General features: G+C 52.8%; 2 protein-coding genes across 5 annotated transcripts in view; both read right to left on the minus strand.

Moving 5' to 3' along the window:
* Nucleotides 1-11296: 11296 nt before the first annotated feature.
* On the minus strand, nt 11297-56291 carry PAK4 (p21 (RAC1) activated kinase 4). 4 transcript variants are annotated; one of them, XM_045846902.1, is made up of 11 exons: nt 56149-56287; nt 27351-27450; nt 22961-23034; nt 21192-21448; nt 17848-18309; nt 17198-17632; nt 15828-15961; nt 15473-15599; nt 14249-14374; nt 12788-12922; nt 11297-12267 (listed from the first exon to the last, which is right to left on the minus strand). In XM_045846902.1, the coding sequence occupies exons 4-11, from the start codon at nt 21393-21395 to the stop codon at nt 12112-12114; spliced, it is 1779 nt and encodes a 592-aa protein (XP_045702858.1). In that variant the 5' UTR covers nt 21396-21448; nt 22961-23034; nt 27351-27450; nt 56149-56287; the 3' UTR covers nt 11297-12111. The 4 variants fall into 4 exon arrangements, with proteins under 4 accessions (XP_045702858.1, XP_045702857.1, XP_045702855.1 ...); XM_045846901.1 differs by lacking the exon at nt 56149-56287 and adding an exon at nt 31174-31372; XM_045846899.1 differs by lacking the exon at nt 27351-27450 and having other exon boundaries at nt 56149-56291.
* Nucleotides 56292-67186: 10895 nt separating this feature from the next.
* The window catches only part of ACP7 (acid phosphatase 7, tartrate resistant (putative)), a 16206-nt gene continuing 13005 nt past the window's right edge, over nt 67187-70387 (minus strand). Inside the window, exon 13 of the mRNA XM_045846848.1 lies at nt 67187-69462. Coding sequence (XP_045702804.1) covers nt 69397-69462 — 66 coding nt within the window. The 3' untranslated portion in view covers nt 67187-69396. The remainder of the gene's footprint in view (nt 69463-70387) is intronic.

Raw genomic sequence — 70387 nt, forward strand, 5'->3', positions numbered from 1 at the left:
GTCCTCTCCCACGAAGTTCTCTCCACCTGGCACGCCCTGCCTTCTCTTCCACATCCTTGTGCTCAGAGGTCCCCAAACATTAAGGCACATCATGTTCACCCAGGGAGCTTATTTAAAACCTTCATTTCCAAGCCCTCTTTCCAGGAGTCTGATTCAGTCCCTCTGCCCTCCACAATCTAAAATTTAAGAAGCATTGCACACCCACGTTTCTATGAGAAACATTTTTACCTAAATCCAGGGGATCCAGGAGAACAACCTGGGCCCTGCAGGCCCAGGGACTCTCAACGTCAGATCTCAAAGGGCCCTTTTCCCAAGGGGCCGAGGTCTGGTCGGCTGGCAGGGCACCTCCCCCTCCCGCCTTGCCCCCCGCCCCTCCACAGTCGTGGAGCAGAGAAAACACGAGTGGTGCTGCAGCCGCTTTGGGAAACCATTTGACAATTTCTTACAAAACTGACCATCCGCCAGACAACCAGGCGACCCCACTACTAGGGTTTAGCCTCCAGAAACAAAAGAATGTGTCCCCACAAAGACCCCCACACAGCACTTTTTCAAAATACAGCCAACCCTTGAACAACGTAGGTTTGAACTGTGGGGGCCACTTACAGTCAGGTTTTCTTCAATCAGTACTGGAAACACATTTTTTCTTCCTTATGATTTTTGTAATAACATCGTCTTTTCTCTGGCTTACTTTACTGTGACACTACAGTATACAAGTACAACACACATGTCACACACAACCCATGTGAATCAAATGTTTATGTTATTAGTAAAGCTTCCAGTCAACAGTAGGCTACGAGCGGTTCAGTTTCGGGGGAGTCAAAGGTTATACGTGGATTTTTGACTGTGGGGGTGGGAGTGCCTCTCACCCCACATTGTTCAAGGGTCACCTGTGGCTGCAAGTCAGGACAACACGAGTGACCATCAGTAGGTGAACCGATAAGGCAGCCGGCCCCCACCCAAGCCACAGAGCTCCCCGAGTGAGGCAAAAGGCAGAGCCATCGGAACACGAGCCATGAGGGCAAAACGAAAACCGTCATGCGGTGTGACAAGGGCCAGGCAAAAAAGGCGTGTGGACTATGTGACTCCATTTCTGTCAAATTCTGGAAAAGGCAGCAGATTCGTCTGGAATCAGAGAGCAGGTGGAGGGCAGCCTGAGCCGGGAGGCAGGCTGCAGAGACGCACGAGCGTGGGCTTCCTGGGGTGGTGAGGGCTCCAGCTCCGGGTTGTGGTGGTTGGTACACGGTGTGGACACTTGCCGAGACTCATCAGGCTGTCCACTTAAGCACTGGCGCATTTTATTGTACGTGAGCTATACCTCAGTGAGAAACAAAACAAAAAGACTGCAGCTACTCTTTACATACGAGAAAGAAAATATCTACAAGCCGATTAAGTGGATAAAAGCTAGATATAGAACAGCAGGCCTTACCTGCTACCACTTGTGTAAGGAGAAAAGAAATAAGTTATCTGTCAGGCCCCTCCGGAAGGAGACCCAAGAAAGCCAGGGGGCAGAGGGAGGGTGGTGGCCTGGACGCACAAGCGGGAAAGAGACTTTCCAGTCTATGTGCTTTGTACCTTTTGGACTTCGTACCATTCATGTGCATTATCTCTTCTAAAAATGTATAATAATTTTTATAAAGGAAACACGAATCCTGAGCTTCTTATTACCCTTCCTACTGCTTACTCTTCCAATACTTGTTAAGCATCAACGGGGGAGGGATGGCTTGGAGTCAACAATTAACTACTTAATTTACAAACAGGACTAAGTGCTTCTGAGGTGAAGAACAGGCTGTGGAGACAGAGAATAGGAACTGGTGGGAAGCCTCTTTTAATGGGTGGTCATGGAGGGCTTCTTGGAGGAGATGACATTTGAACAGAGACCTGAAAAAGGCCTAAAGGAGCTAGTTGTGCAAAGGGCTAGGGGAGGAGCATGTCCAGGCAGAGGAAACAGCAAGTGCAAAGGCCCTGAGGCAGGACCAAGCTTGGTGTGTTGGGCGTCCAGCAGGGAGGCCACTGCGTCTGGAGAGGAGGGAAGGAAGGGAGCTGACGCCAGAGAGAGGGCTGGAGCATCTCTGTGGGATTTTTCTAAGGGTAATAATTCCTAAGTGAACTATGGGGAAGGTTTCAGTTGGGGAGTGAGGAGATACAACTGATCTCTGGCTGAGTGGGGGCAGGAAGGGTGTAGGGATACAGCAAGGAGGGAGATAAGGGGTGGACAGGACCAGAGTGGGACCATGGAGAGGCTGGCAGAGGGCAGATTCAAGACTTATTCTGAAGACAGAGTGGAAAGGCTTGAGGGTTTGAAGGCGGCACCACTTGCCCAGAGGGAAGGCAGAGGCCAGGACAAGCAGGGAGGGGCGGGAAAGCTAGCATTGCATCGCAGATGTGTTAACTCCTGGACATCCAAAGGGGCGATGCCAGGGAATGGGTGGGTCGGGGATGAGACGGGGATCTGGGGGCACCCCTGCATGGACCGCCGAGTAGCTGAAGGGGGAACAAAATCAACAATACAGGCAAACCTCAGAGCATCTGCAGGTTCCATTTCAAACCACCGTAATAAAGCGAGTATCACAGTACAGTGAGCCTCGATTTTTTTTTTTACCAGTGGAAGGTCTTGCCCTCAATTTATAAAAAATACAACAACTGCACAGCACCTAAAAGCGAAGCACGATGAAACATGGTGTGCCTGTAACAGCAATCACAGAATGTTTAGTGTGTGCTGGGCACTGTTTTATATGCTCTGTGCGCGTGAGCCAAATGTACCTTCTGTGGGAGGTATTATCATTCAACTCACTTTACAGATGAGGAAACCGAGGCACAGAGAAGTGGAGTGACTTGCTCAAGGTCACACAGCCAGGAAGCAACAGGGCTGGGATCTGAACGCTGACAGTCCGGCCCCAGAGTCTGTGTCAGCAGGGAGGGTGGCCAGGGTCAGGGTCCAAGCTCCTTGTGCTGGAACCTGACTTTCAGAATAATGCTTCCTGCCAGCCATCTGGTCAGGGTTCCTCTCCTTAAACCCCTCCTGGCTCCCCAGCAGCCTCAGATCGGACTCGAGTTTGCAGTCCACTTTCTGAGTCACTGAGTTGGTCCAAATCCACCTCAACACTTTGCTGCCCCTCTCTCTGCACCCCGCAGCTCCAAATTCTGCTCCTGAGAAGATGCGTAGCTCCCGCCGGGCTCTGTGATGGGGAGGCTTGTAGGCTCCCTCTCCGGTTGCAGGTGCGAAGTCACGCTGGTGTCTGTTGCTCTGTCTGCCCCACCAGAGAGTGTACTTGTGTCCTGTGGCTGCCACAACACATTAGCACAAACTTGGTGGCAGGAAATAACAGTTTATTCTCTCACAGTTCTGAAGGCCAAAAGTCCGACATCAAGGTGTCGGCAGGGACACACTCCCTCTAAAGGCCCTAGGGAAGAATCCTTCCTCTCCAACCCCAGTCTCTGGCAGCTGCGGGCACTCCTTGGCTTGTGGCCGCATCACTGCAGTCTCTTGTTTCTGTGGTCCCATTGCCCCCTCTTTGCTCTCAAATTTCCCTCTGCCTCACTCTTGTAAGGACACATGTCATTGAATTTAGGGCCCACTCGGGTGATCCAAGATGACCTCTTCACCTCAAGGTCCCCAACTCTTATATCTACAGAGACCCTTTTTCCATGAGGTGCCATTCAAAGGTTCTGGGAATTAGGATGTGGACATGTCTTTTTGGGGAGCACCATTCAACCCACAGTGGACAGTGATCCCCTCAGAAGGGGTGAGCAAAGTGTGGGAAGTCAGAGAACCTGGCTCAGTGGTTCTCAAATTTGAATGCAAGTCAGAATCATCTGAAAGCCTTGCTCAGCACAGACTGCTGGGCCCCATGCCCCTTCCCCCACCCCCAGTTTGATTCGGTAGTTCTGGGGTTGGGCCGGGAGGCGACACTGATGCTGCTGGCCTGGGGTCCCCCACTAAGAACCACTGTCCTCACCCACAGCTAAGAGCATAAGGCTGCCTGAGAGCAGCTCCCACCCAGACCTAGCGTGTCCCTGGGCAAAGGACTTCCCCGTCCTCTCTCCACTGCACTCATGGTATCCCTGAGTTTTGCTGGCCCTTGACCTACAAATTCCTTCCACCTCAGGGCCTTTGCACATGCTGCCCCATCTGCCCACAAGGCTTTGCACTCCTCACTCCCATGGTTGCTTTCGTCTCCATTCAAATGTCACCTAGTCATAATGTACACACCCATCTGGCTTTTTTCTACCTGACAATATATCCTGGTGATTGTTCCCTGTTGGTACATCAACAGCAATCTGGGACTTCCCTTGCTATTCCCCATTGCCACACCCCATTCTGTCTTTCTTGAATGTAGTATGATGTGTAAATATCTATAAGTATGTGATTACGTTCCCTTGGTCATGAACTGTGTCACCCTGTGAGAATGTCAGCCTTCCCAGGGAAGGGCTTTGGGCAGGTTTGTTTATTATTTGTTCCCAGCTCAGGGCTGACACGGACTGATTGATCTCTTTGCTGACAGTGAGGGCAAGAAGGCCTGGCCCCAGGCAGGAAACCAGATCTCACGGTTCTCATCACAAAGCCAGTATCACACCCAAGAGCATCAGTGCATCCCAAAGCCTAATCCCACTGATAGAGAAAAAGTGGGGGGAGGAGGGTTCCTGGAGGGCAGGCACAGGGGCTTAGAGATGCCAGGACTGGGGGAGATGGGCAAGCCCAGTCAAGTAAGGAGGGAGCTAGGGGTGGGAGAAAGATAGGCAGGGTTGAGTGTTGTTTCCCAAAATATAAACCACAGGGGTGGGGAGTGGGAGTGCAGTAGCCAGCTTCACCCTGCAGGGGGCAACAGAGAGGCAGGAATGAGTGGGGCAGAAGGAAGGATATGAGAAGGGGCAAAGGGAGAGGAGGAGGAGGGTGGAAGGGAGGAAGTCAAAGAGACCGAAAGAAAGACAGAGAAGAGGTAGAGATCTAGAGAGGCTGAAGCATAGAAAGACAGAGAGACAGTGAGACATAGAGACAATGGGATGGGGTTGACCAGAGGCAGGGAGGGATCCAGAGGGCCAGAGGTACCCAGGAAGAGGTACCTGGGCCAGAGGGCAGGTGGGAGTCCAGAGCAGGCAGGGAAGGAGGCAAAGTGTACACATTCTGGAGAAATGTGCCCATGTGCCAAGTATAAAGTTTGTGCAGATCTCTGCTTGGCACTGATTGGAACAGCGGATCACTGCCAGCTTCCTGAACGGCCATCAACTGGGACATTCAGTAAATCACGGTATGAATAAATCATGTTTCACATGCTCCATGGAAAAGCAGCCATTAACAGGGTGCTTTTTATGCAACAGCCAGGACCAACTACCAAGACACAGTATTAGATAGAAAAAAGCAAGGCACAGAAGGAAGTGTACTACGCTAAGAGTTGTGCAAAGTAGGACATGTATCTGTATATGCCTGTGGGTGTTGCCTGGTATGCGCGTGCATTTCTGGAAGGAGGGACAGAAGCTTGTCTCTGGGGAGGGGGTGGACAGGCCAGAATAGGGAGGGGAGGAAGGAAGGGAGCTTTGCAATTTCGCCTTTGGAATCTTGTACGTTTTGTGCCGTGCTTGGGTTACCTGTTCAAATACTAGATAAGATTAAAAGACGGAATAAGACAGAGAGAGAGAGAGAGAGAGAGAGAGAGAGAAGGTCAGAGATAAAGGAACAGGGAAGGGAGGGAGGGAAGAGAGGGAGAGAAAGGGAACGAGTTTAACTTTGTTTAACCCAGGAGGTCCCAAACTCCCGATGCCTCCGTTCTTCCAGGAAAAGGCTCAGAGCTGTCCCTATCTCCCAAACCAGAGGCCAGGACCCTATTTGCTGCCTCATTCATCCCCCAGCCCCAAGTTTTCTCCTCAAGCAACCCAACCGTCTCTCTCCCAGAATTCCCTTTTTCGGGCATGTCCCTAGTCCAGCTGACTGACCGCCCAGGAAGACAGAGGTTGACACTCTTCAGCTCAGACGTGTGGTCCCTCAGGCGTGGAAGTGGAAGGGGCCCTACGCCATTCCTCAGGAGGCTGTGGCATGGCGATTGTGTGCAGAGACTCCCAGGCCAAGTGCCGGGTTCAAACTCAGCCTCTACCCCTTTCTTGCTGTGTGACCTGGTTGGGATTTCGTGCCTCTGTTCCTCAGCCTTCCAGCTGTAAAATGGGGTGAGGGTGCTGCCTCCTCAGGGCTGCTGGGAGGGCTGTTCTTGTTTCCTGGGGCTGCAGTAAGAAATTGCCACAAACTTGGATGCTTAAAACAGCAGAAATGTATTTTCTCACAGTTCTGGAAGCCGAAGTTTGAGATCAAACTGTCAGCAGGGCCTCGCTCACCCTGAAGCCTGGGGGAGAAGCTTCTTTGCCTCTCTCAGCTCCTGGAGGCGCCCGGGCGTGTGGCTCCTGGCTCACCACTCCAGCCTCTGCCTCAGCTTCACCCGCCGTCTCCTCCCTCCTCCGTGTGTCACCAGTCTCCTGCTTTTCTCTTATAAGGGAAGGATACTTTGTCACTGGATTTAGGTAGCACCCAGATAGACCAGGATGATCTTATCTCAAGATCTTTAATTTAATCACATCTGCAAAGACCCTTTTTCCAAACAAAGTCACAGTCACAGGTTTGCAGGGACAGATCTTGGTGGTGGGGAGCACTATTCAACTCACTACAGGTTAAGTGAGGTCAAATTAGGAGCTCAGCAATGACCCCCAACACAGTAAGATCTTTTCTCTTCGTTTTTTAAAAATTTTATTTATTTATTTTTTAGAGAGGGAAGGGAGGGAGAAAGAGAGAAACATCAATGTGCGGTTGCTGGGGGCTGTGGCCTGCAACCCAGGCATGTACCCTGACTAGGAATCGAACCTGTGACACTTTGGTTCGCAGCCCGAGTCTTCTTCAATTCTGTTATTGCTTTTTAGAGAGGGTGGGAAGGGAAGACGGGGGGAGGGAGAGAGAAAGAGAGATAAAGGCATCAATTTGTTGTTCCACTTATTTATGCATTCACTGGTTGATTTTTGTATGTGCCCTGACCCAGGATCAAACCCACAACCTTGGAGTGTTGGGACGATGCTCTAACCAAAATGAACTACCTGGCCAGGGACACAGTAAGGTCTTGATGAATGTTAACTATGACCTTGATTTTGCTTGGCCCACGATATCGTTAAATGTATTGAGTGAATTACCTGTCTTTAAGACTCAGGAACTTTCCCATGAAAATGACGATTTCTGGAGAAAAATCAGGACATTTAGCATTGTAAGGCCAAATTCCCACAAGGCCACAGTGGCCTGAGAAGTGACTGCCCTTCAAAAAGGCATTCACTTCCCCACTTCCTGTCCCCTGCCTGGACCCGGAGGGACAGGGGCATCAGAGTTTGAGCCTCCTGAACCGTCTGGCCTGCTCACTGTTGCAGCCCCGCCACCCAGCTCCAGGCCTGGCCTTCCTAGACTCCAGCACCCAGGGCAGGCCCTTTCCCTGCGCGGACCTCAGTCTCCACATCTGTGAAATAGAGGAAGGTGTGAGATGATTCCCCGGGCCCTTCTCAAGACCTCGTGGGGTGCTGGCAGGAGGCAGGCATGACTTTTGAGGTTGACTATGACAAACTGACATTTCTCCCGTTCTCAGTCTGGGCTGCCTGTTGCAATCTGCTGGGTAATTTTCATCTTAAATGCCTGTGACTCGGCTGCGACCCACACCCAAGGCAGTTGCCCTTGACTCACAGACCTTCAGCGGGGCCTTCAAGGCCTTTCCTTCTCTGAGCCCCAGCTCTGGTTTACTCATTCTCTCCCTTTAGCTCCTCCCTCTCCTCCCACTGGGAGCCATTCTGATATGTAAATGGGTCTCTTTATCAGTCTTGCAAAATGACTGCTTTATGTACACAATTTGTAATTTATATACTTGGCCCATAATATAGCTCTTAATTTTACTTTTCTGTCACTGGTATGGCTCCCACTCCCCATGGGCACACTTGGCCCCCTCAGTGCATCCACTGCTCCCTGGGTGGGTGGGGGGCACCCAGGCTGCCTCCAGCTCCCGTCCCATCAATCCCACGGCAGTGAACACCCTCAGGCGCCCTCCCACATGGTCCTGAGGGAGAGTTCCTTTGGTAAGTCATCCAGGAGCTGAGTTCCTGGAAAATATTAATATGCAAGACAACTGACCCTTGAACAATGTGGGGGTTAGGAGTGTCGGCCTCCTCATTCCTGCAGTTGAAAATCCGTGACTTCCCCAAAACTTACCCTGTTCCTTGGTACCCAGAGGGAACTGGTTCCAACCCCTGGCAAATACCAAACTCCACAGAGGCTCAAGTTCCCTGTACAGGATGACTCAGGTCGATGCACACAGCTGGCGCTCCGCACCCTCGGACTCTCAGCAGGGACGGAAAAGAGTACGGGCAGAAGTCTGTGTGTAAGTGAGCCCTTGTAATTCAACCTGTGCTGCCCAGGGCCCGCTCGGAGGTGGAACTCGCACTTCTCCAGTTACTAATGAGTCTGAGTACCCGTGCACATCCTTGTGCCTGTTTTTCTATAGGGTTGTGCCTTTTCTTAACAAAAATCTTATTGGTGTTAGATTTTGGAAATGTTTTGTCACGTTCTGAACCTATCACATTTGTTCATGTCCTTCCTTGAACAATTTCTGATATAATTTATTTTTTTCTTCATAATTTGTTCCTTTGAAGCTTTAAGAAGTCCTTCCCTGCCTCTAGGTTATCAAATGTTTTGGTCTATCAACTTTATAGTTTACCAGCAGGAGGAAATGAGCACAATCCTGTAGTAATAGAATTTTTAGCTAGACACAATAAGACTACATTTCCCAACCTCCACTAGGCTAAGTGTGGTCACATGACTGAGCTCTGCCCAATGAGACCGTGGTGCAACCACAGGGGTCCTGTCCTTTAACAGGAATGCCCTCTAGCAGTCCTTCCTTCCGGTGGTGGCAAGTGCTCTTGGGCCAGGTGGGAGAGGCCACAGAGCCAGGGTGGAAGAGCGTAAGACGGAAGGAGGCTGGGACCCTGCTGACTGAGTGGGGCTGAATCCCACACTCCTTGGCCAATGGTAGGTCTCGGTGGCTCTCAAACTTGATTGGGTCCCGGAATCCCCGGGGCTTGTTACAATACAGATCACCAGGCCCACCCAGAGTGCGACTTAGCCTGGGGTGCGTTCGGCCCAGGAACGTGCATTCCCACTAGTTCCCAAGGGTGCTGCAGTCCGGGAACCACACTTTGAGGACCACAGGTCCAGTTAGACCAGTCGGTCTAACCTGACGGGCACACACCCCTGGCCCCCTCTCCTGGGCCTTTGCTGTGGCCGAGTCAGCAGTCGCTCCTTGCAGAGCACCAATTCCGGACAGCGACGTCTGGACAAAGTGAGACCCCTGTGCCGCATGCCGGCTGAGGCTGAGGCGGATGATGCCTGTTGCTCCGCCACACCTGCCCTGCTGAGGACTTCCTTGTCCCCGGGGCCAGAAGCCTGCTTGGATCAGTAAGGTCCTGGCGAAGGGAGGGTTCCAGTGAGGATAGAGGTGGGAAGCTGGACAGTCGTTGTGCTCAGCGCAGCAGGGACACCGGTGGACTCTGGTCGTGCACTGACCCTTCTGTCCCTCCAGCCCCACAGTGGAGGCTCCTTCCTGCCGTTAACGACTCCTGCCCTCTGCGGGCCCTACAGCCCCCCAGAGCCTTGGCAACCCCCTGCATTAAATGCCATTTGAACCTAGAGGGCTTTCTGACTGATGCAGTGGGAACACGTCGGCGTGAGCGGCGTGAGCGTCAGCAGCAGCAGGGGCAGGGGGCCGGGAGGCGGAGCTCCCCAGAGCCGCAGTGAACTGACTGACCACACAGGAACAGCCGGGCTGCACAGGGCTTTCCCTCTGCAACCTGACGGGGCAGACGCCAGGGTCTCTGAGCGGGCCTCTCCACAGGACAGCGCACCTCAGGCGCCCCGGAGGTCTGCTTGGCACAGTCCTCCTCTGGTCTGGGGATCTTGGGCACTCCGGCCTCCTGAGTGAGTCGGACAACCCTTTTCCTGTTTTCTGGAACAACTTATGCAAGGTGGGAATGACCTGGTCCTTCCAAGTCTGCTAGAACTCATTTGTGAAAGCATTCAAGCTCAAAGTATTTAAAAAAAAATATGTGTGGGGGGCGTTATTTTGGTCTTTTTTTTTCCTATCTCTCCTTATGCCGCTTTCCCATACTTTCCCCAGACACACTCACGCACAGCAGTTGCTGCCCGCACTGGAATGTGTAAATCTGTAATGGTCTATCTAGACCAAGCATGCACTCGGCCAGGCTGTCACAGAAACAGCACCCCAGTTCTAGGGGAAGCTCAGGGCCAGCGGAGAGGGGGCTGTGAGGACATTCATGTGACAGTGGGGGACAGTGGGAGGTGTGGACCAAGCCAGAATCTCTCTGCCCTCACCACGCGCTTCCACTCTCGAACCAGGCGGAGGCGGCTGATGCCAGTGACGCCTGGAGGTCTCTGGAGAGGGCCCCTTCCTGCACTGCCAGCTGTCCCCAGGAAGCTGCTCCTGCCCCTGACACCTCTCAGCCTGCTGGGGAGGACACACACAGCCCCACACTGGCCAGGAGTGCTCAGTGCCCATGGTGCAGAAGCGAGCTCTTACCTCAATGCCAGCTGGATGCCTTCTCTCCTCGCTGGGACCCAGGCTCGGCCCCCAGTGGTCTCTCTGAAGCTGGCAGGCCCAGGTCCAGCCGCCTTAGCCGAGCCCCAGAGCCCAACTGCCCGTTGACCAATTACTAACATCAACTCACCGTGGATCAGTTCCCACTCACTGAACATACTCAAGACAACCTTTCAAAACAAGTTGTCAGAAATCACAGATTTAGCCCTGGCAGGTGTGGCTCAGTGGGTTGAGTGCCGGCCTATGAACCAAAGGGTCGCCAGCACATACCTGGGTTTGTGGGCCAGGTCAGTTGGGAGTGTGAGAGAGGCAACCACACATTGATGTTTCTCTCCCTCTCTCCCTCCCCCTCTCTCTAGAAATAAATTTTTTAAAATTGTAAAAAAAGAAAAAGAAATCACAGATTTAGTAAATTGGTCATTACGGCAAATGGACTAAGTAGGTTGCCTGTTTCCAGGCCTGGGAAGGGTGTGCGGTGTCAATCCTGCCCCCATGAGCGGCAGCTTTACCGCTGCTCTTCCACCTGGAACCGCCCCCAGCACACCCCCCCGGACATGGCCCTTGCCCTAAGCTGGGCTGGAACCCTGGAGTTAGCCAGGCCACCCTCTCCTGACCCCAGAGCCCCCCCACCGCCAGACGGCCTGGGAAGGAAGGGGCTTACACACACACCACACACACACAGATCAAGAAAATGTTTTAATTGTAAAACTAACTTGAGGCAAGGGAGAATGGGGCTGCGCCGAGGGAGCAGGAACCTGATTCTTCAAGTAGTGGTTCTGTCCCCGGCGCCACCCTGCAGGACAGGGCCCCTCTGTCCCCAGCGGGGAGCAGAGACCAGAGTGTTACAAAATGACAATATAAATAGACTTCTAGAAAAGAGACTGTCCAGGTGCAGTAGTCATTTTCTGCAGAGGCTGGGGCTGGGAGGGACGCCCTGACCCGTCTCCCCATCAGGCCACGGAAAGGGGGCGCAGGGCTAAGGGAAAAGGCCACTCTTCAGACATTCATGACCGCCCCCCGCCATGGCTCAGTGGGGGAGGGGCTGTATGTCAGGCAAGGTCTCAGAGACGCCCGCTCACGGGCGGGAGGACAGAGGGGCTGGGCCTTCCGCTCCTTGCGAACACGCACGCACGCACGCACGCACGCACACATGCACACACGCCTCTCGTAGTGTTCTCTCCACCCCCAGAAGCCCCCACTGCAGACTTCCAGTGACGGGAGGGCCGCCTGTCCTTCCCAGAGACAGGAAAACACAGGGAGGGCCTGTCCCAGAGTGGGGGGGCCTGGGAGTCTCACTTGCTCCCACAAGTCCCTGTGTTTTCAGTCACAAAATCAAAACCAGAGTTCAGTAGTAGGGTCCCCACACCACCCCCAGTAAGGAAGGCGGTGGCACATGTGTCTCCCAGGCCGGGAGGAACAGGGGCCAGCCCCCTACGAGCCTCTGGCAGGGCAGTGGTGACTCAAGGGGCTCTTTGGTTCAGGGACAGGGTGGCAAGCCTCATCTGGTGCGGTTCTGCCGCATGAGGGGCACGATGCTGGAGGGCGGGCCCGCTTTCGCCAGGAATGGGTGCTTCAGCAGCTCAGCCGCTGTGGCCCGCTGCGTCGGGTCCCGCACCAACAAGCGGTCCAGGAAGCCCTTCAGGGACGGCGACACCTGTGGGGGAAGTAGGGGGAGGACCCCTGCCCTGAGTGCCAGCTCCACGGCTCACTCGCCACCATGGGGGCCCTGTCTCCTCCTCTGTCACACGGGCTGACATTTGCTGCCCGGGTCAGGAGAGAGGAGTTGCCAGGTGTCTAGAGCTTGGCCCCAGGGACCCATTTCCTATTTTCAAGGTTGGGTGAAAAGCTGGCAGTGGGTGGGACCTGGAGGCACCCACTTGTCACCAGGTAACCCCTCTACCTGGAAGGCCCCTCTCTGGACCTGGCTGTGTTGTGCGCCTTCAGCCAGGCCAGCCTGAGCACCTCTGTGGGACGAGGAGGGCATGGGGACCTACATTTAAATAGATGCTCGAGACCTGGGAGGGGGGCAGCACCCAGTAAATGCCATCCCAGGAGATATCAGCACCCAGTCCTGTCCACACCCACTGCTCGGATTCACTGAGGCCGGGGGGCCCCAGCCACCCTGCAGGCTTGTGTCACCTTCCTCACACCACCCGCCTGCCGGCAGGGCCCACCTTGTGCAGATTCTTCAGTCGGGGTGGCAAGTTGTCCCGAATCATCTTCATGGCTTTGAGGGGTGGCTCATTGAAGTAGGGGGGTTCTCCATCCACCATCTCGATCACCATCACCCCCAGCGACCAGATGTCCACCTGCAGCAGAGGAATGGACGGCAGGCGGAGCTGTGCTGGGCGGGCCGGGACTTGGGAGAAGCCTGGGGAGGGACGGCCCCCAGTCCTGCTTTTGCCTCTCTGCATCCTAAGCCCCTGGACCCAGACACCCGCTCTGATGCCCAGCACCCCTCACGCAGGGAGCCCACTGAAGGGTTCTACCCATCTAGCCTTTGCCCCCCTTCTTTTTGTCAAATATCCCCATTTTCCTCTGGTGGACACCCTGCTTCACTTTCAGCCAAGGGCAAGTGGCAGACAGGGGGCGTGACCAGGTTGGTTGGGACACGGTAATTAGGTCAGGAACGGGCGTGTGATGCAAGCTGAACCAAGCAGTCCTCCCTGAGACTGTAACCAAAATACCTTATGGTACCACAGACAGGAAGACATGTCCCAGCAGCCGGGGCCATCCCCACTGCCACAAGGGGAGTGCCTGCCTGTGTGAATGCTACAGCCGATCGGGCCCGAAGGGAGAAAACATGTGGACAGCCAGGCCTGAAGCCTGCTACCTGCTAATAGCGATTTTGGGGTCCCACAGCTTTCAGGTTTTGCTAAAAGCATTTGAGCTGGGTGTGTCACTCATAGGCTGTCCTGACTGGGATGTCCCCTCAGTATTTGACACCAGTCCCCCCACCAGTGTGACCCCACTCCAGCCTGAGGCCCACCCCCAACCATGATGTGCTTCCCAGGGTGCCTGACTCACAGCCGGCACTGGGTTAGGTTTCACTGACCGTGGAGAGATCCTCAGGGCCACAGGCACCAGCGCAAAGGCCTCTGGGCCAGGCAGGCGATGGCAGTGAGGGGAGAGAGTCAGCACAGGCAACAGGAAGGGGTGGGGATTACAGCCAAGCCGAAGGCGCTGTCCCTTCTACAGCCCAGGGGCCCATGCGTGCTGCCCACTGTTGCCATGTGAGAATTTGGCCACCGTGTGGCCACACATCTTGGTTTTCCAAAAGAGCATAGAAATTTGGATTTTTATGAGAGATTTCTCTTTTTAAAATGCTCACAAAAGCACCTTCAGGCCAACCAGCAAGGACCTGGCCTCTTTGCGGCCTCTGTACCAGCTGTCAAGCAGGACCGTGACCCGTTTTGCTCAGCATTCTGTTCTCATTGCCAGGCACCAGGCCAGGCTCAGAACTACTACCCAATCAGGAATGAATGAATGAGTGAATGAATGCATGCATGCACGCATGCCTTCTCTCCTCCCAGAGTTGTCCCCGAGACCCACTTCACCCCAATACTCTGGCTGTTCTGAACTGTCACAGCATGAACCAGTGCTGACGGCGGGACACCCAGCTGCCTCTGGCTCACCTCTGGCCCGTAGGGAAGGCGGGAGATGAGCTCCGGGGCCATCCAGTAAGGTGTGCCGACCAATGACTTCCTCCGTGGCACCTCCTTGCTCACCTGGGCACAGAATCCGAAGTCTGACAGCTTTACCTGGGGCAGGGCACAGGCAGGGGGTCAGAGGGGCTGGCAGGGGGAGGGTGACCGGAGGCATCCACCTATTTCACTCCTTGGCCTCCGACATGCTGGGCCTCTGCCATGTAGCCCAGAGGTTACAGCCAGACCATGAGCAGCTCTGACACCTCTGGCAGGGAGCCCTCAGGGGTGCCACTGCCCCAAGATCACACCATCTGCCCTCCAGACAGGGTCTGCCCTGGGGCTGCTGGGGGAAGTGGCCTGAGTCCTACAGGTACCACGGCTGGAGCAGGGGCTGAGACGAGGGCTGGCTCCCAAAGCTCACACCCTGCACCTCTGCTGCCCTGGAGTGTGAGGACACTCGGCCTCCTCTGTGACAATCTGACCCAGAGAAATAAGGACCCACGTCTTTTGTGGAACTGTAGGCCCCTTTCAGACCCTTCAAGACATCTGTGGGTCTTCTCACCCCACAAAGTATGCCCAGTGAGTGTGTACAAGTTCAAGTGGCTCCCAAATGTCCCTAAAACACAACTGTAGATGTCTTCAGGGTTCACGGACCCTGGATTGAGACTCCCCACGAAAAGGAGCTCCATACTGCCAACGGACAGACAATGGAGGCCATTGTCTGGATTAACTTTCCTGAAGGAGGGCAGGCACAGCACCAAGAACTGGGTGAAAGTCTGGGGACCCTCCCCCAGGAAGTCCACTTGCAGGTTTGGACACTTTGAGGCTCATCCACAGACCTGAGACTCAGAACTTCAGTCCAGAAGACAGGAGGCAGGACCTGGGTCCAGTGCCCACCCCAGGTACTTGGTCTCAGTGGGGGGGAAGCACGTGGCCGAACTGTGGTGGCCACCCAAACGCATTCTCCCCTCTCTGAGCCTAGGGCAAGATTACAGTGGCCAGCACTCTGTGCTGAGGGCAGAGCCCCCGCCAGCCGGGCCCCCAGTGGCTCCGAGAACAGAGCCCCTTACGGTCCTTACTCTGCGCTGTTGCGCCAGGAACAAACAAGTCGATTGATCCTCGTGCCACTCAGCGGGGGCCAGAGCCTACCCTGACAGTGGAAGGGGGACTGGGGAGGGCAGCGGAAGCCCAAGTCACCAAATAAATCCTCACCCTGCCATCATGGGTCAGCAGGATGGAGTCGCTCTTGATGTCCCGGTGGATGACGCCCTGGGCGTGGAGCACAGACAAGGCCTGCAGCACGGCCAGGCACACGGAGGCAATCTGCTCCTCATTCATCCTGCATGGGGAGGAGTAGGCACTGGGGCAAACAGCGCCACCCCAGGGGCCTGAGGGGAGCCCAGGCCCGCTCTGGGAGTCTGAGGGGACACGGCCCTACCAGCTCTGCCCCCCACCGAAGGGCCTGAGCCCTGTCTCGGCAGAGGTCTGAGGGGACCCAGCTCCACTTCGGGGGGCCCAAGGAGACAGCAGGCTGGGTGCCAGCCAGGGCCCAGCTGCCCGGCAGTACCTGGTGTGGGTGACGATGTCGGTGAGTGCGCCTCCCTCCAGGAACTCCATCACCACCCAGAGCTCGTCCCCCACCAAGTAGCTGTTGTACATCTCCACCACGTTCTCGTGTTGGTAGTCCCTCATGATCACCACCTGGTGAGGGTGGCTGGGTCAGCATGGCAGGGGAGGGCCACCAGCCCCTACCTTCAGCCCCGGCCATCAGCCGCCACACTGCGGGCCTGGCCCACCCATCACTCTTGCTTAGCGGGATCACCCTGGACTGCCCTCTCCACTGCCGAAGCCAACAGACCGCAAAGGCAGCTTCAGGCCGGAAGCCTCCATTCCGAGGGTCCCCTGACCCATGCCCACAGCCTTCTGACCCCTGTCTGTGACCAGTCCTGAGCTGGCAGTCTCTGAGTGGCCCTGAAAACCAAGTCGGTGTTGGGAGAGGAAGGTGGGAAGAGGGCGTCTGAGAGCAGGGTTGCGATCAGCAAGAGCAGGTAGTAGCCCCGGTTAGAAAAGGCACTGGGTGGGGGCAGGGAGGCTTTCGCAGCAAGAAGTCCTATCTAGGCAAAACCCGGGGGAGGTGGGGACACGTGCTTACAGGGTCGCACCCAACAGGAGCCCATGGTGCAGGTGGCACCATAATACTGGGGGCCGGGGGCTTATGGGGCGCAGCCAAGTGCTGGGTGATCCTGCACCAGAGTCCAGAGGCTGCTCCCACACCGAACCCCCTCTGGAAGGAGCCAGACATCTGCCTTTGTAACAAGCTTCCTGGCAGAGAGGCCAGGAAGAAAGAGCCAAAGTCCAAGGCTGGACACAGCCAAGGACCTGGATGGCGGTGGGTTTTGAACACTAGGCAAAGGGCCAGGCCTTTACCCTGGGAGCACTTGGGACCTCACAGGGGCCAGTAAGGGCGGGGGAGCAGTGGCATGGCAGGCCTGCTGCCACCTGAACCCTTTGGCTGCTGTGTGGGGAATGCCAAGGGGGAGCCCAGGCCAGAGTGGGGCCCAGTGAGAGAAGGGGAGGCCGGGGCTCTGGCCTGGGGACAGGGTTCGTGGGGCTTCTCTAAGACTGGCGACCAAAGGACAGGTGGAGGTTTGGGGAGATACTCCAGGGTCAATGTGGGGCTTAGTGGGTGTGAGGGGCCTGCAAGACACTTAGCAAGCTGAGCTCAGCTGGGACTCAGGGAGGGGCCAGGAAAGAGATTGCAAGGTCGCTGAGGGTATTGTGGGGACAGAAGAGCAGGGATGAGAAGTGAGAACACAGCTCTGGGAAGCCCAGTCTTGAAGGGCCCTCTCCCGTCCTCGCATCCTTAGGGCCTCGGCGTCGTCGGGGAGGCACACTGGAGCGCGTGAGGGCAGCACACTCGGAGACCAGGAGGCCCACCTCATTGAAGAGCAGCTCGCGCCTCTGCTGCTTGCGCAGGTCCATCTTCTTGACAGCCACCAGACGACCCGAGCTGCGCACGGTGGCGATGCACACAACCCCCGTGGAGCCCTCGCCGATCTTGATGAAGTTGTCCAGGTAGGAGCGGGGGTCCCCAGGGTCCACCACCAGCTGCAGAGCCGCCCGGAACTGCTCATGGGACACGCGCTGGGGCTCCCGCTGTGGGGATCGGGGCCCGGGAGGCCCAGGGGCGGGGGTACCGGCGGGGGCAGCAAGGGTCCGGGCTGGAGGGGCCAGCTGGGGCTCGGAGGCATGGGGACCCAGAACTCCCGGGCTGGGGGGGCCACGGGCTCGGGTGGGAGGCCGGGAGGAGGACTGAGGGACAGCAAGACCCCCCACTGATGGCCCGTTGGGGGCCATGCTGTGAGGCTCCCCCTGAAACAGAAAAGAGACGAGGGAGGCTGTCAGTGGGGGGGCCAGGGGCCGGCTCTGCTCTCTGAGCAGGACAGGGCCTGCCTGTGGCACAGACACATGGTGGTCAGGATGCAGATGGACGGGGGCTGGGCACAGGTTGGCGTTGGTGGGTGGGGACAGGGAAAGCTTTGGGCAAGGGGACGGGGTGGGGGTCCTGGGGCAGGGGGATCAGTTACCTGGCTGCCCCGGGATGGGTGATCCGTATCAGCCCGCGGGTACGTGTTAAAGGGCCGGCCAGCTGCCACTTTCGCCCCACTGGCCACACCAGCCGGCTGCGGGGTGCTGACGTCAGGCCCAGAGAGGGAACGCTTGTCCCGGGAGGACTCCTGGGGCCCCCCTGAGCCCTCCCTGGAAGACTTGGGCTTCTTCTCTGGCCCCACCCGCCGCCGGTCACCACTGCTGCCACCCCCCTCGCTGCGACCAGCAACCCGGCCTTGGCCGCCTGCCTTCTCTGGGCCCCCTCTGGCCATGGCGGCCTGCTCCGAGGGCATCCCATTTTCCTGGCGGGCACGGGTGGGTGGCGGCGGTGGGCTGTCTCTCCTCAGGGAATTGGAGCGTGTCACCGACATGTTCTCAAACTCGTCCAGTAGCAGTGTGAGGGCCCCATCCTTGGCACCTTTGCTGCCCCGCACGATGGTCTGGGGTCCGGGGTCCGGGACAGTGGTGGGATAGGGGCCAGGCAAGGAGGAGGGCAACAAAGGACATGTAACCAACACACAAGACAGGACAACACAACACACAGAGACAAGACAGACAAATGAGGAAATGCCATGGAGTGATGATGGGGCTGGGCAGGGGGGCAGGGCAGCACCAGTGGCCCCGCAGCCCCTCCCCCAGCCCAGAGAAGTCAGTGGTAGGGCGGGGCTGGAGGAGTAACTGCCCCTCAGTCAGGCTGTCACCCCCCCCACCAACCACCTAGAGGCTGGTTGCCCCAGAGGCACCCTGCTGTCTTCTGCCTGTTTCCCTGGGTGGTGAGGGAGGGTGGGGGGGTGGGAGGTGGGAGGGAATGAGGTTCCTGCCCTGGGGGGTGAAGGGGAAGGAGGGAAGAGGCCACGCCACTCCATAATCAGCCCTGGAGAGCTGCAAATTACAGGATCTGGGGCCTGGGCACTGCCAGGCACTTCCTCCCGAGTCTGCCAGTGTTGTTGACCCTGGATGCTGAAGGCGGGGTACAGGGAGAGCCAGGAAGGCCCAGGCCCAGTGTAGCGGGCAAGAGTGCCCCAGAAGTGGGGGTGGCAATGCGAGTGCCCGTGGGGGCTGCACAGAGTGTAAAGTGTGTCCCAAATCCACCAGTGCTCACCCTTCACTTGAGCCACCTGATCCAGGCCATGGCCATGTCTGAGTCACCGCCTCCAGGGTTCCCTGCCCCCCACTCAGCTCCAGGCACATGGACCTCACTGCTCCTCAAACACTTCAGCAGCTCCTACCTCAGGGCCTTTGCACTGCCTGTTCGTTCTGCCTGGAACATCTTCCCCCAGGTGTGCCATGGCTCCCTCCCTCCCCTCCTTCAGGTCTCTGCTAGAAACTCGGCTTCTCAGAGGGAGGCTTTTCCTTACCAGCAGACTACAATGCCAGCCCCTAACACTTCTTACCCCCTTCCCTGCCTTTTCTTTGGAGCCTTAAAACCACTGGACATCAGCACACCTACGGCTCCCCTGGTGCATGTGTGTGAGGGCAGTGACTGGGTCTTCTTCCTGCTCTTGCCAAACCTGAGCACCTGGAACAGTGTCCGGTATGCAGAAGGTGCTCGATAAACATCTGCTGAACCACTGAGTGAGTGAGGGGAGCTGGGTGGGCACTGCGAGAAGCAGAGAATGTGGCCTGCAGCCCTGTGATGTCAATCACTGACGCAAAGGAACAGGGGCTCAGGGCTGTCCGACACCCTGAAGTCAGAACTGCTTCTCCTGTGCAGAAGACACAAAACCCACCTACTGGCCACAGTGCCCCTGTGGGGCCTGCCCCTGCTCTCCTGGGCCTTGGCTGCCAGCCCAGACACCTGGCTTTGCCCAGGGACCCTGGGAAGCAAAGCAGACAGCTGGTGAGGCTTTAGTGTTACAAGTGCCCCAGGGGCTAGAGAAGGCCCGGGAGGACTGGGCAGCAAACACAAACGCCACAGGGGCCCCGGGACAGCACTAGCCTGTGCGACACCTTTGTGTGAATTGAGACAAGGTGCCCCTTCCTCCTGGTGGACTCAGCCCCGAGCAGGACCCATGACTGGCAGGCCGAGCAGAGCCAGATTTTAGGAGGCGCCCTAGTGAGGACATAAACAGCGCCCAAGCAACTACAGGGCTGGGTAGGGGACAGACTGAGGTGGCCCAGGTGGCGTCTGTGGCTCAGGGGAGCCCGTGCCTTGCCGCCCGAGGAGCTGCCCCTCAGCTCTAGCTGCTCCATCAGCAGAAGCCAGAAATGGAAGTTTGGACATGAAATCGCTTGTCTTTTTAAACAATGAGAAACACTCCAAAATATTCAGAAGTGCTCTGCATGGGTCACAGGAACATCTTAGTGGGCCATCTGATTGAGACCCTGGTGGAAGAGTGTCCCCATTTGTGTCTACACCTGCCTCACTGCCTCTGGGGCCTCCCCCCACAACGCCCCCCACCCCCTGTGCCCCGCAAGCTGAGCTGGGCAACCCTGACCCTAACCCAGCTGGAGAGGATGAGTCAGCCGCAGGCCTGGCCTCAGGCGCTAGGCCTGCCACACCCACCTCCACCCCTGGAACAACCCTGGCTTCGTTCCCAGGCTGAGGCCCTTCCTGCTCCCACTGCCCTTGGGATCAAGTCCATGCTCCCTGGCAGGCGTGGCCTTACCGCCCCCCCACCCCAGGCTGGCCTCACTGCAAGCCATGCCTGTGCACCCGAACCATGAGGACAGGAAAGGGGTTTAAGAGAACAAGTCTTTTAAACAAACCTTGGTTCAAATCCCAGCCCTGCCCTTTTGCTCAAGATAGTGGGGGAAAAAATCCCAAGTCAAAAGCTGCCAATGCTCACATGGGCCTCTTCTTCTACTAAAAGCCCTGTCACCCCACCTTCTGCCTCAGCACTCAGTTCAGGTGTCCCCTCCTCCAAGTAGTGGGTCTGAACCCCAAACGCCTCCTCTGGGCCTCCCCAGCCCAGTCTGGAGCACTTGGGGTGGTACCGCAAGGTCTGCCCCCACCACTGCCACGGGCGCTCCACAGGGGCCCAAGGATAAGTCTGTGGCACTGGGGTCAGGAACACAGAGCTCCTGGTGTGAGACTCCAGGAGAGCGTAACTTAGAAGCTGGTGGAGGGACGTTGGAGGGACAAGGTAAGCGTGAGGTTCACAGGGCTGGGGTCAGTGTTGAGAAGCAAGGTAAGGGGTCAGTGGGTGAAAGGCCACCACTGGGGGTGAGGGTGGAGGGTTGGGGTGTGTGTTTGGAGATCCTGAGGGATGGGGGTCAGCGAGGAGATGCTGGCCACAGTGTCAAGTGTGGGGTTAAGGGCTGGGGTCCCGCTGTGGGGGTCGGTGTGGCTCAGGAGAGGTGGTGGTGGGTGCCCACATACCTTGGGGGCCTCATGCTGAATGGAGGTGATGCAGGCAGGGTCGATGAGGGGCTTGGGCCTTCGAGCTGACTCCTCGATCAGGCTCTGCCACTGGCGGGGCAGCCCTGTGAACTTCTGCTCGTGCTGGTCGAAGCCCGTGTGCACTCGGTGCTCGAAGTTGGAGGGCGCCGAGATCTCTACCCGCTTCTTCTTCTTCCCAAACATGGCGCCAAGGCTCCCAGTACCAGGAGGGTACAGACCTGGGCTCCACAGCAGGCCTGCAGGAGGGGGCCACTCACTAGAGACTGCCCATTCCTCTCTGCTCCCCTGGCCCTGGTCCTGCCCATTCTTGTCCCCTTCCTGGTCTCCCACTCCTCCCTCCACCTCCGGGGTCTGTCCTTCACATACAGCCCCAGGGACCCCATGAGCACCTGAGTCAAGTCATATCTCTCCTCTGCTGGGCGCCATCCTGTGGCTCCATCTCACTCAGGGGGAAAGCCAAGTCCTCCCTGTGGCCCACCCCACATGACCTGGCCCCATCCCCTCTCAACTTGCATCTCCCCCTTGCTCATATTGGCTTTCAGCCCTTAGGGCCTTCGCACTGGCTGTTCCTTTTATGAAATACTCTTCCCCGATACCCACACACGGCTGCCTCCCTTCACGTCTCCGAGTCCTTGGTGAACCCTTTCCTGACTACCCCAAATAAAAGCCCCCATGCCCCATTGGTATTCCCCCACATCACTTCACAGCACATTTAACTTGTAGAAATCCCGCCGTTCATTCTTGTGGTTACTAATTTCATCCCCACAGCCCCACCACCAAAGTATCAGTGCCCCAGTCCAGGTCTCAGCTGTCCAGTCCCTGTGTCCTCCCCCACCACTCCTAGCAGTGTCCGGCACACGGTGTGCTCAGTGGCTGGCTCTGAACAGCCTGGCCGCCTCCATCCTGCTGTCCCAGGCTGGACTCCGGGCCAGGAACACCACACACCTTTGGTTATTTGTTCAATAAATGGTTCCTGAGACTCTGTTCTATGCATGATGCCTGGGCAGCCTCACTTCGACATGCGTACTTCACAGGAGGAGCCTTGGGCTCCGAGGAGGGCTCTTCACCAAGAGCACACAGTGGGGAAGACCCACTTCATAACAGGTACTAACAGACAAAGCAGTCTGCTTTTACGGTCTGGGGTCTCCAGTCATGTACGCAGAATAGTACCAGGTACAGTATAAATGCTTAATGAAAGCTGGCTTAACAACCAGAGGCCAGCCCTGGCTGGTGTGGCTCAGGGGACTGAGCGCCAGCCTATGAACCAAAGTGTCGCCAGTTCAATTCCTAGTCAGGGCACATGCCTGGGTTACAGGCCAGGTTCCCGGTTGCGGATGCATAACAGGCAACCACCTATTGATGTTTCTCTCCCTCTCTTTCTCCCTCCCTTCCCCTCGGTCTAAAAATAAACAAATCTTCAAACAAACAAACAAAAAACACCAAAGGGGCTGAAGGGGAGACACGATGATGGTGGTGTCCCACAGGGAGACCAGAGAAACAATGGGGAGTGAGATGACCAGAGAGTGAATCTCTCTTTGCCACTTACTCTGTGTGACCTTGGGCAAGTGACTTAACTTCTCTGCACTTTGGATCAACCTTGAGCACAGCAGGACACCAAGCTGGGCACAGTGGGAGGGGCCTGTCCTCTTTGCTATTCTGGCGGTCAGGGTTCCTCCTTACAGTGTCTAAGGGGGAGGGGCCCAGGTCCGACTGCCCTGTCTCGCACACGGGCCCTGGAGTCCACAGACCTTGTTTGTCTCTGGCTGTGCTAGAAGTGCCCTTGGATGGGTGACTTCTCCTCTTGTGGCTTCGGGTTATTCATCTGTAAAATGGAAAGAAAACGTCACTCACCTACCCATTCATTAATTTATCACTCACACATTCAGTAACAACTTATTCCTTTGTGCCCAGCCTATGCAAGTTGGTGTTAGGGACACAGCGGTGACGGAGACAACTTTTGACAGTCCAGAGTGGCTGGGACGGGGGTCGAGGCGCAGCACATGTAGCCTGGAGAGATGGCATGGTGGAAATAAAGGGAGGCTTCCTGGAAGAGGTGCTATGTGAGCGCAGGCCCAGAGGACCGGGGCAAACACCCTGGGTGGGGATTTTGTGTGGTTCATGGCTGGCTGCCCGGCACCTGGCACAGTGCCCAGCACAGGGTCAGCCCCAAGCTCTCCTCTCATGGAGGAGCTGCTCCTTTCCTGTGGGAGTGGCTCTGGTGAGGTGAGGCCAGATAGGCTGCCACCCCTTTCTCAGAGGAAGGACCATCAATGGGCAGCCTCTGGGAGAACCGGTTTGGCAGCGGGAGGAAGGTGGGTGGGGACCTAGCAGTCAACCTGCCTCAGCTGGTCCCAGGTGGCCACCACCAGGTCGGGCCAGGACTCCCCCAGCAGCCCGGTTTCTTGCATGCCGCAGGGACTGCAGCTGCCTGGATTGGGGGCTGGACAACCCCAGTCAGGAGGGGGTCCCTTTGTCTCTGCCTCAACCCCTTCTAAACCCCCACCAAACCAGGAGCCCTTTCAGCACCCCCTAGCCATGGCCCAACCCTCTGAACACTGTCCGGTCCCCCTTCAAGACCCCTACTGGGGGCCCCCCAACCCACCCTGTTCTCTAGTTCTCTCTCTCTCTCTCTCTCTCTCTCTCTCAGCTTCTCTGCCCACAGCTCTGTCATTCTAGCTCCGGTTCCTTGCTTTGTCCCTACACCTGACCCTCACCCATCTTCCCTGCCCTGTCACCCCAGATCTTCACCCTGTGTCCTATCACCTCTTGTCTTCCCAGATGTGATCCCCTTTGCCCCAGACCTGGCCTCACTCCTCCCCTTGGCCTTTCTCACTCTTCACCCTGCCCATCCCCCGCCCCCAGCCTGAGACCTCTGCAGGACAGGATTAGCCACTGTGTCCCCTTAGTAATCCTCAGAGAGGGAAAAACTCAGGATTCAGATGGGGTTGGCAGGAGGTAGCTTAGAACCTGGGACAGACAACCCAGAACCCCACCCATAAACCCCCAAGCCACCTCTGCACACTGCAGCAGGTCCCACCTGCAGCCAAGTGTGACCCCCACAGGGGGAGGGGGTGAGAAGGCACACCTCCGGATATTTGCCAGGGGCCGCCCCTTTCCTCTGGGCACTGCATGGAAGGCAGGACAAACAGAGGAACTGACCATGTTTATAATGATCAGGCCGGAGCCCCACCCTGGGGCAGCTCCAAGCACAGCTGGCTCCTTCACCAGCACCGCTCCCACCAAGTCTCCAAGCTCCTGACCTTACGGGGGCTTCAGAAGAAAAGGGAGAGGAGCTGCTACTTCTAGGGGCCTGCACCAGGAATGGGGGTGGGGATTGAGCAAAGAATGGGTGCCGAGGTTCCAGGCAAGCTTGGAAGATAGCAGCTGAACAGCCCAGGGTCCAAACTTGAGCTAGGTCCTCTCATCACCCCCAATTCACAGATGGGGGCCTCGAGGCCCAGAGAGAGGAGCCCCTCATCCACAGCACCCAGGATTTGAGCCTGGGGAGTCGGACACCAAAGTCCAATCTCTTATCTGACTGTCCTGCCCCCGAGGGCTGCAGCAAGAGGCGACTATCATCATCATCATCATCATCATCATCGTCATCTCCAAGGGGGGTCCTAGGCTCCCCACCCCCCCTGCCGGACCTTGCCCTTCCTCTCCTGCCCTGAACTCTACTGTGGGGGAGGGTCCCTACTTCCTATCTGACTGTCCCAGGACCCCAGGGGTAGTAGCAAGAGGCAGCACGAAGTAGGGCTCTGGACCCACTCCCCCATGGTTCCTTATCCACCTTTCCCACTGGCCTCTGATGTGAAAAAGGTGTTGGAAAGCCAGTCCCTGCCACCAAATGTGGCTCACTGAGGCTCAGTCCCAGTCCTTGCACTGTTATTACCATGAGCGGATCCTACGACCCTATCCCATGACCCCGCGCAAATGCTGATGCTGAGCTCACTGACTCCCTACAACCTTAGTGACATGGCTTCTTCCCTCCCCATTCTGCAGATGTGGAACCTGAGGCTCATGAAGTGAAATCCTGCACTAACATCGCCAAGCAGAGCTGGACCTGGTCAAGACAGTCCGATCCACTCCAGGACCGACATCCTTAAACCTGTGCTGGCCCCCTAGACTCTGCCTTGTGGCCCACCACCTCCCCTCCTGTCCTTCCTTACCCCCCTCACTCACTCTGTTCCAGCTACACGGGTTTCCTCACTACTCTTCAAACCCTAGAAACGCCCAACCCCAGGGCCTTTGCACTGGCAGTTACTACCTCCTGGAGTTTTCTTCTCACTGATTTGCACACAGATGTCTGCCTTCTTCCCTCCACCCACCCCATGTACTCGAATATCCCTGTTCCTGCCCTATCACTCCCCATACTCCCTTTCTCTGCTTCATTCCTCCTCCCCACACTTACCACGCACCCTGTGTGTGTGATTCTTCAGGATCTGCCTCACCCACTAGAATGTCAGCTCCAGGAGAGCAGGGCCTGTCATCCAGACTGCTCCCCACTGTACCCCAAATGCCTGCCTGCAGCATGGCTGGGCCCAGAGCTGGCACTGATCCATCTGCACCCAGTATGCGATGCCCCTGCTCTCCCGCCTCAGCCTCTGCCCAGGCAGACTTGCGGAACTGGCAGAGAAGGCCCGGGACCCAGAGGTGGAGCATGGACGCAGGAGGCCTGTGAGAGGCCTGCAGCCACCAGCTGGGACACAGACGCCTCTGCTGTCCGGCATTTGATCCCAAGAGTGCAGGCACACTTTGCATCCTGCTCTAAAGTGTTTGTTTCAATTTAAAAAAAAACATTTTAAATGATTTCTCATGTGGAACAGCAGTTTTCAACCTGTCCTAGCAAAAGCTTCAGATTTTCCAGTCACCTTGCACTGGCTTGTTCCACCCTCTGGCCTTTTATAAGAAAACACCCACCAACAATCCAACACCCCCACCAAAAGTCAGCCTTGGCGGAAAAACGAGCCACAGTGTGACAAAGCTGGCTGGGTGTGTGTGTGTGTGTGTGTGTGTGTGTGTAACACTCTTACCCCGGCCTCCCCCAGGCTCTAAACACAACTGCTCCCCTGGCAGGGAAGGGAGCTGACCCAGCCGGGGCCCCGGGGCCAAGGGGTAGAGCCGGGGATGGGGATGGGGCTGGGGCCATGGCCACCCCTTCATCTCCACCAAACGGAAACCATCCCTAAACCAAGAAGGGGACTGTGACGTGCTCACTGTCCCCAGCCCGTACTCGAGGCTTCCACCACCAGGTCTTGCTCACTCCTCTGCCATGATCTTTACCTGCCAGCTCTAGGAAGCCCTTTCCCTGTCTCAGTTTACCTTCTACCTCTCTGGGCTGTGCTCTGACAATGGATGGGGAATCCGGCCTACCTTCTGGCCGACAGCAGGCTCCTCACTGCCCCCCCCCCACTAACCTCCCATGCCATTCCCACCCCAACACCCTTCCTGAGCTCTTGCTGCCCACCTGCACTGCCCCCTACCCAAATCTCTCTTCAGGCTTTCCATCATGTGCCAAGGAATCCTCACATACCTGGCCCCCAGACCCCGCCTCAAGCTTTGGGACTGACACGTGCCCCCCTCCTTGGCAAACACCTACTCTACCCAAAATGACCTTGTGACACTCCCACACCACCCACCATCCGAACGTCACTGTCTACCGAGGGCTGGTACCTGCCAGACTGGGATTGGGCTGCCAGCAGGGGCCTGAACAGCCGGAAACACCCCTGCGCTTACGGAGCTCATGGCCTAGGGGGAGGGACACTGGCAAGAGATGCAATAAGTCGGAAAACAGCTAGGAAGCCACCGATAAATGATGAGAAGAAAAATACAACAGGGATCAGGAAGGTTAGGGGAGGTTAGAATTTTCAGTGAAGTCTGGGAGGGCCTTGCTGAGAAGATGACACTCGAGCAGGGACCTGAGGGGCAGGGAGAGGGAGCCACGTGGGTGCCTGGAGGAAGAGCACTGGGCAGCCAGAAACACCAGGGCAAATGTCCTGAGGCAGAACGTGCTTGACGTGGTCAAAGAGCAGAAGGGAGGCCAAGTGGCTGGGGGCTGGAGCAAGTGATGAGAAGAGAGGCAGGCAGGCAGTGAGGGCAGGTCGGGTGGGGCCTTGTGGGCCGCAGGGTGCCCCTTACTTGAGTGAGATGGAGCCACAGGGAGGTTTGCAGCAGGGCAGAGACGGGGCCTGATGCAGATGTTCACAGGTTCCCTCTGGCTGCGGGCAGAGCACGGAATCTGCGGTTGGGACAGAAGCAGGGGGACCAGGAAGGGGGAGGAAGTGGGAAGGGAAGAAGGGAGCACTATAAAGGTCAAGTTGGTAGGACTGGCCAAGTGCCGATACCACTGCAGTCACAGCTGGAGTGTGAGCACCCCAGGGGCAGGGGCGTGGTCTGGTCCTGCCCATCACTGCATCCTCGAGTGCCTGGCACGTTCCAGCACTTGATCCACTCTCTTTTGGCCCTTAGCATCATCTAACATGTTATACGGTTATAAGTGTATCTACTGATATCCCCTAACTAATGCCTCAGGTCGGAGGCATGGCGCAGGCAGGAACCACACTTCAGCTGGTTATGGCCAGATCCCAGTACCTAGAACAGGCTGCCCCTTCGAGGCAGCTGAGTGGATGGAGGGGACACACACCCGCTTCGGCGCTGACCCTGGCCCGGGCCTGTGCCAGCCATGCAGACCGGGCCACACTGAACCCTCCAAACAGTTCTTGATGAGTGAGGGGGTGGGTATGGAGTCCTCCTCCTTCCTGAGTCCCAAACCAGGAAACAGGCCCAGAGAGGCCGTGTGGACACCCCTCAGCCTCCTGCTTCCCAGAGGCCCTGGGCCCAGCCAAAGCCTCCGCTCCAGACAACAGACTCCAGAGGTTTACAGGACCAGAGCGAGAGCAGAGACAACCCCACTGGCAATGACCAGAATCCAGATCAGAAAGGCTACTTTGGTTAGGAAAGAATCTGAAAAAATGTTAAGCAAAACTCCCCAAGGGCGTTCCCCTTGGCTCAAACTGTGACTTCACACGGCACTGCCCAGTGGGCCCGGCCCAGCTCAGGACCTTGTCTCCTCCCCTCGCTTCACACCACCACACTGGGGGTCTCCTCTTTAGTTCTAGACACAGGACTCTTGTTCTAGCCGCAGGGCCTTTGCACCTACTATTTCCTCTGCCCAGAGCTGCATGGCTCACCCTTTCTTGATATTCAGGTGTCAGTGCAAATAAAACTGTCTCAGAGACGCCTTCCCTGGCCCCTTGACACAGGTTGTGCCCTTGCTTAATATTTCTCTGTGGCATTTATTACCGCCTGGCCTCACACACCTGCTGACTACAGTCCCCTCTCCCACCCCTCCTCCAGTGGAATGTGGGCTCCTGGAGAACAAGGACCTCTGTCTTGTTCTTGCTGTGTCCCTGGCACCTAGGGCAGGGCCTGGGCACACAGTAGGTGCTCAGTAAATATCAGTGGAACAAAGGAGTGATGCCCTCGCCAATGTGATGAGCTGGACCCTGAGGACAGGCAAGGAAGGGTGTCGGGAGCAGAGGGTAGACAGGAGTCCCCAAGGCCACTCCACACTGCCTGTGAGTCCCACCTTAATGCCTGAGAAGGAACTGGGGCCAAAGTCTTTAGAGAGCAAACCTGGCTATTTAGTAAATAACCAAGTGTGTGTTCCAAACACAAGAAGTCCCCCGCTGAGAGTCCATGCCAGGCCCTCCCTGCCACAGGGAGGCCCACCCCAGCCCTGTGGCCTGGGCTGGAGACCTGAGGAAGGGGCAGCATATTTGGGCTACAGGCAAGAGGCAAGTCACATAGCGGAGATGCTGCGGGAAATCTCTGAGTCCTCCCAGTGGGTAAACTCACATAAAACCACACAGATCTGGGCTCATCCTGGCCTGGAGTCGGCAGTCTGGGGAGGGAGGAGCAGCCCTGCTCTCTGAATTCTGGGCGGATGGGTTACATGGCGCCCAGCAGGCCTTCACATACTCCACACCGTACAAGGACGCAGCAGGCAGTTGGTGGCTGAGAGCAGGATGCCCAGGCTCAGGGGCCAGCTGCACCACTGCCTAGCTATGTGCCTCTGAGTAAGGGATGCATCTCTCTGGGCCTCAGTGTCCTCACCTGCAACCTGAGGGGAATGACAGTTCCTATCTCCTGGGAATGTCTGGATCACATGTGCAAAGCATTTCTAAAAGCGCACGGCACCCAGTGGGTCCTCACTACGTGTCAGCTGCTGTATTATTACTGCCACTGTTGTCATCGCTGCTGCTGAATGAATGAATAAAGGAACAAATAAATAAAAGAGGATGCTGGGCAGGGGCCTCTTTGGCCAGAGCAGAAGTGCCAGTCTTACTCTCTCCGTGGAGTCTTACTTTCACCAGGGCCGGGATGGGGCAGTGCAACGGGCTGCCACTGTCTGTCTCTGCAGCTGGACAGGGAGCCCCCATGAGGATGGGGCCTGGAGCCAGCTCAGCCACCCTGTGCCCCCAGCCCTGCCCAGCAAAGAGGGGCCACAGTTCAGACTGTGGCTGAATGAAAAGATGCTGCTTCCTCTACCCAGCTGGGCCCAGGCCAGTGCTCAGAACCCCGAGGGAGGCCAGTCGGCTCCTCTGACAGCCCCAGGCTTGAACACACCCTTCCCTCCTGGCCAGGCACAACGGCGCATAGACACAAAGGGCCCTATTGGTGTCCCTCGCCCTCCAGAGGCACCCAGGGTGGGGACAAACGCCACAACAAACCTGAGTGTGGGGGAGCCCGCAGGGACTGGGGAGATCAGATTAGACTTCATTCACTCCTCCCTAAGGCAGGCCAGGAAGGAGGGAGAGGGTACAGGTAGAACAGAGGCCCTGGAGCCCTCCCAGGCCCCCGGAACCCAAGCCCTCCCCTGCAGTGCAACTCCCTGTCCACCTCCACCCCCACACTCTAGACACAGAAGCACATGAAGACGCTCCACAGTGCACAGGCCCTCCACAGAGACCGTGACACAGACACAGCACAGGCGTCCAGCCACACAACCAGACACACGGGAACTCACATGGTGGTTGCACAGAAAATTCCCCAAGCAGCCAGAAACAGCAGCAGGCACCCCGACTTCACACAGGCAGAGGCTCTACAGGAGCATGGGCATGGGAAGGGACACTATACCCCAAGCCTCAGCTCCTGCCTCTCGGATATGGGCCCCTGCAGAGTGACCCCAAGGGACACGTGAGGCATTGGAGGGAGAATGTGGGGGAAGTGGCCTTAAAGAGGGGCCTGGCTCAGGGGAAGATCTCAGCATGGAGAGGCTGGGACACTAGGGCTGCCACAGCTGGGTCCCTGAAGCTCCATGGACCCAGGACCCTTCCAAAAACACTGCAAAGACCTACACACATCCCAGAGAAGCAGACACTCCTGAGAAAGACCCACAGATACATACCAACAACATATATGATACTGACCTGGGCCACCACCCAGAGACACAGGCACATGTATGCACACACGTAATTCCACAGACACTTCGTAACTGCTGGACTTCCCTAGAAAGACAGACCCGCACACACACAGAGGAACACTCCAAAGTCAGTCAGATCACAAGACCCACACGAGCCTAGATCTGTACATAGTATGTAATGGGCCCCCACGGCAGACCCAGGCACACCCATGGCTGACTCCCGAGTCAGTCACCCAGAGTGACCCAGGCAGGCACAGCGTCAGAACCACCCCCATGCAAACCAGACCCCAGTGTCGCACTCCCACTGAGATGCTCAGGAACCTGCACTGAGACCTGTGGTGAGCCCCAGCAAAGACACCTGCCACTCCTGGCACATGGAAACACTGTGACCCTGCCCCTGCCCCAGCCCCAGTAAGGTGTGGCCCCGGGATCACATGCTCATGCTGGCTCAGGTGACCAGGCCGCAGAACTGCCCTCCTCACACCCAGGGCAGCCCTCCCCACTCCTCCCCTCCTGCCTGAGGCCAGGGCAGCTCACCTTCACCGTCCTCTTCCCTTGGGCCTGGGCCACCCTCCGTGGGGGAGCTGGCAGACAGAGGCTTCAAGTTGGGAGAGCAGGCAGCAGGTGTCCAGGGGCACCCACCAAGGAGGGCTGGTGGGGCTCTGCGCCCCAGCTTCCCTGGCCGCGGGTGGTGACGCAGCCCTGGCCCTGCCCTGCCAGTTGAGCTCAGTGTGGCTCCAGCCCACGGGAGAGGGGAGGAGGAAGAGTGGGAGGGAGGGACAGAGGGAGGCGGGGTGAGCCTGGAAAGCCTGGGCCACATCACCCACAACTGTCCTGGCAGAGGGAGGGGCTAGGCAGGGACACAGAAAGAGGGGATTCCAACCACGGCCCTTCCTTCAGTGGGGCCAGCCCCCCACTAGCACACCCACACCCCACTTCACTCCCATGGCAGGCTAGGCTCCAGGGGCCAGGGAGGCAGTGGCTCTGCACAGTGCCTCAGAGCAGCTGGCAGGGCAGCGAGGTTTGAAACAATGACCCGGGTTGGGGGGCAGGTCAGACGGATGGGGGATAACTGGAGTCAGATGTGGAGGGTGGCTAGAGACCTGGGGTTCACTGTGTTCCCTACCCCCCCCCTTCCAGACTGTGAGTCCAGCAAGAGCTCCGAGAAGGCAAAACAAAGGTGGCCTTTCCAGCTCTGCTCGACTCATGTATGAGGATGAACCTGAGACATGCGGTCTAACCAGGAGGGAAAGATCAAGTTCATGGTGAAGCCCCAACCACACTATCCCGAGGTGTGAGAGTGGGGCTGGGAGATGTGGCTGGCAGGAATGGGGCAGAGAAAGGTGGGGAGGGCTGTGCCACGCTGGCTCTGACCTTCTGGAAGTGAACGGCCCACCTTTACGGAGAACTTACTTTGGGCTGGGCCTGCTCTTAACACTGATATACACTGAGCATCGTACCTCACTGCTGCCCTCAGGGGACAGGCACTTTGTCAGGCCCATTAACAACAGAGGAAACTGAGGCCTGGAGAGGTTGAGTGACGTGCCCAAGGGACATGGCAGGGAAGTTAGGCGCCTGCCATCTGTCCGAGTGCCTGTGCCCTAGACCAGCTTTCCTGAGCAGCGGCCTGGCTGGTCCAGAACCTTGGCTCCAGAACAGGAGAACAGGACACTCAGATGGGTGGAATGAGGAAGGGGCCATGCTGGCCCAGCCTTATGGCCAACGCCCTTCAGGTCTCGCCTCCTCTGCAGAACCTTTGCTGGCCCAGGCCAGAGCTCCTGGTGTGAAGTTTGTGACCTTCTGTGTCTCACCGCCATGGGGGACTTGGAGGCGACAGAGGTCAGACTGCTCCCGCAGCCCCGACACCCAGGCTGGGCCAGGTGCCTCCTCCGGGCCCTATCCCAGCGCTGCCCCTCCAGCCGTCACTGTCTGTGACAGCGCTGTTTGTCGCCCCCACTGGTTCACACGTCTGCCGAGCTCCAAGCACATATGACGCAGGCCTGTTGGAGGACCTGAGAACTCAGCAATGAACAAACTAGACAAAACTCCCTGTTCTGGGGACTGACATGGAGTAGGACTGCTCTCTCACCGAGGGGTCCTGTGAGTGACAGGAACTGGGCTCAAGGCTTCCCATTCCCCCACAATGGCCAACTCCCGCAGGACTTCAGCCCTCACACCAGGGGGGCCTGCAAATCCCTCAACCCCCTTCCCTCCCTCACCTGCTCAGAGATCCAGAGGCTCCCAGCAGGCCTGGGCTGGGCCTGGGGCCACAGCAGGGCAGGAAGGGGACCCCAGAAGTCCCAGATCCCAGGCCACCCCCTCCCCCACCAGGGTGGAGCACCTGTCAGGCAGCCACCCAGACAGGAGCCAAGTGGGGCGGCTCTCCTAACCTCCCCAAACCAGACAGGCTGGTTTGGGCTCTGGCAGGGGAGGCAGTCGGGGATGGGGCAGTTCTGGCCAGTCAAGGGGAACCAGGTCCTACGGTGAGGGAGAGGGCAGAGAAGGGGAAGGGAGGAAGGAGGGAGCCCTCAGCCCCCAGAAGTCTCACTGGAAACGAGGGGGTCTGCTGGTGATAGGCCTCAGAGGCCAAGAGAGGTCGTCCAAGATCCTCTCGCACCAAAACAGACCTTTATTATAAAACTTTTTAAACACACCCCAAAACAGAGACTAAACCAGTGAGCCCCCATAAAATGCACTACTCAGGTTCCTAACTATTACCATTCTGCCCATATGGGGTCATTGCTCCCCTTTCTTTCCTGTCCTTTCCGTCTCAGGGTCTGTCTCTTCATAAAACAGGTACATGGTTCAAAAGCCAATGGCACCGGAGGGCAGTGATAGGATGGCATCCCCCGCCCTGTTCCAGCTCAGCCCTGGAAGCAACCTCTACTGGTCCTTCCTTCCTTTCTGACAGAGCCTACAAATGCATGTGAGTGCAGGTGCACACACATGCTCACACACTCTTTTAAGAACACCATAAATGGCAGCATGCCACACAGACTAATCTGCACCTTGCTTTCCTCAAGAACATTCCTTGGCTCTCCTGTGCCGCTGGCACCAGGGGGAGCTCGGCAGCACCCAGCAAAGGTGAAGACGCATACTTGGGACCTGGCAAGCACCCTCCTGGGTAACTACCAAGCAAAACGCAGCCCTTGGGCCCCAGGAACACGCATGGGAAGGTTCACAAAGCACAGTCTGATTCTGCCAGAGACCGGAAACAGTGCAAATGCTCATCTGTGGGAAACGGACAACTGTGACCTACTGGCTCCATGGAGTACCACACAACAGGGACAATGAGCGACTGAAGCAGTGGCGTATGCGCAGGAAAGCAAAATGATGTTAAACAAAAGCAGTGCAACATAAAACACATCCTAGGATTTCGTTCAGAAAAAGTTCAAAACCAGACGGAATGAAATACACTGTTTAGGAAAGCACACAGAGGTGGTGAAACCAAAAAGAAAGCGAGGCAGTGACTGCCAGCAAAGTTGGGGCAGAGGGGCCTGGAAGGGGCTTCTGGGCGCTGGACCAGCTGTCCCTTCACTGGGAGGGGCACTACGTGGTCTCCCCATTGTAATGACTGGTTATGCTGCACATTTATGCTTTATGCCTTTTCCAGCAAGTATACTAACAATTTGTATTATTTTATTTTATTTTATTTTTATAAAAGATTTAATTTATTTTTTTAGAGAGAGGGGAAGAGAGGGAGAAAGAGAGAAACATCAATGTATGGTTGCCCCTCATATGCCCCCAACTAGGGACCTGGCCTGCAACCCAGGCATGTGCCCTGACTGGGAATCAAACCAGTGACCCTTTGGTTCACAGGCCAGTGCTCAATCTACTGAGCTACACCAGCCAGGGCAATTTGTATTATTTTAAAATGTTATTATACTTATCTACATTATTTATCTACTTATGGTTATTGTTTTATTTTTACTTATTAAAAGAACCTTATTATAAATCTAAAGAAAAGATATATACAATATACGAGGTCTATCTGGAAAAAGTCCAGCTATTGTTAATACAAGGAGAATGGTTTGTGTGACACTGATGTAACCTGACAGCCAAGAAGACTGGACTGGAATGTGCATGCGTGAACAATGATGACTTCTCTGTACTAGTCAGTAGGGCAGTAGATGCTGTTGAGTGAGCATGTGCACTGTGTGGCCATCACATTCAAAATGATTGAGCAAGTAGAGTAACAAACCTGCATCAAATTTTGCATTAAGTGTGAACATTCCTCTGCTTAATATTCAGAAGGCCACAGCCATGGGCAACTGGTGATTGGCAGCTTCACAAGGACAACATGCCCACTCATGCATCACGTCTTGTGCAGAGTTCTTTGGTGAAACATCAAATCACCCAGGTGAGTCAGCCCCCCTACAGCCCAGATTTGGTGCCCCGTGACTTCTGGCTTTTCCCAAAACTAAAATCACCTTTGAAAGGGAAGAGATTTCAGACCATTGGTGAGACTCAGGAAAATATGATGGGGTAGATGATGGTGACTGGGAGAACTGTGTGAGGTCCCAAGGTGCCTACTTTGAAGGGGACCGAGGCATCATTGTCCTGTGTACAATGTTTATTGTATCTCGTATCTTCTTCGACAGATGTCTGTTTCTCACAGTACATGGTTGGATGCCTTCTGGACAGACCTTGTGTGTATTAGCGATGTCTCCATGCCTGGATCTCCACAAAGTGCAGCCAGCCCTGAATGGAAGGACCGAGGTGCTGTGGGCCAGTCCCCATGAGGCCACGTTGGTGGTTTCCAGCCTTGAACTCTTACAAACGGCAGCCATGACAACCATTGCACATGTAATGTCATAGGTGTGCTGGCGTGTCTGTGGGCCAAATGCCTAGAAGTGGAACTGCGGGGCAAATTTGTCCCATGTGAGGGCTTCACAGCCCAGGGTGTTGTCAAACTCTGATCCTTGCCAGTCAGATAGGTGAAGTGTGGCCCCTCTCAGCCTAGATGTCATCTGCATTTTTCCGCTTAGCAGGAAGCACATCTTTTCCGTTATAAAGGCAATCAGAATTCCTTTTCTGCTAAGTGTCTCTTCAAAGTCACTGCCTATCTTTCTGTGAGGTCAGGGACACCTTAGTAAACCCAATGTCCCTCAGCTGCTGAAAGCCAACTGGGGCCAGCATAGCTAAAGCTGCCTCTTTCCCAGCTCCTGCCACCTCTCAGCCTCATTTCTCCACACTCCCGCCCCCAGGCATGGGCTCCAGCAGCATGCAACTTTCTTCCCACGTCCACGGATTCCACCAACAGAAGTCCGATGCACGTCCACTATGCACTGCCCAGGTTGGGCCAGCGGTGCAGCATGGTCCTTGTCCTGTGGGGCTTAGAGTCAAGGATCACACAAATGAAATGTGAAACTTGGCCAACTCGCTGGCCAGAGGGACAAGGGTGTGGTGGAGCCAGGCCACAGATGAGCCAGGGAGCCTGCATCTGGAAGATGTAACTCTGGCTGCCTTCTCTGTGGAGGATGGGACCAAGGGGGCCTGAGTAGGTATGGGGACAAGTGACAAGAGCACACAACTGCTCCAGGAAATTGATAAAGATAGCAAGGCAGCTAGACATGAAGAGAAGGGGACAGATCAGAGCCATGTCTACCAAGAAAAAGCAACGCTTATCAATGAGGACGAGGCAGGTGCCAAGGGTGACTTTGAAGCTGGGTAAACCACAGTGTCATCTGCCACACAAGGGAGACCGAGAGGAGCTCCAAAAGTGCCAGGACCCAGAATACTTCAATTTTGGAAAAAAAAAAATGAATAGGGTGAGAGGACTCTCTGTCCCCAAAATAAAAGTCTAATCAATCAATAGCTATAGTAATCAGTATAAACACACAGACCAGTGACCAGAGAGAGAACCCGGAAACAGACACAAATGTACCTAACATTTTTAAACACTGATTTTTCTCACTGTGGTAAAACATATACAATGCCTATCATTTTAGCCATTTGTAAAGCATATAATTCAGTGACATTAAATACCTTCAAAATGTTGTGTAACCATCATCACTGTCCACATCCAAAACCTTTTTATCGCCCCTGACACAAACCCTGCACACATTAGACAACAGTTCCCCATTCCCTCCTCCCCCAGCCCCTGGTGACTCCTATTCCACTTTCCGTCTCTATTCCATTTTCCAATTTCCTAGAATTCGCCTAGTCTAGGGACCTCATATAAGTGGAATTTTACAATATTTCTCCTATGTTTGGCTAATTTCACTTAGTATAAGGTTTTCAAGGTCCAATCACATGGTAGCATATATCAAAATTTCCTTCCATTTTTATGACTGAAAAATATTCCATTGTATATATACACCACATTCTATTTATCCATTTATGCATTAATAGACATCGGAGTTACCTCTACATTTTAGCTTCTGTGAATAATGGAACTATGCATATTGGTATACAAATATCTACCCAAGTCTCTGCCTTCAATTCTTTTGCAAATATGTACACCTAGGAGTAGAAATGCCAGGTCATACAGTAGTTCCATATTTAACCTTTTGAGAAACTACTGAACTGTTTCCTGCCGTGACTGTACCATCTTATATTCCTACCAGCAATGCACGAGAGTTCCAATTTCCCTACATCCTCACCAATACTTGTTATTTTCCTTAAAAAAAAAAAAAAAGCCATCCTGGTAAGTGTGCAGTGATATCTTACTGTGGTAACTTATTTTTGACAAAGAAGCACAGCAATTCAATAAAGGAAAGACAGTATTTTCAACAATTGGTGCTAGAACAACTGGACATCCATATGCAAAAAAAAAAAAAAAAAGGAAAGAAAAAAGAACCTTGATCCAAACCTCACACTTCGCACAAATATGAACTCATTATGGATCACAGACCTAAATGTAAAAGTTAAACTATAAAACTTTCAGAACACAAATGAGCAAATTTTCAGAATCTAGGGCTAGGCATGGAGGCCTTAAACATGACACCAAAAGCACGACCCACAAAAGGAAAAGGTAATAAAGTACATACACCTCATGAAAATGAAAATCATTTGTTCCTCAAAAGCCCATGTAAAGAGGGTGAAAAAGCTACACACTGGGAGAAAATATCACACATATTTACAAACTGCACATCTGGCAAAGAAGTAGTATCTAGAAGAGATAAAGAACTCTAAAAACTTAGTTAAAAAAATCTAATTAGCAAATGGACGGAAAACACGAAGAGACATTTCACCAAAGAGGATGCACAGATGGCAGATAAGCACCTGACAGGGAGTTCAACATCATCAGTCATTAGAAGAATGCAAATTAAAGTCCCAATTAGTTATCATTACACACCTATTAGACTAGCTAAAGTAAAAAATAGTGACAACAACAAATGCTGGTGAGGATGCAGAGAAACGGGATCACCCATGTGTTGCTGGTGGTTTTGGAAGCTGGTGCAGCCCTCTGGAAAGAGTGCGGCAGCTTCTTTGCATGTGCAGCTACCAGGCCGCCCAGCAACTGCACTTCTGAGTATCTGTCCCAGGGGAATGAAAATTTACGTTCACACAAAACCTTTTATGTGTGGTTGTTCATGACAGCTTTCTTTATATCAGCCCCAAACTGGAAATAACCCAGATGTCCTTCAATGGGTGAATGGTTAACAAGCTGTGGTACATCTACACCATGGAATACACGGTATTCTCAGTGACAAAAAGGAATGAATATTGAGACAGGCAACAACCTGGATGAATCTCCAGAGAATATGCCGAGTGAAAAGAAGTCAACCCCAAAAGGTTACATACAGTATGATTCCACTTACATAACATTCTTGAAACAATAGAATTATAAAAATGGGAAATAGATAAGTGGTTGCCAGGAGTTAGGGATGGGCCAGGGAGGAAAAGTGGCTGTAAAAGGCATCGGGAAGGATCCTTGTGAAAAAATGTTCTGTATCTTGACCATATCCATGTCGATGTGCAGGTTGTGGTCTTGTACTAACTACAGATTTGCAGGATGTTACTGTTGGAGAAACTGGGTAAAGGGTACAGGGGCTCTCTCTGAATTAATTCTTATAGCTGCATGTGAATCTACAATTATTTCAAGTATTTTGATTAAAATAATAACTTGTTAAAAATGCCAGACTCTTTCCCACCTTTCAGCTTTTGAATATGCTGCTCACATGCCTTAAAACACCTTTCCACACACTAACATCTGTTCCTTTTGCAGCCAGTAACTCAGATATCTCCTCCTCTGGGAAGCCTTCCTTGATTTCCTAGGCCAAAGCCAGGGCCTTCCAGAGTCCTCTGGACTTCTACCAGCACAGTTAAGCCACTTGGGACTCTGCTTTCCCCAAGGTGACTCTGGGCTGTCACTGCCTCTAGCTCCAATAGAGTAGGACCTCGGGCTGTCAGGTTACCAGCCTGTCCCAGGCATCAGCCAGCATGGGACTAGACTCAGAGGAGGTACACCAGTGAATATCTACAAAATGAAAGAGTAAATGGCAATAATGACAATAATACTGACAGCTAGGACTCATTAAGAGGTTTCTATGTGCTTCTTCTGTATGCTTTACGTTGGTGAAATCACCTTTACACAACCCCATTTTATAAATGGGGAAACAGGCCGAGGGACTAAGGATGCCCCGTGCCCAAGGTCACCTAGCTAGTAGGTGGCAGAGCCAGGTAGCAAACCCAGGCTACAGATCCAGAGCCTTTGATAGTATGTCCAACCCAGAGGGCCTCTCCATGACAGGCTAGACACGATCACTAAACAGGGCCCTCAGGGGAAGCAGAGGGGCACAGAGGACAGGGGAAGAGAAGAGACCCTCCCACCCCACCTGCCCACCCCCAGGCCATTCCCAAATGGAGGAAGGGTGTCTGGTCTTTCTCCAGACAGACCTGGGATGATACCAGAGTTCCATTCCTACCTTACAGGTGCTCAGGTAAAGCCCCTTACACATCAAGAACCTGGAGGCAATGGTTTCAGACCAGGCTGGGGCAGGGGCTGCGGACCCGGAGCAGACAGCCAGCCCCAGGGCGCCCTCCTGAGGCTCCAGCAGGGCAGGCTGCTTTCATCTGGCAGGTGTGGAGGGACTCTGACCCACGCCACCGCTGCCAGGAGCATCCCTATTGGCACGGGACTTTATTTATCCACCCAGAGAAACCTCAAGAGCAAAATATTGAGAGCAAGCTGCAGCCAAGTGCTGGCGGCTTGGGACCATTTACACACAGTTTTAAAACCTGCAGAACCATCCAGTGTACTATCTAGGGAAGCACAGGGTGGGGTCACAGTGAGGCTCTGGGTACCTGGGGGAGGACATCTGGGGGGCTTTAACCATGGCAAGGGTGTTTTCTCTCTTGGCTGTGCACTGGGCCCAAGGGGGTTCATCAGGTGATTCTCTATTCTCCTGGGACATCTGAAATCTTTCATAATTTACAAAAAGAGGTAATAATTAAAAGAAGAAAGATGGTTGAATTTATTTGATAATGCTAGAAAGAGCACATGAAGGAAGTGGCTTTTAGGGCACTGGCGATGCTTGTCTTGATTTGGTTATTGATAGATGAGTGTTTGCTTTATAATTATTCATTAAACTGAACAGGGAGGTTTTATACACATTTATGTACATGTCATATTTTACACTTCCACACAGGAAATACCAGTGATAGCGATTCTGACAGCTGGAAGCTTCATCTACACATGCATGTGTGCACTGGCTCCCTCTCTCTCTCAGCCTGTCGCTGTATCTGTCTGTCTGTCTCTCTCTCTCTCTCTTACACACACACACGTGCGCACGCGCACCAGAGCTGAACTACTGCAGTAATCAGAGCAGCAGTCCTCCCTGGCCCCTTGCAGCTCTTTGCCTGCTTCCTGCAAGGAAGACGAAGGCCTGGAAGCAGCCAGCCCCAGAGCTCTCAGACTCGGCCACAACACACAGCTCCCTCCACATCCTGGCACTCTCATGTCCTGCATGACTCACACTGCCCAGGGAGCCCTTTCTGGCCACAGAAGTAGTCCCTGGCCTGCCCTGGGGCACCACAGCTGGTCACACAGACTAGAAGGTGTTATTTAAGATTTGATAAAGTGTCCCCATGGCAGGGGCAGCACTGGCTGGCTCATTGGAGCCCTGTGCTGGAGATGCAGACCAGCTGAGAGGACAGCTACATGTGGGCAGCAGGCTGGTGCAAAACAAGGCAGCGAGTAGGGTGCTGTGAACACACCCGTGTTGCGGAGGAGGACAAGGCTCTCGGCAAGGAAAGGTACTGGCCCAAGGTCACATGGTGTGTATCAAGAATCAGGATTCCACGGCAGGTGTGACCCGGGGCCCAAGTCCACTCACTTAACCACATTCATCCTCTCCTTCATTCATGCACTAAGCAATTCTTTATTATGCACTCAGTTGCCAGGGACTGTTTTAGGCACTGGGGTCACAGCAGCAAGTAAGACAGTGCCTCTTTCTCGGAACTGATGCTCTAGTGGAGGAGATAAGCAATACCCAAGTAAACAAAAATGTACATAACAAGTGGAAGAGGGGCCAGAGAGTACAGTCAGGGAGGTCTGGGGTGGCATGTGAGCAAGACCAGAGGAAGTGAGGGAGCCATGTGGGGACCTGGAGGAAAGCAGTGAAGGTAGAGGGAGTGGTTACTACAAAGGGCTGAGCCCTGGAGCCCGCATGATGCATGGCAGATGTGTTGGGAGGCCACATGGCAGGGAGACAGGGCGGGAGAGGAGAGTGGTGCAGTTGAGGTCAGAGACCTACACTAATGCAGAACAGCAGCTTCAGAGCACATGCTCGCACCATGCCTTTTACTGCGTGGTCACTGAGTCCTGACCACAGCCCTCCAAGGGAGGCACAGTGCTCATGATGGTAAGGAGGAGGAAGCAGGCGAGGGATGGGAAAGATTCCCGAGTGGCCCAGCTGGCCGAAGGCAGAGCTGGGGCCAGAGTCTAGCTCTGTCCCTAAGCTTTAACCATAGGCCAAGCTGAAGGGGGTAGGGGTTCGGGATAATTCTCAGCTGGGACCCTCTGGTCCCAGCAAAGCAGGATCCCAAAGCTGTGCATCTATGACAGCAGTTCACTGGAAGGGGGCCAACAATGAGCCCTCAATTCCCAGAAGTTCCTGAACCTCAGTCCTTCATGTCCCCACCCCCAACTCAGCTGTATCTGGGTCCCCGCCCTACTAGGAGCAACAGAAGATTTTTTTTCAATCTACTCACTTTTTAAAAAACTTAATTAAATTTATTTTAAAAAGCACTCAGGAACTACTGTTCATAAATACTACCACTTAGGAAAGAAATGCAACCTGAATAGAACCAAGCTTCTAGACCTAAGTCCCAATTTACAGGGAGCACACAGGACAGAGGAACATATCAGATGACACCACAAAGAAGCATCAGCCGCACTTAGACCACAGGATGGGGTCTGGGATGGATAAACCGCCCAAACAGCAAGCGCACAGAAGAACTGAAGGAGGAGATCTTATGGATTACAGAACACAGAGGGGGCTGCCAACCAAATTCAAAAGCATAGACCTCATCTGCACTCCAACCCAAAGAGACAAATTGAAAAAAAGATGCTAGACAGTTGGGGAAACATGAGGATATAAAGAAATTATTTTGTTCGTTTATTCCTGTGATAATAGTATTGTGACTATTTTTTAAAGATTCCTTATCTCTTACACAGTATATGATATGTGAGAATTGCTTCAAAATGATCAGGGAAGTAGGGGTGAGGTACAGATGAAAAATCCTGGTCACACTCCACTGGTGTGGTTCAGTGGACTGAGTGCCAGCCTGCAAACCGAAAGGTCGCTGGTTGATTCCCAGTCAGGGCACAAGCTGGGTTGCAGGTCAGGTCCCCAGTCGCGGGGCATTCGAGAAGCAACCGATCAATGTATCTCTCGCACATCGATGTTTCTCTCCCTCTTTCTCCCACCCTTCCCCTCTCTCTAAAAATAAATAAATAAAATCTTAAAAAAAAAAAGAAAAAACTCTGGTCGTGACTGGTAACTGATGAAGGTGGTATTGAGATGTGGAGAAACCATTAGAATATACTTGAACATTTCCTTAATACAAAGGTTTTAAACATTTTACAAAAGGAAATGTGACCGAGTCAAAACAGCAAAGAATTATGAATCACTCACCCTGTGGATCCCAACTACTAAATCCAAACATGTCCCCTGCCTTTAATGACTGTAACAGCAGTAGAGGCAACAGTGTCCATAATGACATGATGACGGCAGCCCTCTGCTGAGCGTCACACACGCACACTGACTCAATCTGCCCAGCTACCCTGGGAGGCAGCAAGAATCCTTCTCTGCTCCAGATGCGGAAACCAACGCAGAGACACCTGCGGCTCAGGACCTGACCCAAGGTCATAGAGAAAGCTCTCCTGCAGCTGCGAGAGGCAGGAAGTGCGGCTGGGGGCCCCAGCCCTTGCCCAAGCGTGGGAGCACTGGGCTCTCATTCCCATCCAGTAATAAAGGCTCCTGTAATGCAATGATCACATCTCAGCATAAACTTTTGCTGAAATTAAACCACCAGCCACTCCACAGAAGCCTGAAATGGTAATGCCAACAGATGACAGAGATTTGAGGCCCATGGAGGCCTAAGGGTCACAGAATCTATCAGGGTTCACTGGCGTGGATGGTGCTCCTGGACAGGTCGCACAGTCAGCCCCAGTACCCACAACCTTAGTGGGAGGGGTGCCCTCCCCCGACTCCTCCTCTCCAGGTGCAGTGAAGGGGGCTGGCGCAAAATGACATCAGCATCCTTCCTGTCCCTGTCCTGGGCCTGCAGAAGCCATCTCCCTTCTGTGGCCTCAGCAGGAACCTGGTTCTGAACAGGGAAGCCTGGAAAAGTTTCTGAGGGGTGGGGGTGGAGGCGGTGAGGGAAACGGAAATTGAGGGTGGAAAAGAGGGACAGAGACAGGGAGAAAGAAAGAAGGGGGCAGTGAGACAGAGAGATGCAGCACAGATGGGGGCATGGTCAGGGGGCAGGACAGTGACAGAGGCTGCACTGCCAGGGACAAAAAGGCCTCAGCTGCCTCGTCCGTAACATGGGAGTAATGTCGTATCTTCCTCCAGTGTGGTTGTGGGGTGACGTGACTTAATCACACCACATCAGAAGCCTAGAAAACTGTCCCAAAAGCACATATGCACATATATATCACAAATGCACATATATATATGATGTCAAGTCTGTAGGTCAGTGGTTCGCATTCCAGCTCAGAGTCCTGCCAGAGTCCCCCAGAGAGCTTTAAGAAAAAACACCAACGCTCAGGCCCCACAGCCAGAGATTAGCACTCTAACGGTCTGAGCTTGAGCCCTATACAGAGGCCCCACCAGGTGACTCTACCGTGTAGCCAAGGGTGAGCACGGGATTGGGGGAGTTTGGGGGCTGGACACATCGTCCCAGCCCTGAGCCCCTAGAGGGGGTGGGTGTAAAGTGAGATAGACGGATGAGGCAGGCAGGGGAGGGAAAGGAACGGGTAGGGAGGGGCAGGGAGGGGCAGGGTCAGTGCCCAGGAGGCCCCTCTCTGCCTGCTCACCCTCCCCCACCTTAGGCCACCGGGAGTCTGGGGCCTGCTAAGGAATGCAAGGAATGAAGCCAGGCCTGGCACAGCCATCTCCGGGTCCCCTCCCCCTTCAACCAACTCCCAGGAGCCCATCCTCAGTCCAGTCCAGTCCAGCCAGCTGCTGCCCCTGAGAAGCCCTCAGCCATCACCGGGTCCTCCCAGCCTGCACACTCACTCTCAGACCTCACACAGAGAACCAGTCCTGAACTGCCTCCCCCACAACTCAAAATGCTGGACCACAGGCCCCATAACAGCACCCCCTTCAAAACGTACTTTTCAGTGGTGGAATGAGCAACCCTGGCAACAGGCAAGGGGAGGGTAGAGCTTATCACCTGCTCCGGACCTGCTCTGGCCAGGTGGGGCAGCCTGAGATGGCTTCCCAGAGCTAACTGACCTTCAGGCCAAGACCCAAAGGGTAAGTCAAGTGAGTGCTCTAAACACCAGCCAGGCCTTAGTGCAGCCAGCAAGGAGAAGGAGGCAGGCCTGTGGACCAGAGGTGGGACTGGGTGCTGGCCCCCTCTCTGGGCAGCAGGAGCTATGGAAGGGTTCTAGGCAGGAAGGGACCCACTGTAACCACCACAGCACCTGCTGCCCTCCCCCTCTTCTCCCACAGGCATGGGGAAGCGCAGCTAGCCCACTGCAGGGTGCCAGGCTATTCCCAGTCCTGCCTGGCTCCTTCTGGAGACCCCACCAGAGCTGCTTCCCACATCCCTGAGTCTGTTCCCAGATAATTAAACTGTAAGCTGATTAGTCAAGAAAAACCTTTAATTAGCCCTTGAAATCATTCAGGAAAATTACAACCTCCTCTGCGGGCGCTGTGCCTGCCCTCTGCCAGGGCCCAGGGTGGTGCCAGGGAGGAAGCAGAGGCTGAGGGAGGTGGACCCTGTGCTGCTGTGAGAGCCTCACCCAGCAAGGCTCAGCCGAGGGAGCAAGGTGCCTCGTGGGGAAGGAGGGCACAGGCTCCCCCGCCACATCATGAAGACCCGGGAATAAACCCAACAAGAAGTGGGCAAGGACTACGATGGGAAACTATGGCAGTTTTCTAAGAGACATCAGAAAAGACATAAGTGGAGAGAGACCACGTTCAATGTCATGTCTGTGTATGTGGCAGAAGCTTGTCTCATATTTAAACGAAATTACAAAAAGCCAAGCATGGCCAAGACAAGTGGGAGGGCCTGTTCTCCAGTGATCAAGACTTACTACAACAACAGAAACTGGGACAGAAAAACGGAGCAGGAGAAGGGATGAGAGCTCCAGAAACAGGCCCACCTATACAGAGACATGATTTATGATCAGGCAATGGAGAAGAGTGGTCCATTTTTAATACACGGGGATCCAGGTAGAAAATATAAAACTGGATGCCCACTTCACACATGCACACACACCCCAACTCAGGAACAAATACGCTAAATGTGAAAAGCAGAATCATAAAACTATAAAAAAATGAGTGACAATTTTGACTACATTAAAATTAAACACTTCTGTTCATCAAAAGACAATTTTTTAAAAGTAAAAAGGCAAACCTCAGACTGGAAGAAGATAATGCAACATTTTAGAAACAAAGGCCCTCCTCCAGAATCTAGGATTAACTCAAAGAGATAAGAAATAAACAGGCAGGCCGCCCAAGGGAAACACAGGGGCAGGCCGGAACCGGAACTGGCACCTCACAGCAGAGGCGCTCCAGATGCTGGAGGAACCTGTGGAGGGAGAGCCGCCCCACCTGACCAGCCACCAGGGAAATGCGAATCAGCACCAGGAGGAGAGGCCACCCCATCAGCTCAGGACCGGCCTGCAGCAGGATGGGCCACAGGTCCCATGGTCAGAGCCACCTTCCAGGATTCCAGGAAGGACTGGCCAGTAGTATGGGTACACTGTGTGGACCACTGGGAGGGGCACATGCAAACCCTCAATTAGTTTTCCCTATTAATCAATCAGCCTAATGAATAAGGTCTCCCAGGGCGCAAGGTTATTTCAAGTCTTTTCCTGCCTCCAGGCAGGGGTGCCTCAGAAGGCCAAGAATCCAAGAGACAGGCTTCAAAATGGGTGGCTACTGGGTCTGTGCATCCCAGTGTGTCCGTGGAGGCCACTAAGGGCCAGGCACTCCAGAGTATTTGTGGGAAGAAAAAGGAAACAATCGCATTCACATTAACATGCCAGGCCCTGCGGAAGTGTGTTAGGAGCAAAACTTCAGAGATGCCCCAGGACACCCAGAGTAGCCTCAGTCCTAGAGAGAAAGAAACTGGGACATGGAGAGGCCTGAGCAGCTGTCAAGATTCGAACCCAGAGCACTTCAAGACCGACACTGATGCTAGCCTTCCATCTATTCCTCAAGTGCCCCTGCACTCTCCCACCTGGAGCCCCGCACAGGCAGCTCCCTCAGCCTCGAGCACCCATACTGCCTCCTCTCTAAGCTAACTGTGAGTGCCATCCCCTCCTTGGGAAGCCTGCCCTGTACTCCTCACCTAGAGAGGACCCCCACCCTACATTCCGGCAATGACACTCACTGCTTATAACAGCTCGTTCACTCCCTCCCTCCCTCCCTCACTCATCCATTCAGTCAGCCTGCCAGCACTCAGTGAGTGACTGCTACACATCATGCTCTGAGGACACAGCAAAGGGACACAGTGAGCTAAGTTAGGAAGCTAAGTTACGGGCAGTGGGGACAATACACCAGGAGAACCACAAATCAGAATGTAATGTAAGTAGCAATGAGGAGTGCTACAAAGAAAATCAGCAGGGGAAGGCGGTGGAGGGGTGGGGGAGAGGGACAGGTCACAGAGAGAGCAGCGAGAACAAAGGCCCTGAGATAGGACCCAGCCTGGAATGTCCTCGGAATGGTACAGCAACGGTGAGCAGAAAAGCCGGGACAGAATCTTGTGGGGCCTTGGAGACTTTTTGTGAGAGATAAAGCCTCGGGAGGGTCCCCAGCAGGAAAGGGTCATGATCTGGCCCAGGCTGCCTCTGGCTTCTGTGGGAACTGGCGGTGGGAGCAGTGGAGAAGGGAAGAGTGAGGAGACTGGCTGGAGATGAGGGTGGCTTGAACTGGGGGTGACGATGAAAAAGCATGCAAGGTACCAAGTTCCGGTCTGAAGGCAGAGCAACAGGGTTCCCTGACCCAGTGGACGTGGAGGGAGAGGACAAGGGGAACCAGATGGTGCCGGATTCTTGGCCCTGTCCAGAGAGGGATGGGGTGCCTGCTACCCAGACAGGGTCACTGGGGGAGGGGGGTGGTTTACCTGTCTCTGTGTCGCTCTTTTGTCGAGGTCTGCGTACATGCCGGACCAAAGAGCCTGTTGTATTCGGTTCTGGGTCTCGTGGCCCCAGCTTATCGAGGAGTGAGCACTTGACCCCTATCGGTAGGGTGGCTAAGAGTGGGCAAAAATAACCAAGGAAATATCTCCACAAGGGAACTCATCGCCACAATAACAAGCACATGTTACTTTTGCGGAAGAACAGAATATAAAATGTTTCAAAGTCAATTAAAAAATCTGGCAAACCAGCCCTGGCTGGTGTAGCTCAGTGGATTGAGTGTGGGCTGCGAACCAGTGTTGCAGGTTCGATTACCAGTCAGGGTAAATGCCTGGGTTGCAGGCCATGACCCCCAGCAACCGCACATTGATGTTTCTCTCTCTCTCTCTTTCTCCCTCCATCCCCTCTCTAAAAATAAATAAATAAAATCTCTAAAAAAAAAAAGAAAAACAAAATAAAACAAAACAGCAAACATGATACTTAATAGTAAAAGACTAAATCTTTAAAAAAAAAATCTGGCAAACCAAGTGTTGTGTTGATGAGGATGTGAAGCAGCTGCTGGGCGTGTACACGGACACAAGCACCCTGGAAAGATGCAGGGCGGAGTTCACTGAAGGTGACAATACCTTACCCTCGGACCCAAGCAATGCACCCCACACGCGTTCCTTGGAGAATCACGTGCACACGCACTAGTAGGCGCATTCAAAGAGGACATTCACACCGGTGCGGCAGGAGACAGAGAACGAAGTCATGGTTCGTTCACATCATAGAATATCACACAGTAATTAGGGTGAACGAACTGCCAATACGGGCGACCATGTGGACAGAGGGTGAGAGAAGGCAGACACACGCAAGAACACGCAAAGATCCCATTAATGTGAAGTTCAAAAGCAGGCAAGGTGGCACTCTAAAATTCAGGGATGCACACCTGGCAGAAGCTACCTAGAGAAGCGGAGACATGGTGACCCCCCAGATCAGGGGGGTGAGCACTACTGGGGCTGTGATCAAGAGGGTGATGGGGGCTTCCAGGATGCTGAGCTCTCTGCCTCTACCCTAGCGTGGGAAGTGTTTGCTCCCCTTGTCATCTAGCAACCTGACCTGTGCGCTTAGCCACTTTCCTGTGTGTGTGTGTGTGTGTGTGTGTGTACATGGCATTTCAGAGTCAAGTAACCTGGGGCTGTGGGAGAGTGGGGGGAGCGGGAATGGGGCTGTGGAGGCTCCTGTGGGCAGCAGAGGAGGGGTCCCTAGGGAGAAAGGGGGCCGAACTCCCTGGGGGGATCCTCACCTGGGGGCTAATACACAAAGAGCCATGACCTCCTGCAGTGTCCTACTTTCTCCCCATGCCCAGCACTGACTGAGGAGGGAAAGGCAGAGGGAGAAGAGGAAGGGGAGGAGACCCAAGACAGGAGGCCACTTCCCTGGTGTGGGAGTGGCTGAAACCAGACTGGGGAAGCCAGTCGAAACCACAGCACAATGCCGCTTTATCAGGAGTTTCCAAGCTGGGGCACCTGGGGAGAAAGCAGGGAGGGCTGAAGAGAAAAGCATGTGGGGACTCTACCAGGTCACCCCACCTGTCAAGGTGTTCTCCTTCAAAGCTCTGCTGTAGCCTGACTGGACTGAAGACACAATAGAGGCCGTGGGGAGGGAGAGCTTCCTAATCCCTCAGGCTTAGCTAAGCAGGGTGGAGGTGGTGTGCCATAGTGGCTGAAGCCAGAGTGGGCAGCCAGCAGCCAAATCCCAGCCACACTGGTTCTGTGACCCCAGGCAAGTCGCCAGGTTCTCAATTTCCTCCCCTGTAAAAGGAGAATAGTAATACCCACAACTTGGGGGTGCTGGGAAGATCCAATAAGTTAGTTTACCAAAAGCACTCAGAGCACTTTCTGTGAATACTAACAGTATAGAGTAATATAGATACTAATGCTAGCAGGTAACCGTCTTAGAGCACTTACTGTGCATTCTGCCTGATGATTATGCATTTATAATGTCAAGACATCCCTATGAAGAGGTACCATTAATGTCCCATTTTACAGATGAGGACACCGAGGCACAGAGAGGTGAAAGTGACTTGTCTGGAACCACACAGCCAGTAGTGGCAAAGCTGGCTCCAGAGTCCACATATTCCACAGTGTCAGATAGGTCAAGAGCTCCAAATTGGAGGCGGGTAAGCCTGGGTTTGAGTCCTGGATCTGCCAGTCATCTGCTGTGGGGTTTCCAGCCTCTGCCTCAGTTTCCACTTCTTAGGGAAGGTAAAAATGTCACGAATAGACAGCTCCCAGAAAAGGAAGCCCAGATGGCTTTCAACAAACACAAGATGTTCCACTGTACTCATAGTAAAATCAGAGCTACAACAAGGGCATTGGGTACCTACCCGAAAGGCAAAGTCTAAAGCACTGGGTTAACACCCTGTCTGCACAGACAGCGTGTGAGGAAACCATGGTGCCCTCAGCCCTTGGGGGTGGGGCATGTAAACGGGCACAAGTGCTCGGGCAGGCGGGGCACCACCAGTGAGCACTGGGAGCACACACCTCGGACCCCCAGCCCAAGCCCAGAGGCGAACCCTCAGCTGCACTCACAGGCACGTGCAGCCCAGTTCAGTGGAGGGAAAGCCCGGAAGGCCCTGAATGGCCATCTGCGGGGACACGTGCGTGCCACAGGACGTGACACAGCCACAGCAAGCACGAGGAAGCACTTTGTCCTGACACAGAACTTAAGAGTGGAAAGTGCAAGGGGGCAGGAGAGAATACAAACGTGGGAAGCCAGTGCCACTGAAGTAAGAACAAAGGGGGAGAACATGCGCAGGAACAGGAACCGCAAGAACAAGGGCTGGCCTCGGGGAAGGGGACCACCAGCCGGAGTGGGCGAGAGATATCCTTGCCACTGTACACCCTTCTGCGCTGTGCTCGGTGTTTCAATGATTATTTAGGATAGGTAATATGTGCATATGGAGCAAAAATGAGCCTTAAAATTAAAATGCAGGAAAAGAGAAATGAGGTTAATAATACCTCCTCCTCAGGGTCTGCAGGTGGTGCCACCGTGACGATGGCCATAAAGCACGCACCCAGCGCCCAGTAAGCAGGAAGCTGGGTTAGTGCAGTGTCACTAGAGGCTGGGAGCAGGTGAGGAGGAGGCTGCAGTCCAGAGGAGGACACTTTTCACCAGCTTACTGCGTGCCAGGCACTGTGCTAGGTGCTTCACAGCCTGATCTCCACCAGTCCTCCCAACAGGAGGGATTATGAACATCCCTTCCTTGGGGGTCCCCAGCTGGGGAAAAGGGGGTCAGGCTAGGGCCCCTGTGGCCCTGGCAGGGAAGTTGCCATTGCCCCTGAGGATGGCAGCAGAGCACCTTGCACCCTTTGGAAGGTCAGGGCAGGGCCAGGGGGGGCCCCATGAGACAGGCTGCAGTGAGGGCTGGCTTCTGTAGCATCTGCCACCATTGGCTCCCCTGGGACTTAGGAAAGCTCCCTTTCTGACCCTCATAGCCCCCCCACCAACCCTTCCTGTGGGCCAAGGCAGCTGCCAGACAATGAGTCCCAGCCCCCGGATGGGTGGCTGCGGCGGGAAGGGTCCCATTTCCCTAACTGTGCCTTGGAAGGAGACTGCTTCCTGCTGGCTGCATCTATGGCCACCCAGCTCGGCTGATGGGAGAAACAGCTGCTGGGGACACCCTGAGCGGCGTCTGGCCAGGAAGTCTGGTTCACTGTGAGCCAGCAGGACAAGGAGATGTGAGGCAACAGACAAAAAAGGGAAGGGGCTTGTGGGGGGCCCTGCGGGAGGCAGGGACCTAGTGTCCAGAAACTACTCAGGTTGAACAGGCCCCAAGGAGCTTCCATCTAAAGAGCAGCTGGGCAAGAACCAACTGAACAGGAAGTGACCTTGTCTTATCAAAACCACTTCCAAATCACTGGTGGTAACTGTAACAAGCAGTGACTCTGGAGCCTGAAGGTGTGAAGTTCAAATCCTGCCTCTGCCACTCGCCTTTAAACAAGTCACAGACCTCTCTGGGTCTCTGTTTCCTCATCTCTAAAATGGGGATAATAACAGTCCCTACCTAGTAGGTCACAAAAATTAAAGGAGTTACTGTGGCTAAAGTACTCATAAGCTTGGCCAGCACACAGGACCCTCATCCACCACTGCCACCCTCGTCCTATCCACCCTCTTCTGCTGGACTATCGCAGTGGCCTCCCCTCAGGTCTCCCTGCTGCTGCCCCCCATGATCTGTCCCCAACACACGGCAGCCTGAGCAGTCTTTGTAACAGGAAACCAGACACTGCGTAAAGCCCTCCAATGGCTCTCCCTTCCACACAAAGAGAAATCCACTCCTCCCCTCAGCCCGAGAGCCCCTGTTCCACCTGCCACATCCTCCCCAGCTCCCGAGTCTCGCTGCCTGCTCTGCCATGCTGGCCTCCGTGATGGTACTTGACTATCCCAAACTAACTTGGACCTCAGGGCCTTTGCACTTTCAGTAGTCACTACCCGTCCTATTCTTTCCATCATCTTTCTAGGCCTGGCTCACTCTCACTGATCAGATGTCTCCTCCAGAAAGCCCTCGATGACTCGCCAGGCTGGCTGGGTCAGGCGCCTCCTCAGGATTCCTACAGACCCTGTGCCTCCCATAGCCCAGCCCTGACCACTCTGGGCTGTCACTGTCTGAGGACAGTCTGTGCCCCTCACTGTACTGTAGTACTATGGGTCAGAGAAGGAGGGGCGGGGCCAGTGGCTCCGCTGGTCACCCCTGAGACCAAAGGTGAGACACATAAGAGTTTAACACAGCTTTGCCCTTCCCTTTCCAAGCTTCACCTCCTGCCTCCCTGCCTCCTTCCTGAGGAGGTTCAAATCAGTATAATTTCCTTCCCCAACTATCAGCCCTGGAAGAAGCCCCCAAGAAGACCTGGGTCAAAGTTGCAGCCACTGTCCTGGATGCCCTAGAAGGCAAAGGTCAAAGCCCTCTGAGGCTCAATGGTGCATGCTGGGCCCCAGTAGATGTGTCCCATGAACCATCTCCCCAGCTGTTCCCCACCGGCCTGCAAGCTCATAAAACCTGCCATCTCATGGCTGAGTAAATCATGTCAGCAAGCACCACAAACTTGTCCAAAGCAGGACACAGAGCAAAGACAACCTTCAAGTCCAGTCGGGAAGCCCACTGGTACAAGAACTTAGGAAAGCTATTTGGAAGATCCAGTGAGACATTTGCCCAAGAGAGGCTCTAGCCATGGTCTACAAGGAAACACCTTCTAGAAGGTTCACTGCAGCACTGTTTGTTACAGTCCCAGTGGGAAACCACATAAATGGCCACCAAAAGGTGAATGGAACTCCTGTGTGGCAAAATCACCAAAAGACACACTTGGCAGCAAGGAAATGAATAGCCTGTCCTAGACCCACACATCCACACAGACGTACCAAAGCCCTCAGGCTGAGCAGAAGCCGAGTGTTCATCCTGATCCCACTCACACAGTCTATAAACTGTAAACCAGTGGTGGCCAACCCTGCTGGGTCACGAGAACCGTGTGCTGCTGCTGCTGGCCCCAGGCCGGACCAAGAACCCGTGTCAGAATCTCTATGGTGGGCCCGGGCAATAGCGGTTTTGAAAGCTCTCTAGGTGACTGCAATACGCAGCAATGTGCAGCCAGGGTTGAAGCTCTAGCATTTGTGAATATGGTCAAGGACAGCGAAAGTATAAAAGCCTGCAAAGAAATGCTGTGCACCAAATTCCAGTTCAGAAGCTGCCCCTGGCAGGGAGGACCCAGGGTGGGGGCATGGGCAGAGCAGTGGAGCCTTTAACTGTGTCCTCTACGTGTTCTGTCCCAGGCCAATACTGGAGGTGCAGGTATTTTGGTGTAATGGAAGCTCTACCTTTTTTCGACAGTCTAAAATATATCATAAGGAACAAAACTGGCACATAAAAAATTTCTTGACCACCCTGGTCAGGTGGCTCAGTTGGCTGGAGCGTCTTCCCATATACCAAAAGGTTGCAAGTTCGATCCCTAGTCAGAGCACATACCCAGGTTGCGCAGGGGTGGGGCAGGGGGAGTGGGCAACCGGTCAATGTTTCTCTCATATCAACGTTTCTCTCACTCTTTTATCCCTTCCTCTCTAAAATCAATAATAATATATTATCAGGTAGGGATTAAAAGATAATAAAAATTAAAAAAAGAAATCTCTTGCCCAAGGTCCCACAGCTGATAAGTAGCACGGCAGGGACCAGAACAATGCCAGGTCCCACCACTTCTTCCCTGTTCAGCCCTGAGATGCTGAGTGAGGTTGCACCACAAAGGCCCAAGACTGGGCTAGCCTCACAAGGTTGCCTGGAGGGCCTGCCCACTCAGTGATGCTACCAGAGCCAGGGGTAGGGTAGCTGCCAGAGAAAGCCAGGAGGCAGGTAGAGAGAGGCCCCTTCACCATCTCTGAGGCCCTCCCTAGGTAGCAAGAGCAGCAGCAGCAGCAAGACTAGTGCATACAAAGCATCTACTGTGCGCCAGGCCTTGGGCCAAGCATTATACATCCTCACAGCAATTCTGTAAGGTAGCCACTATCATGCCCATTTTGCAGAAGAGGAAACTGAGGTCCAGAAAAGTTAAGCAACCTGCCCATGGTCACACAACCTGTGAGTGATGGGTCAGAACCACTCCCCAGTACTGCTTCACAGCTCCACAGACATGTGAAGCTACTCATCCGCCCCTGCTCCATCCCCTTCCAAGGCCAGGTACCTAGTGGTCTCACAGAGGCTACATGCGACTCCAACTCTGTACCCATCCCCTGACCTCCCCTTGCAAACAGGCCTTTTCCCTCTGCCTGGCTTGCTGATTCCCATCCCTCCTACTCATCTTTCAGAACTTACCCATGGGGTTTGCCCAGGGCCACAGTCTCCAGCCCAGGTTCATTTGGGCCAGGATCTGGGCGCTCTCCTGGCTCCCTGAACACATCCTCGCAGATTATGTCACTGATGGTGGAGATGTGGCCATGTATCACCAGCTGGGGTCTGGGTTCAGTCTGCTCCCACTGAGGGACACTCGAGAGCCTTTGGAGGCCAGGGACTCCATGGGTCTTGTCCACTGCTGCAGTCCCAGCACCCAGCAAAGTACTGAACATTCAACCCCCACCCACTGAGCACCCTCTGTCAGGCAGCACTTCAGGTGGGGATTCAGGGAAGGAGCGACGAGGGCAACTCCTGACCAATAAGGGGCTCACATTCTAGTGGGACAGAATGACAACCAACAAGGTAAGGACAGAGTGAGGGCTGGGAAGAAAGCAACTGTGAAAAAGTGTCAGGGGAGGGAGAGCTGGGTGGTCCTGGTAGGGCTGTGACTAACAAATGAGGGAGGGGACAGGGTGGGGAAAGGAATCAAGGCACGGGGAACAGGAAGGTCAAAGACCTGGAGGGAGGCGTGAGCCTGCAGAGTTGAAGAACAGCAAAGAGGCCAGGGTGGTTGGACCAAGGCAAGGAGAGAGCAGCAGGAAATGAGGTGGGGGTGGGGGGATTGAGGACCTGATGAGAGCTTAGGGTTTTAAGTATAGAGAATACCAACTTTGTACAGGGTACCACCCAAGGACATCTTCCCCAGCCAGAAGTCCATTAGACACACTTGAACTCTGGGCCACCCACAAACACCCCATCCCCTAGGCCCAGGGGAACCTCTCCTCCCAGATCACACCCTTCCATGGAGGCCAAACAGACAATCCTTTTCTGCTCAGGGAGTGGCCCAGCCTTGCCCAGTCCCCTGCTTCCAGAAACAGACCTTTGGAAGTCTACAATGCAGTGAGCAGGGGCAGGAGCTCTGGAATTCAGACCCAGCCTGGAATCTGCCTCTGAACCTCATTTTTTCTGCCTACAAAGTGTACCTGGTACGCACTTCACAAGATAGGGGTATAGTAAGTCCAGGCACATGTGGCACTGTGGAGAGTGTTAGGCCTCATTAAATATTAACCAATACTATGACTATTTAAGAGGCAGTAGACTGCAGAACCTGGGGCCTGGAACTTCAGAGTTCAAATCCTAGTGCACAACTTCCTCATCAGGTAACCCTGGGCGAGTCGCTTAGCCTCTTAGTAACGGCACGAACGCCATAAGGTTGTTGTAGTCAGGATTCAATACGTGAAGCGTTTAGAACGTGGCCTGACACATAGTGCTTTACCAGTGCTGCTATTTTCATTATTTGTGGGAGGGGGCTCCCCTCTCCCCCACCAGGAAGCACCTTCGACCTCTCTCGGATGTCTTGTCCCTCCTCCCCAGCAACATATCCCACTTGGGTTTTAACTTTTCACCCTTGGGAACATGATCTGTCCTGCAATCAGAGCCTGACCTCTGTCCCCTTTGGCCACTCCTCAACTTTGATCTTATAGAAGATGCCCCCCAACCTATATCTCATTCATCTGCTCCGCTGACTGCTGCCTTTATCTTCCGACCCGCCACCCTCGTGGTTGTGACCTCTGACCACCTGAGGAGCACCCTCTCCACAAATTATTTTGACCCTCCTTTTTTGACACTCGCCCCAACCTCCCGTAATGCGCCCCCACTTCAAATTTTCGAACATTGCGCTCCCATAGGCCACGCCCCCTTTATTGGCTTGACCTTTGACCTCTACACCTTTCTCCGCCTCAGTGTCGACCTCGGACCCCCGCCCCTGACATGACCCTTCCCACCATGAGTGAACTTTGACCCCACCGGCCCCGCCCCCTACGTGCATTGACCCTCTCCCACAGCCATCCCCCAGCACACTCCAACCCCCTAGCTAGACCGCTTATCCTACCGGCTCGGTGCCGCAGTCACTCGCGGTCTAGTTGCTGGGACCGGAATCCCGCGTCCTCGCGTCCCCCTCAGCTCTCCTGCGGCGCCGCCACCGCGGCCACTGCCGCCGCCATGTTGAATACCCAACGAACATCCGGGGCTTTCCCCCCCATCACCGCCCACCAGTCCCCATAGCAACGGGACTGACCAGGTGGGGGCAGGGCTCACTCAAGGGAGGAGCTGTACGCCTGGCAGCGCCCTCTGCAGCCTCTGATTGGTGAAGATTGTCCAATCAGAGACCTTCGGGAGGAAAATGCCAAGTCGGGATTGGGAAATTTGGAAAGGGTGCGGGAAGGCTAGTTCCCAACCTACTCGAGTTCTTAAAGGGGAAATAACTATTCTCTAGTAACAGTCATTCCTACCTTCTTCCGAAAGGAGTTACGAGGTGGAGGGCAATATTGCGCAATAATGACCAGAAACAGTTTTTAAGCACGTGCTACCTGCCAGACTCCTAGCCAGGTGCTTTACTTGCATTGTCTCGCTGAATACTCACTATTATTGATAGCCGTTTTGTAGATAAAGAAACTGAGGCTCAGAGGGGCTAACTAACTGGTTTAGGATCACAGGAAGTAAATACTGAGTTATGGACCTCTGTCAGAGTCCGGAAACTCTAATTGGAACCAAGACACTATTTGATCTTAATCTTTTAAATAAAATTTTAAAAGTAATTGATTTGTGTGTGTGTGTGTGTGTGTGTGTGTGTGTGTGTATGAATACAATAAAAATAAAAATAACCCCCTAGCATCAGAAATCAGAAACTAAATTCAGACAACCTCTCTATAATTTCACTCACTGGGCTCCAGCCACTTTGCTCTTCCAGAAAAATATCAGGTGCTCTCTCACTTCAAGGTCTTGGCATTGACTTTTCCCTTTTCTGGAATACTCCCCAGCGTATCCTTATGGCTCCTTTCCTCTCTTCCTCAATGTCACCTTATCAAAAGGACTGCTCCTCCCCACCTTAACTACAGCAGCAAACGTCCCTCTCACATGCTAGTAAATCCCTAACTTTGTCTGCTTTTCCTTATTTTCTGTTGCTCAAATCACCTTTTACCATACTAGTTAATTAGTAGCTATTTGTAGTTATTGATTTTTGGTTGTCTCCCCTGCTGGAATGTCAGATCCATGAGAGAATGGATTTTTGAGTTTTCTTCACTGTGCATGCCCAGCGCCCTGGCATTATTGGCATGTAGATGCTCAATAAACATTTGTTGAATGTATGGTTGGATGAATCGTAATTCTGTCTCCTCAGAGATACTCTTAAATGTTTTAGTGCATCTCCCCTGCCCCAGAACAGTGTCTAGTACATAATAGGCATTTAATTAATGTCTGCAGAAGCAATGAATGAATAAATGATTGCATGAGTCATTTTTTTCTGTACTTTTATCTACAGTTTTAAACAGAACCAGAAAAACACATTCACAAAGAATTTGGGGGGAATGGATGGGGGGAGGTAGAAGAGGGTATAAGGGAGATAAATGGTAATGGAAAAAACAACAATAAAAAAAGAAAGAAAAAGGAAAAAACAAAAATAATTTTGTATGTCTTTACAGAGAACAAAATGATAGTTGTCAGATAGGAGTGGGGTTGGGGGACTAGGTGAAAAATGTGGCGGGATTAAAAAGCACATATTGATAGCTAGAAAATAGTTAAGGAATGTAAAGTGCAGCATAGGGAATATAGTCCATAATATTATAATAACTATGTGTGGTGCCAGGTGGGTGCTAAACTTATCAAACGGATCACTTGGTGAGTTATATAAATGTCTAGAACTAATGGAGTAGACATATAAATGTCTAACCACCATACTGTAACCTGAAACTAATATAATAATGAATGTCAACTATAATTTAAAAATTAAATATATTTTAAAAGAGAATTGTGTATTTTTAAAGCAGCATTATAAATATCACCAGTATCTCCTCATGCCCTTAAGTATTTTTCAAGACCATTAGCTTTAATGGCTGCATAAGATGCTGTTCTATCAATGAACTCTAATTTATTTAACCCCTTTTTCTTGTTGAACACCTAAGCTGTGATATTTTGCTGTTAAATAATCTCTCCTCACACACACACACAAAAACAAGCAGCCAAATACTTCTGCACATCGATAATTATTTCCTTTGAATAGATTACCACAAATGGAACGGCTGGGTCAAAGGAATGTACATCTTGAAGATTTAATAATAGTAACAGTTTCCATGTTTTCAGCATTTCTATGCATGGTGCTAAGCCGTGTAATTTAACAACAGAGGCTGCGACTATCCCTGTTTCACAGAGGAGGAAACCGAGGCTTACAGAAGTAACTTCATTTGCTCAAAGCCACTCAAGCTAAATGGACAGAGGCAGAGCAGAGCTCACCCCGAGCTCTGACTCCAGGCGCTCACTCACTGCCCTCTGCTGCCTCCCCACGGCCAGAGACGCCCATCGCCAGGTTGTGTTGCAGAGATCCAATTCGTACTCCCATCAGCATTCACAGGGAATTTACCCTTCCTCGCCAGCGTTAAACATTCTTGGTTTTGTGCACTTTTGAAATCTTTATCCCCTCACAGAGTTTCCGTTAAAAAAAAAAACAAAAGCAAGGCTAGTAACTCAGATGATGAAACTTTATTCAGGTCACAGTGATGGGAGAAGGGCCAGGTGCAGCCTTTGCCTGAAAATTGCAAGGCATTATTACTCTCTAGAACCCATGTTTAAGAAAGCGCTCTCATAACTTAGCTGGGGATTTCAGTCAGAGGTCAGACCCCTGGAACAATCCTAGCTACAGACTTGCTCCAAGGACTTACTAAGAATGGGTGACCAGGCCCTCTTACTTTGGGGTCCTGGGAGAGAGAAATCAGCCCCAACGAACCTTCTACAGAGAAAGATTCTTGGAGGTGGTGGTGAGGAGGTGACCCCCAAAAAATGGAAACAGGAAAGGTGAATGAAGTGAATTAGCTTAATAAAAATGATACATTTCAATACATCAAGGAAAAAGATAAGTGGCAATATATGAATGACAAACAAAGCTTTGCGTCCATCATATGGACAGAACATTTAGAAATCAATATGAAAGGTGAACATACAGTAGAAAAATAAGCAAAGGACAGAAAAAAATTAACATACAAACAATTCAAAAGAACTAATGGAGTAGGTGAACAAGAAATTAATAAAATGGCTATTGTTTTTAAAAAACAAAGAAAGAAAGAGCCCAAATAGAGTTACTTTTGCTAAACCAGTCACCAAACCAAAACTTAATAACTAACCTAATTGTGGCTCCAGCCTCTCCTGTGAATGGAGTTTTAAACCAATCAGGCAGGAATTTCTTGACAAACACTGGTGAAGTAATCTGCCTAGTAAGAATCCTCCTGCCTTCCCCTACAGGAAGGTGACCTTGCCTGAAAGAATTACTCTTTTCTTATTTCCACCCTTTTTCTGTCTACGAAAACCTGCCACTTTATACAACTCCTTGGAGTTCCCTTCTAGTTGCTAGATAAAATGCTGCCTGACTCATGAATCACTTAATAAAGCCAATTAGGTCCTCAAGTGTATTTGGTTGAATTTTGTTCTTCAGCACTATTAAACAGATCCCCTTTTTTCATCTCTTAGCAAAATATTTTTAAATATTACAATCAGTGCTACTGAAATACTGAATAACAGCCACTCCCACACTCCACTTGTCCCACTGATCTAGGGCAGGCTTTGGGTGCCATCCACCAGAGGACTTGGCAACCCAGTCTGGTGTTTAACACAGCACTTCTACTTCTAGGAAATGTTCTTACAGGAAAAGAGATATAGACAAATATGTAAACGTCAGCTCTTTATTGTTAGCATTCTTTTAGTAAGAATTTTTAAAATCACCATTTTTCTGCCCTGGCTAGTGTTGCTCAGTGGATTGACTGCACTGAAAGGTGGCCGGTTCGATTCCCAGTCAGGGCACATGCCTGGGTTGCAGGCCAGGTCCCCAGATGGGGGCCTGCGAGAGGAAACCGATTTCTCACACATTGATGTTTCTCTCACCCCCTTCCCCTCTCTCTAAAAGTAAATAAATAAAATCTTTTTAAAAAACTGGGGGGAGGACTTCCAGTAAGGTTGGCTGCATAGGCAAACATGGCTCACCAATTTGCACTACCACATCAAATTACAACTAAAATAAAAAACAGTCATCACCCAGAACCCTCAGATATCGAGTTGAATGGAAGTCTGACAACTACGGAATTAAAGAAACTGCATCCATCCAGACTGATAGAAGGGGCGCAGACACAGAATGGGCTAGCTGCACACCCACACGTGGTGGATAAAAATTCGGGAGGGATATCTCAGGAGAGAGGAGTCCAAGCCCCACACCAGACCCCCAAGCCCAGGGCTCCAGTGGCAGGAAGATAAATCCTCATAACTTCTGGCTGCAAAACCAGCAGGGATTGAGTTGGTGAAAAAACTTCTGCAAACCCAAGCAGTTCCTCTGAAAGAACCCACACGTGGACTCACCTACTCAGACTTACTCCCTCTGAGCTCCAGCACTGGGGAACATCTTTTTAAAAGGCACTAGTGATACACAGGGAGAATCTGAAGTGTCTGGCAACAAGACGAGCAGAGGCCATTGTCCCTTTTCTAAATCCTTTTCCCATAGAGATGGTAAGCTGGTGCCGTATCTGAGACTCCAACAACCTTGCTAACATTGTTTTACCTGCCTTGGAGATCCCCACAGACTCTGCCCCACCCAATTAATGGGCCCACCCAAGCTGCTTTTCCATGTGAATGGCTGGTCTTGGCTCAGGCTACACAACTTCCTAAATCCTATCAAACAAGCAACAGCTAGTTTCAGTGAGCCCTGGGCCCAGCACTAGCAGCAGCCAGATTAGATTCACAACTTGTCTTTGCCTGGGAATATCCAAGCCCAGAACACGTAGCAGCCATCTCAGGTTGCTTTATAGCTCAGGTAGGGTGGCTCCAGGCAAAACACAGGTGGGGACTGACCTTGGCCTGCACCACCCAGGAAACCTCAGGGCCAGTGTACCTAGTGGACAGCTAGCTACAGACCATGTCAGAGCACCACCACCCTGCCCCTGCACAGCTGATTCTCCACAGAGGACAGAGATTGGTGGTCAGTGGTCACAGCCAGTCCTTGTAGCTAACTGGCCTGGGTAAATCCCTCTCATTGACCTGCCAACAGCAACCAAGGCTCAACTATAAGAGGAGGATGTACTCAGCCCACACAAAGGGTGCACCACAAGTACCGGGTTTGGGTGATAGGAGAGGCTGTACCACTGGACCCTACGGGATCCTATTACAATTGGCCACACTACTACCATGGCTCAGAATCAAAGCAGCTCCACACAGAAAAAATCACCGAGGCCACCAAAATGAGGGGACAAAGAAACATGGCCCAAATGAAAGAGCAGATCAAAACTCCAGAAAAAGAGCTAAACAAAATGGAGATAAGCAATCCATCAGATGCAGAGTTCAAAACACTGGTTATAAGGATGCTCAAGGAACTGAGCGAAGACCTCAACAGTATAAAAAAGATCCAGTCAGAAACGAAGGATAAGCTAATTGAAATAAAGAACATTTTACAGGGAATCAAAAGTGGACTGGATGAAGCCAATAATCAAATCAATGATTTGGAACATAAGGAAACAAAGAACAACCAATCAGAATAACAAGAAGAAAATAGAATCCAAAAAAATTAGGATAGTGTAAGCAATGTCTGGGACAACTCCAAGAGGTCTGACATTCTCATCAGGGTTACCAGAAGGAGAAGAGAAAGAGCAAGAAATTGGAAATCTACTTGAAAAAATAATGAAAGATAACTCCTAATTTGGTGAAGGAAATAGACATGCATGTCCAAGAAGCATAGAGAGTCCCAAACAAGATGGATGCAAACAGGCCAACTCCAAATAATATAATTAACCAAAGGTTAAAGATAAAGAAAGAATCTTAAAAGTAGCAATAGAAAAAAGTTAGTTACCTACATATAAGACTGTCCCATAAGACTGTCAGCTGATTTCTCAAAAGAAACTTTGTAGGTTATAAGGGACTGGCAAGAAATATTCAAAGTCATAAAAAGCAGGGACCTACAGCCAAGATTGCTCTACGCAGCAAAGCTATCATTTAGAATCGAAGAGCAGATAGAGAGCTTCCCAGACAAGAACAAACTAAAGGAGTTCATCCTCACCAAACTATTATAACATGAAATATTAAAAGGACTTATTTAAGAAAAAGAGGAAGATCGAATTCATGAATAATAAAATGCCAATAAATACATATCTATCAACAATTAAATCTAAAAAACAAACTAAGCATACAAGAAGGACAGAGACAGAATCATGGATACAGAGAGCATTTTGATGGTTGCTAGATGGGAGGTGTGTGTAGGGAGATGGGTGAAGAGGTGAGGGGATTGAAAAGTACAAATAGGAAGTTACAGAATAGCCATGGGGATGTAAAGTACAGTGTAGGAAATGGAGTAGCCAAAGGACTTCTATGCATGAGCCACGGACATGAATGATGGAGTGGGGATTTCCTGAGGGAGTGGGAGTTGCTGGGTGGAGGGGGTCAAAGAAGGAAAAATCAGGACTACTGTAACAGCATAATCAATAATATATAACTTAAATTTTTTAAATCACCATTTTTTAAAGTTTTGGTGTCTATACTGTACTTAACATTCTCCCTATCCTTGCACGTTTAAGTTGCTTCCAATTATTTTCTGCTCTCTCTGCCAGACCATCTCTACACACTACATGAGCTTACCTAATGCTCATCAATTATCTATAGATGAGATCCTTAAGTCAATTAACAGGTGAGAAAACTGACACATGGAGGTTGGGTGTGAAGTGGAGCAAAGTCCCACCACTTCTCAGCAGCTTTGCTGGAGTTTTAACCAAGAAGTCTCACTTTAGAGCTGATGCTCTTAAACACTGCTCAAATTCATTCAATAAATATGTTCTTTGAATGCCATCTGTGTGGCAAGCACGCTGAAAAATGATAAGTACAAACATTTACTGAGCACTTTGTATATAGCAGGCCCTTTGCTACCTCATTTAATCTAAGCAACAACCCAATGCACTAATATTATCTGCATCTGACAAATCTGCAAACAACCACAGAGGAGTTAAGTAACTTCTCCAAAGTCACACAGGCAGCCAGGCTTTAGGCTCCTAACTCTTGAATATTTCTCTTCTTTTTCAGGGAACAGATGCCTGAGAAATAGATAATAAACACATGAACAAATAAATAATATGCCATAAAATAAAGTGATGGTGGAGCTCAAGTCATGGAACATACCCATGCAGCCACAGAATGCGGGAGACAGAGCACCCAGCAGCCCCATTCCTAAGTATCTACTCAAGAGATATGAAACGTATGTGTGTACACAGCAGTGCACAGGGACATTCACAGCAATTGTTTTCATAATTGGCCCAAACTGGAAACAGCCCCAGATGTCCTCCAACTGGTTACAGGTAAATGCATTGCAGTGCATCCATGCCATGGGACAGCACTCAGCAACAAAAAGGAACCATTGATAAGCAGGGCGAGGATGGGTTACACATGTATTAGGCTGGGTGAAAGCAACCGACCTCAAAGGGCTTCGAAGATACTCTGTATCTCACTACACTGGTAGCATTCTGGAAAAGGTAAACCTCTAGTGACTGAGGACAGGCTGGTTACTGCCTGAGGCTGGGGACCAAGGGAAGGATTAACAGCGAAGGGACAGGAAGGACATTGGGGTGATGAAAACATTCTGAATCTTGGTTGTGGTGGCTCCTTCATAGGAATGTACATCTGTCGAAACTCAAATTGAACTTTTTGAAAGGGTAAAATTAACTATACTAAATTCCCTCTTAATGAAGTTATATTTAAACATTTTTAAAGTGCAGTAAAGTATGAACTCCAATGAATAACAGTGTATCACTACAATAGATGGGGCTAAGAATGGTATAGGAAACAGAAGTCAAAGAACTTATATGTACAACCCATGGACATGAACTAAGTGGGGGATGCTGGAGGGGGGTGGAGGACGGAGGGGGGATAAAGGAGGAAAATAGGGAAACTGTAATAGCATAATCAATAGAATATACTTTAAAATTATTTTAAAAAATAAAATAAAAATAATGTATCAACAGCAGTTCCTTAATTGTAACAAATGAATTCTACTGAGGTGAAGATCTTAATAACAGGGGAAACTGGCTATGGGGTTTATGGGAACTCTGTACTATCTTTGAAATTTTTCTGTGAATCTAAAACTGTTTTAAAAATAACATTCATGCTTAAAAATGAAAAAACAAACAAACCCAGAATGGAGATGATATTATGCCCATGTTAATTTATGTAGGAAAGAAAAACAGGTTACAGACTCACCCATATCCTATAATAGTGTTTTCTTTTTTTATTGAGACATAACTGATATGTGACATTATATTACTCTCAGGTGAACAACATATTCAGTCAGTATTTGGACACATTGCCCTATGGACCACTTTGTGAGTTTGCCTGCCACCCTCATGTGGGGCCGTGCTATTCTCCTCTATGCGTCGTTCCAACCTCAGTGCGTGTTGCCGGTGAGAGTGTGAGAGTTCCTACATTTTTTAATAATCAAGGGTTATAAGGAAAAATATTAAAATGTTCAAAGTTAGAAGCTGTGAGTAATGGTACAGCTGGGAAATTTCTGGTTCTGTTTTATTTATTTATTTTTGCAAGGTTTGAATTTGTTTGTTTCAACAATAAGAGTGTTATTTTCTCTCTTGAAGAAAAATAAGGATATTATCATTTTTTAAAATTTGCTGAAATGTAGCAGCAAAGATTTGGAAGGAGGCCTTGGGAGGGAAGGGGGGCACTGCCTAGGGAGTGGAGGCGCCCAGAGCGCCCTGTCCCCTGCACATAGGAGCCAGAGGGGAACGTTTTGCCTGCTCCATGTTCCCCATCCTCAGCTCCCTCCACTTTCTCTCCTGCTCACAGATAGGATTGCAATAAAAATTTATCCAGTAAAAATACTGTATGTTCAATTAAAATTGAATTTCAGACACACTCCAAGTCATTTTCTAGGATAAGTGTATCTCATGCAATACTTGTGAAGTACTTCCAGTATTTGTTGTTTATCTGAAATTCACATTTAATTGGGCACCCAGTTAAATTTCCCAGTGTTTTATCTGGCAGTTCTGCGCCCTGCACACCAGCCAGCCTGGCCTCACGGTGGTCTCTCTCACATCCAGGCTCAGCCCTGCCGCAGGCCTTTACACCTGCTGGTCCTTCCGTTTGATCACTCTTCCAGGTCTTTGCTTTGACCACCTCCCTAGCTTTTGGTTCAAATGGCACCTCCTCAGGGAGGCCTTCCCTGGATACCATGTCTAAAGCAACTTGACTGTCCCACACTGGAATTATCATGTGATAGTATCCTTGTTTTCAGGGTTTCTTCTTTACCAACCTGGGTACAATTTAAGCTTCAGAAGGGAAGATTGTCATCTGGGCCACCACACTCTTTCCCACACTTGCATCATAATAAGTGCATGCATAGGTCCTCCATGGTTCTTGTTTTTTGCTTTGTTTTTGTTTTGTTTTGAATTCTCACCCAAGGACACTTTCTCGTGGCTTTACAGAGACAGAGAATGGGAGGGCATCAGTTGGTTGGTTGCCTCTCATATGTGACCAGACCAGAGATCACACACACCCGGACTGGGGACCGAACTGGCAACCTGGTTATGAGCCCTGACCAGGCATTGAACCTGCAACATTTCAGCTATGGGATGATGCTCCAATCAACTGAGCCACACTGGCCAGGGCTCATGGTTCTTATTTATAAACAACAGAAACCGTTTCTGACTGATCTGAGAAATAAAGGGCTTTGGTAAATAAGCCGTGTTAATAAATGAATCCAGACACCTGCAGCTTCCCCACCTTGTCTCTGCACAGACCCCAGACACCTGCGAGCTCTCCCCCGGGCCAGGCTGCCCTGTCGGGGAGCACTCGTCCCAGTTCCACTAAGCAGGCCTCTGTGTAGACTCCGAAAGCCTTGTTCAGCTTCGTCTCCCAGAAACCTCAGGGTCTCCAGTTCTGCCACCCGTCACTTCCAATGCTTGTCGCATGTCACAGGTGTTGCAATCAGCAGTACGTGCTTGCCTCCTGTGCACCCAGCAGTGGGAGCCCCAAGGGTTGGGCCTTTATCTGATTCACCTGAATCATTGTCATTCCTACTACTTGTTGTGCTCCCTCAGCGCCAGGTGCTGCGTTAAGCGTTTTACCTGTATTTCTCCTTCCTTCATTCATCTGACCAACTACGATTCATTCAAACTACTGCAATGAGCAACTTCTATGTGTTGGGTACTAGGGCTGCAGAAAGCCCTGCACCCCGGCTCACATTCTGATGGAGGAAATAAAGGGTACACAAAGTCTAAATGGCCTGAAGGAAAATAAAGCAGGGAAAGGGGATGGGAAGTGGGGGGTGGAATGCTGTTTTAAACAGGTGGGCAGGAAAGGTCTCTCTGAAAATGATTTTGATCAGAGGCCTGAAGGAGTGGGAAGGAGCCATGTGAATACCTGGGGCAGAGTTCTAGGCCCAGGGAACAGCCAGTGCAAACTCGGGAGGGTAACCCCACAGGCCTGAGGCCACTGTGGCCCAAGCAGGGAGGGCAAGGGCGACTAGTGGGAGACGAGGCCAGGGAGGCATCAGGGGCAGGTCACATGGGGTGGACCACAGGGAGAACGCTGGCTTTTCCCCTGAGTGAGATGGCACCCCAAGAAGGCTGAGGCCAGGGAGGGACAGGACCTGACACAGGCGTCCACAGGTCCATTTGCTGCACGTGGGGAACAGACTGTGGGGGCGGGAACAGGAGCAGGGAGACCCGGCAGGAGGTGAGAGAGAAGGTGGACAGGCCCAGGGTCAGGGCCTTGCAGGTGGGAGGAGACAAATTCTAGATAGATGTTTAAAGACAAAGCCAACCGAATGTACTGGGTAATTGAATATGGGGCATGAAAAAAGAGGAGCCAAGGACAACACTGAAGCTTTCAACCTCATTTATTCCCAAGGCAACACCACAAAGTATGACCATTCTTTCTGATACAGATGAAGAAACAGAGGTTCAGAGTGGGCTGGTGGCTCCACATCCCACAGGCAGAGGCAGAGCTGAGGTCTGAACCTAGTTCCTGCCTGGCTCCTGAGCCTGGCCTTCACTCTCTGGACCCCATTACCCGGGCATGCTCAGTCTGGCCACACTGCGCAAGGATGACTCCACAGCTTCACAGGCTTGCTGCACCCCTGCATGGCATGCTGTCACTGCTTGTCACCCATGTTGGGTAACCGTGTTTCCTTGCTGGCCTGCGACCTCCCACGGGGCCTGACTGGCTCTGATTCATTGCTGTCCCTGGTGTTGCCTGGAGCCTGGCATGTGGCAGCCTTCATTAAGGTAACAAATATTTATTAAGCATCTGTCTCGTGCTGGGCTTGGCCAGATCGAGTCCTGAACACCACCCTCCTGGGTTGACAGTCCAGTGGTAGAGACAGGCCCACTCCCAGACAGCACGGCCCAGAAAGGGCGAGGCTGAAATGGTGGGGCCCAGGGCCCTGACCCAGCCTGCGAAGGGTCTGGGAGGGGCTGGTAGAGGAGACAGACTCAGGAATGAACGAAATGGTTTTGGTCTCCACCCTCTCAGACCCCCGCCCCTGCCCCCGCCCAGCAGGGTACATCAACAATGAGCAGTTAACAAACCAACTAGAGAACTGCAGAATGCCAGGAGCTAGAAACGAAGTAAACAGATGGAACACAGAGTGACTGCAGTGACTGTAGCTGGGGCTGTCAGGGAAGGCTGAGACCTGGGCCTGAGAAGGTGCCTGCCTGGGGTGAGCTGGGATGAGGGCACTCAGAGGGTGAAGTGCCCAGGCCCTACGGTGAGAAAAAGCTTGGTGGGTCCCAGAAACCGCCAGGAGCCATGGTGCCCTGGGCCGAGCGGCAGCGGATGGGAATAAGATGTGTCAGCGCCAGCACGGGGGAGAACAGACTCGAAGTCAGCCTTAGAGCTGGGACTCCCGGGCTTCCCTCGAGAGAGGCCTCAGCCTTTGCCTAGAACTACCGGAATCAGGTCGTGTTTGTCAACCAGCTCAGAGCCCTCCTGTGGCTCCAGCTCACTGAGGGTAAAAGACGAAGTCCTCCCTGTGGCCCACAACACCCCAGACGATCTGTGCCCTCACCCCCCTGCCTCCATTTCCCCTCATTCTCTGCTCCAGACACACCGGCCTCCCCACTGACCCCCTGACAGGGCAGGCGCGATTCTGTCTCAGGGCCTTTGCACTGGCTTTTCCTCTGCCTGGAACACTGCCCGCTGGGTTCCTCACGTGGCTCCTCCCTCAGACTCCTCCCCCTACTCTCCATCCCCTTCCCTGCGTTTTCTGAGCACTTATCGTAGTTTACTGATTCACTGGGTTCGCTGTCTGTTGCCTGGGTAGAATGCCAGCTCTACTAGGGCAGAGTTCTCCACCCATGCATGGCTGTCTCCCAGTACTGAGAGCAGGGCCTGGTGCATCACAGGCAGTCAATAAATAGCTGTTGAATAGTGAAAGGAAGAAGGGAAACAGGGGAGGGGGAAGAAGGGAGAAAAACAGCAGGTCCGTGACACCCAAGGCTTGCCAGCCACTCCAGCTTGAAGGCAGTGTTAACACTTCTCAGCTTCCAGGGTAAGACAGTGCCAGGCTGGGAAACTGTGGCACAAAGGGACGGTCCTTTGCACTTTCTGGCCATTAGTGCAGTGAAGGCTGGCTAAAGGGGAGAAAGTCACGGTCGCCACCTACTGGAGAGGGGTGTCATGATGTGCCCACCTTGAGAGTTGGGGCTGATGATGCCTCTTGCCCACGCGGACAGGAGAGGGGCAGCCCAGGGGACATGCCCAGCAGAAGTGCAGAGTCCACGGAGCCACAACCACAAGTCTCTTTATTCCCCAGGCCTGTGGGCACCTCGCCCAGTCAGTGCTATGCAGCAGGGCAAGGCTGTGTCACCCACCTGAGTCTGTCTGTGTGTGTGTCCACGCCTGCCCTCCAGCACAGCTGCTGGGACCCTCACCTCTCCAGGAGGGGAGAGCTGCCTGGCCCCCTCATGCTGCATTCACCCCCGTGGGGCCTCAGAAAGGCAGAGGAGTCGAGGCCCGCCCTGACTCCCCAGCCTGCCAGCCCTGACTCCCCAGCCGGGCCTGGGTCCTGTTACACCAGCCAAGGCAGCAAGGCCAGTGGTTCCTGATGAGAGCTGCTCCCTCCCTAGAGGTACATCATCCGGTGGAGCAGGGGTCTCACCATCCATACATCATCCACAATCTTCCCATCCTGCAAGGAACAAAAATAGTTGAAGGTATAAAGGGTTGCAAGCCCAGACTCAGGGGCCAGGTGGCCTGGGTTCAAGTCCCAGCTTTGCCTTTGATGGGCTGTGTGACCTCGGACAGGTTGCTAGATGTCTCTGAGCCTCCACTTTCCTTATCTGCCAGGTGGGATGATAGTGATAGTTCATACCTCATCGATGTTGTGGGCCTTAAATGAGATATTTGGAGAGGGCACTTGACAAGGACAGTGTGAGTGCAGGTTATTGCTATTAGAGCACAAACCCTGGAGTCAGACAAAATCCTTGCTTTAATCCCAGCGCAGCCACTCTCTCTGTGGCCTTAAGCACATGCCCTGACTCTGAGCCCAGCTTTCATCTTCTATAAACTGGGGAGAACTGAAAAAGATAACACACACAAAAGCCTGCCCCTGGTGCATGTGCCACTCAGTAAAACGGTAGTTATTTGTAATGAAAAGAGCATGTTCTTTGGGGTCAGATGCCAGCTTCACCACCCTCCGGCTGTGTGATCCTGGGAAAATTACTTCCTCTCTCTGAGCCTCAGTTCTCTCATCTCTGAAATGAAAAGACAATCCTCCACATGGGACTGTTGTGATTCAGGTGCTACTCAAAATAAGGTGTCTAGCCCAGCATCTGGTACACAACAGGTGCTCAACGAATCATAGTGATTATCCTCGTTTTAAAATTATAATGGCAACAGTAAAGAAATGTGAGCCATGAATACTTGGGTTCGTCTAACCTTACACCAGCAGGACCACGCATGTGGCTCCCTTCACCCACCTCCCACCACCTACCTTTCTCTTCCCGCTGCTTCAGGTTGGTAAATAGCTATAGAATTTACCATGTTTTAGAAGCTGTTCTAAGCATTTTATATATAATAAGTCACTTAACTCCCATAAAATCCTGTGAGGTAGA

Source organism: Phyllostomus hastatus, unplaced genomic scaffold, assembly GCF_019186645.2.
Source record: "Phyllostomus hastatus isolate PE091 unplaced genomic scaffold, TTU_PhHast_1.1 phas_contig_5, whole genome shotgun sequence".
Classification (NCBI taxonomy): domain Eukaryota; kingdom Metazoa; phylum Chordata; class Mammalia; order Chiroptera; family Phyllostomidae; genus Phyllostomus; species Phyllostomus hastatus.

What these genes read in the sequence shown, in the direction of transcription:
- PAK4 (XM_045846899.1), bottom strand. Translation starts at nt 21,395, where the DNA reads ATGTTTGGGAAGAAGAAGAAGCGGGTAGAGATCTCGGCGCCCTCCAAC. An exon ending in GCCTTCCCTACGGGCCAGAG is followed by an intron (nt 12,923 to 14,248) that starts GTGAGCCAGAGG and finishes CCTCTGCTGCAG; the next exon opens with GTGGACATCTGGTCGCTGGG. An exon ending in GACTGAAGAATCTGCACAAG is followed by an intron (nt 12,268 to 12,787) that starts GTGGGCCCTGCC and finishes CTTCCCCCACAG; the next exon opens with GTGTCGCCGTCCCTGAAGGG.